Raw genomic sequence first — 72,089 nt, forward strand, 5'->3', positions numbered from 1 at the left:
TTGTGCCCTGCAAAAAAACAAGGGGCCCTTCCATTTTGGGGACCTCGGGTGTTAGCCACTTTATAAAAGGACCTGTAATCAAGTGAACGATGGGGGTTACAGAGTTCCCTTTCTTCACTCAAGAGTCCAGGGGAAAAATCCTGGGTTGGATGAGAATTTGGACAATGGATTCTTCTGGAGGCTCCCAAGAGGAAAGTGAATGTTCCTCAGAAGATGAAGCCTACCCTTATCTGGCTCTTCAGAAAGGAGGAGCTTTCAGCCCTTATTTTTGGTATTGTAGCCACTCTAAGGTTAGTGGATCTTACCCCAAAGGACATAGCAGAAGGGGATCCCATCCTTCAGGGAATAAAGAGGCCTCTGAAGGCATTCATTGCATAATGTCTTAAGATGTATGGAACTGACAGAATGGAAGGAAGTAAGGGTTATGAGTGAAATTTACCCCCTGCCCCTGGAGGAGAGAAAATCCCTTTAGAATACCCCCTTGTACATACGTTGGTCTCAGCAGTAATACACTCAAGAGCAAGTCCTATAGAGGGAGGAACAGCCCTTAAGTATCCTCAGGATAGGGAGCGAGAATCCTGTGAAACGGGCCTTTTCTACAGATTCCATGGCATTAGACATCTCTCTGTGGTGGTGGTGACGTTGCTTGAGCAGCCTTGCGCTGGATCCAGCAGCTTCCAGAGAGCATGGAAACAGCACAGTTAGCCTCTGCAAGAAATGCTGTGCCAGACTATGTATGACTTTGGTCTCTGGGGTGTAGTGGCCTGGAGGCTTCTATGGCTGCTACAAAACTGGGTAGCTTCCAAAGTACACCTGTACAAGTTGCCTTTTAAAGGGGTTCTGATCTTTGGAAAGGACTTGAAAAAGCTGTTCAAAGATTTGGGGGAATCAAAACCCCAAAGAGTGCTGGAAGATAGATCCCAGCATGGGATGTAAGGCCACAGACTCCAGCAACTCGGATTTATGCAGATAAAAGCCCCCCCCGAACATACTGCTACTAGCACCACCACGGCAGCGGCTGTCTCTCCTCTTGCTGCTGACTGACCAGTGACTCGTTCGTCCTCGCCCAACCAGTCTACTGACTGGAGTCAAGCATGCTTGTAAGAAATACCCTGTTTGTGTAGGGTGAGGCCCAAACTTCAGTTTTAGTTCATGGATTAATTCAACTTTTTTTTTTCTCATGGCGGGTAGGGGAAGGAATGCAGATATTGATGTACTTCTGCCTAAAGTTTGTTTCCTAACCTTCATGGCATTAGGATTTTGTGTTGGATTTATATTGTAACATGTAGTGTTATGGGAATTGCCTTTCCGTGGAGAACTTGTAATGCATTCCATAAATCTGGCCTATTCAGCTTAGAAACAGAACACAATCTACCAAAACTTGGTGTCCTGAGTTTTGCAAGCATCTCCATTAGGGAAAATTGTTCTTGAAATTGTGTCCAGGAGCAGTATTTGATATGTTGAGAAAAATGTGCCATCCAACTTGCTAGTGCAAAACCTCAATGCATCACTCAGCTAGAGTAGCTGAGAACTATGGAAGAAATGGATAGTCCATACTTTCTCCAGTTGGCCCAAATAAAGGAAAATAGGACTAAACTGACCACAACCGGTTTGAGGACTAGACTCCTGCATAAGTGTGTCTCATTTGTAGGATTCTTGTTACATAGTATCTATGCAAATATTAACTCTGATACAGAATATGTAAAGCGAACACTTTGTATTCCCTGCAGAAGTGTGGTGTGTGCTGGCTGATGGCCTAGGGTTTCTGGGCATGCAAAAGCAAAGGGTGTGGAGATTTTTTAAAACAGCTCATCTAGGTGCAAGGTCTGCTGGTACCTGACAACCTTGAACCTTGCACCTAATTTTCAAAGGCAAAGTTGTTCACAGGGTATAAAGGATCTGTGGATTTTGCAACCTACTTGTTCTTTGGTTTTGTGATTTTTTTTTTTTTTGTTTTTTCTTCTCCTCCCCCCCCCCCCCCCCCCCCAAAACAAAAATCTAAACTGTGCACATAGATCTGAAAATCAAATCTACATGCATTGTTTTCACTCTGTCCTAAGCATGCCTCCCCAGGAATGCCTTCCCTTCCAACAATGGAACCCTGAGGGACTGCATGCTTTTAATGGGATTGATTTATAGGCAATTTTCAGACAATCCCATTGTACCAAGATAAATGGCAATTTACCTGGCAAAATGGCCTTGTCAGTTGTGCTTCCTGTAAATAGGACAACTACTATTGCTTTCCCAAAAAGAAATGAGTTTTTTCATGACAGTAAATGTAGTGATGGGATGTAACCTGTGGAGCTTAGTGGACACAGTCTTGGTTTTTTGTTTTTTTTTCAATTTCAAATGTGCCTTTGCAGGATGTAAGAGATACTCCCCACTACAGAATTCTTATAAACCGAGCCAACAGGTTTGGACAATCATCATCCTACATTCCTGAAGATGAGATCACAATAATCATGGGATTACAGGTATTTATTTAAGGTTTTTATCTACCAATATTTGTAAGAACATCATGCCGGTTTACATCAAACAGTTAACCAATGAAGAGAAGTTACATAGAACTAGGGTAGGGAAACGGGGGAGTTAAAGATAAACAGGCATATCAACAGCGGTAATAGAAAACAAAACAATGACATTTCAATAAATATGGATAACAAAGGGAAGGAGTGTGTGTTAGAATCTAATAGAGATGTGAATCGTCCTCGATCGTCTTAAAGATCGATTTCGGCTGGGAGGGGGAGGGAATCGTATTGTTGCCGTTTGGGTGTTTAAAGTATCGTGAAAATCGTTAAAATCGTGAGCCGGCACACTAAAACACCGTAAAACCCACCCTCCCGAACCCCCCCCAAAATGCCTTAAATTACCTGGGGGTCCAGCGGGGGTCTGGAACGACCTCCTGCAGTCGAATCGTGTTGGTCTATGGCCGGCGCCATTTTGCGCTGCCATTTTGCAAAATGGCGCCGGCTGAAGACAACACTATTCGATTTCAGGAGGTCGTTCCGGACCCCTGCTGGACTTTTGGCAAGTCTTGTGGGGGTCAGGAGGCCCCCCCCAAGCTGGCCAAAAGTCCCTGGGGGTCCAGCGGGGGTCCGGGAGCGATCTCCTGCCGCGAATCATTTTTCCCCTCACAAAAAATGTAGCAGACTTGTGAGGCAAAACATCCCTTGGGTAAATCCATGCTGGCTGTGTCCCATGAAATCATGTCTATATGTTCTGTGATTTTATTCTTATAATAGTTTCCATGAATTTTCCCAGAACTGAATTCAGGCTCACTAATCTAATCTAGTTTCCTGGATCACCTCTGGAGCCCTTTGTAAATATTGGGGTTACATTGGCCACCTTCTGGTCTTCAGGTAGAATGGATAACTTTAATGATAGGTTACAAACTACTTGTAATAGGTCTAAAACTTTTTTTATTTTTGAGTTTGTTCAGAACCCTGGGATATATGCCGTCCGGTCCAGGTGATTTACTACTCTTCAGTTTCCGTCTGGCCTACCACATCTTCCATGTTCACCATGATTTGGGTCAGTTCATCTTTGTCAAGTTTGAAAACTGTGTTCAGAATGGGTATCTCCACAACATCCTCCTTTAGTAAACAGTGAAGCAAAGAAATAATTTAGTCTTTCCATGATGGCCTCCTCTTCCCTAAGTGCCCCTTTAACCTCTCAATCAGTAAATGGTCCAAACAACTGGCCTCTAAGGCCAGCTTCTTTTCAAATTCTTTTAGCCCATCTTATCAACGTTTTATATTTAACTTGCCAATGCTTATACTTTTCCCTATTTTCATCATATGGATCCTTCTTCCAATTATTGAAGTAAGATGTTTTGGCTAGAATTGCTTCTTTCACCTCACCTTTTAACCATACCAGCAATTGTTTGGCCTTCCTTAAACCTTTCTTAATGAGTGAAATATATTTGGACTGTACTAAAAAAAAATAAAAATAAAAATAAAAAAATTTAATAATGTCTTAGCCTGTTGTAGCTGCATTATTGTTTTTGTTCTTACTATTTTTTCTCATTTATCAGTTTCCCTTTTGAAAGGCTAGAGCTGTGGATTTACTTTTGTTCCCCATTTGAGTCATTAATTCACATTTGATCATGATCACTATTGCCAAGCAGCCTCCACCAGCATTACCTCTGTCATCAAGTTGTGTGCTCCCTTAGGAATTAGATCTAAAATAGCTCCCCTTCTCATCAGTTCCTGAACCAATTGCTCCATAAAGCTGTCATTTATTCCATCCAGAAACTTTAGCATGTCCTGACGTTACATTCACCCAGTCAATATTAGGGGAATTGAAATCTCCCATTATTATTGCATTACCAAGCTTCCCTAATTTCTGTTAGCATTTCATTATCCATCTCACTGTTTTGGCCAGGTGGACAGTAGTATACTCCTATTGCTATACTCTTTCTCTGACCCACATGGGATTTCTACCCATAAAGTTTCTATTGATCCTTCTCCTGTTGGACTCTATGCTATCCCAAACATAAAGCACCAACTCCCCACCATTTGAGAGATCATTTGTACCCGGGTATGGCACTATCTCATTGGTTATCTTCCTTCCACCAAATCTCTGAGATGCCAGTTGTCTATCTCTCATCTTACTCTTTAGACTTCTGGCATTGGTATGCAGACATTTCAAAGTGTGTATTTGTATTGACAGCCTGCTTTTCAGGTGACATAATCTGGAATTTTTTAGCTCAGATTCTTTACTTATAGGCACATGGACTACTTTTGCTTTTATTGCTGACTTGCACTCAAATTTTGTTAAACTCATGCTGCATGTGAATCAGTTTTGTTTGTTTTTTTAAACTCCCCCCCCCCCCCCCCCTAAAAGCACAACTTTGTCACGCATGCCATTTTGTGATTTACCTGAAGCCATTGCTTGGGAGCAGCACTGTATAGACAAACCCCTTTTGTTTCTTGTATACAGTAACAATAGAAACAATGCTGTGACTTCTTTCAATAAGTAGAAGCAATCAAAACTGTGTGTGAATATCCTGTAGAACAGTTCAATGGTACAAAGGCAGAACCTTCAGATTGTTTGGGCTGCTCCCACTGGCAGTGCTGACGCCATGTGTCATTGCTTCCTTTAGTGTTCTACGTTACTGATGGATGTAGGTCCAGTAGCATGACGAAATCAGGGCTGACATGCAACTGTGCATGGTTCACTATGCCAGAAGGAAGCAAGGGTAGCAGGCAACTCTGCCATGGGAGGGAGGAGAGGTCAAGGCAATCCTTTCCAGGTTATCCTTTGTCCCTTCAAGTTTGAACAGTTTTTGATGGCACAATGGCTTTGATTTTTCCCCTAATCAGTTGGAGGGCAATTTTTTAAAGTACCCATGTCTTTTTGATCTGCATTTGAAGAAGTGTTCCCAGGGCAGAGTTGGGGGTGAAAAATGAAACATGCGCACACATTTTTGAATTTTTCAAAAGTATGTGTGCTGGGTGTGCTTTTGTGTTTTTTTCTTTAGGAAATTTTCAAAAGTAAAAGCAAGCAGGCAGAAAAAGAAGTGACCTCAATAACCATCCCTGCTCAGGTTTTGGTTGTATACTTCTGAGTAGGTGCATTAGTCATTTAATTTGTCTTGAGTACTGTGCATGGACAGACTTATTATAGTATTTAAGACCCCCAACACTGTTCTACCAAGGAGGACCTCTTTTGGTGTCTGACTAAATTCACTGAACTCCAGGCCTATTGGATACAGGCCACGAAGAGGCAGCTGTGCATTCCTTCTTAGTCCCATTTGCCATACCTGTGACCTTTCTAAGGTGGTGTTGGGTGCTAATGGTGGTAGAGGATTTTGTTTGTTTTCTGCTGCACAGGATGGTATTGCAGTACTGGGAAGGCATCGGTGCTCCTTGCTTTCTAGTAGATTAAACTATTTGAGGCCATGCTCATGCTTTACGTTATTGACAGACTACCTGCTTACTTTGTTGTTGGCTTCTGCCTCTAATTCAGAAGTGGCTATATTGTGATTTTCTGTAATGTATTCTAGTTGTGCCACCTCCCCCTCCCCATTTTGCCCAGATGTCTCCTTGGTTTCTTCCAGGATGGAGCCAACACCATCTCAAGGGACAGAAGTCCCCCATCCCAATTTCATTGATGGCTGAGCTGCCTCCTCCCAAGGAACCTGGAACCCACAGATTTAAGAGAAGCTTAATTTGACTGCTTCCATTTCAGTTTTTGTTTTTTTTTTGTTTTTCCCAGGAATTTCAATGTTCATTGTAACAAAAACAAAAATTGAATAAATCAGTGTAAAAGAGATCATTTTTTTTTTTGTAAATAACATTTATTGTAATACACTGAAATTTCAAGGGAAAAAAATAAACCTTGAAAGCAAAGGCCCCTAAATATACTTAACTGTAAATGTAGAGCAGCAGATAATGTTCATTTCTTTTCACAGGTAATCCATCCTGATTTGAAAATCTACTTCTCCAAATATGATGGAGCTAAATACATTATGCAACCCTGGATGAAAAGAATCTATCCCCATGACTGAAAAATCAAACATTTTGTACTGAATTTTATACTTGCTATGCAGTCTGACAAGACATGATTCCCATCAAATGTATTCCTCTGCTTACAAATGAGGGCACAAACTGGTGTAAAACTTGCAATATTTTTTTTCATTAAAGAAATACAATTTTCTAAAACAAAGTAGTGTGTGTAGTTTAATTTTTTAAACTGCAATAAAACCATACTTTCAATGGAAAATGTGAAGGGCACATCTGTGTGCTGGATTGTACTAGTATGCTGGGAAATTAAACAGCACCTTTGGTAAAGTATCTCGCATTCATCTTACATCCCAATAATATCAGCATGTGTAATGAACAAACATGAAAATCCTACTCTTTGCTATACCTCTCTATGAAACCAAGGATGTAATATCTGTAGCACTGAGAAACTATCAGCTGCCTTCTGCAACCTGATGTGTGTCAAACGGAGGCACAGCCATCAGCAGCATGTTTCTCGGCTAGGCTTACCTCTGATTTCTGTTTGCACAGTATTTGCATTTCTCTCTTTTTTTTTTTTTTAAACACGATCACCATGTGGCAAGACTGTTTGATCTGTGGTTCCTAAACCTGTTCTGGGGGATACCCAGCCAGTTGGATATATAGAAAATCTGCAATGAATACTGGGACTGGTTTGGAAACCACTTTTTTTCCACATGACTATATCTTGGAATAAAGTGCCCCAGGTTGTCTGACCTTTTATGCTCATCTGAGCTTTTTAAGCAAGCTAACTAACACATTGACCAGCACTCATAGAAAGGGCCATAGAAAATGTCATGTTAGAATTGCCTCGAACCATAACTCAATTGTGCCACTTTCAGTGGCCTGAGCTTATTTTGACCTAATCTAGAAAACCTTCCCCCCTCCCCCCCCCCCCCCCCCCCAACTGACAAGCCACTAACCAGGCTGAACTGCACTAAAAACCTCCCTGTGTCCAGAATAATTTAATGGAGACACTTAAACATATGTATAAACGCCATGTCAAAGCATGGGATAAGTACAAAAGGTCCACTCATACAGAAAAGTGAAGGGGAAGACTGAGATCAGCTAGAGTCTAAGGTAATGTAAAAGGAGCTAAACTGGGCAGATGGGGCCTTTTGGCCCTCATCTCCTATCATGCTTGGTTTTTATATTTTCTAGGAATGTGTGCCTGAAGTGCTATTGGCTAACCTCATTTGATCTTTAACTTGAGCTGCAAGTTATGTGACCTAAGTAGCTAAAACTTACACCCGTGGTACATTATCCAGTTTCTTGCCAGCTGTTACCAATTCCCAATCTGTTTGGGAGATGCTGCAGTTTTATATTTAAGTTCTGTGTCCTTTTCTGAGATAATGTAGTGAGCTGCCCATAGTGCTGAAAGGATGGCAAAGGTAGACAGCTTGCTTTTTATGATGGTTTTTTTTATAAAGGCAACTAAACTTCAATTTTTGTAGGAAAATTAGTCCTAATTGGGAAGTACTGGCCATTGCAGTCATTTCTTCTTGCAGAAATTAGTAAAGGCATTTAAGTGAATAAAAATTAGAAGCCCTGCATTTTATCTGACACTACTCCTGTGTCTTTAGCTGTCCCACACAGCTATGTAGATGAGCTGAGACTAATCTGAGATGGGATAGTAAGTTTTTTGAATTTTTTGCAAAATAAGGCAATGGACAAGAATTCAAACTGAACAATCCATTTATAGATTTCCCAACATGTTACAAACTATAGTATAGTTTTTAAAATATATTGTGCCCTAAGGTCTTTTAATAGGTTATACTGCAACAACCCGGATGAACTTGAGTGAAAGGCAATTTTCTTAGGTACAGGAGTTATGGATAATCTTGAACTGTGGTTCATTTAGGTAGTACAGAACAATGAAAAACTATACAAATATAACACTGAAGTTTTTAGTAAAAAAAAACAAAAAACCCAAAGCATTCTTGGGGCTGATAGTATCGGCTTTACCTTATTTACTGGTTGAATATCTTCTATCTAGGATGGAAAGGCTGTTTATAGAATTTTTTTTTGTTCTACCTTTTCTTCAACCAGAAAACTCTGTAGGACAGTATTCTAAGTGTTCTGTATGCATCATATTAGGGATCTTTAGTCTGATAATAAAAAAAACAGTGGAATATCTAATTTTAGTTATTTCCAAATTAATGCTAAAGACCCTGCTGCAAAGAGCTTACAGTTGTCATACCCGAGGCAATAGGAAATAGTGATGTTCTTAAGCACACAAGGAGTATTAATGGAGAAACTGGCTTTTGAACTCTTATTTCCATGGGTTTTAGCACATTATTCTAACAGTTATACTGTGCCTTCTCCTTCCAGGAAATATCTTGCAGTTATTTAATTCCTTCCATTCAAGTATATTATCTTACTGACAAAAGTTGTGTATTTTGTGTGTACATATATTGCATTTCTTTAATGTTCCATTTTTAACTCTGTAAAACCTGAGATTGCACACTGAAAGCTCTGAGGAATATTATGTGATATGACAACAATTAAGCTCTGGAATTCATTGCCAGAGGATATGGTTAGGGTAGTTAGTGGAGCTGGGTTTAAAAAAAAAAAAAGGTTTGGATAAGTTTCTGGAGGAGAAGTCCATAAACTGCTATTAATCAAGTTGACCTAGCAAATAGCCACTGCTATTGCTGGCATTAGTAGCATGGGATCTACTTAGTGTTTTGGGTACTTGTAATCTGGATTGGCCACTGTTGGAAACAGGATGCTGGGCTTGGTGGACCCTCTGTCTGACCCAGTATGGCAATTTCTTGTTTTCTTATGTGCCTCTATCTAGAATGACTTCCTCCTTCATTCCCAATTTAGCGTGCCTTAAATAGAAAATGTTTCCAAACTCTGGCCTCCTCATTTTACCTAGTAAATGATGACGAAGACCAAAAGGGCCCTTCTAGTCTGCCCAGAAAAGGATTTAGGGTTGTGACTACCTTTTTATCTCTGGTTACCTTATGGCTTTTTTGAAAGAGCAATGCACTCATTTCACTGCTATTTTGGGCTGAGCTACCGCTCTGTGCAGGTTAGCTCAGTGCTTCATAAATATTTTGCAAGTTAAGATGTGTTCCTATGTAACCTTTGATAAGATTAGTGTTAGGGTCTACTTTCCTTCTTTGTCTGCCTTATATCATCTTTTGTTTGCTGTATAAACAGCAGTTAAATGAGGAGTCCTGTCACCATAAACCATCCTGAAACATGTATGTGTACTTTCTAGAAATAGTTTACTTTATCAGCATATAGATTCCTTTCCAATCCTTCTGGACTTTGCACCATTATTCCTGAAACTACTATAGCCCAGAACTGCAAAGAAGTTGGTTGTTTTTTTTTTTTCCCCAGGCAATCATGTACTGTACATTTACCTGCTTGTCATACTAAATGTATGCAAATATTCCATCAGAAAAAAATCAGCAGAACTAGAGGTCACGAGCTGAGGCTCCAGGGCAGAAGACTAAGAACCAATGTCAGGAAGAATTTCTTCACAGAAAGGGTGGTGGATGCCTGGAATGCCCTTCCGGAGGAAGTGGTGAAGTCTAAAACTGTGAATGACTTCAAAAGGGTGTGGGATAAACACTGTGGATCCATCAAGTCTAGAGGGCGTGAATAAAGAGGAGGCAGCAAAACACTGCACGGAGTGGCAGTAGCCACAGAGGCATTCACGCAGCGGGATGCCAGTGGCCAGTAGTTGGTGTTCCACCTTCACGGAGCAGAAGGATGGAGGGCTGCTAACTCAAAAAAAACAAACCAAAAAAATAAAAACAGGGGTGGGTAAGAGTATGGGGTAAGGGTGTGGCCTGCTTGTTACAGCGGTTGCTACCCCTAATAGAGCTGGACGTTCACTTGGATGCAGATACGGCGCTGCTCTCTAAATTGGTGGTGGGGTGGAGGGTACTGGAAGCCAATAGTAACAGGTGGGAGAGAAAAAAAGGGGAAAAAATGGATAAAGTGCGTAGCTTGCTGGGCAGACTGGATGGACCATTTGGTCTTCTTCTGCCGTCGTTTCTATTCCTGATGAATATCCTGACATCCTAGCCTGTTAATAGCCCTTGACTAGCATTATGAGACTTTTTTATAGAAAGAAACCATCCATCGCAGTGTGTCCTTGTCCTGTCCAGGAACTACACCTAATGGGTTTGGATTTCAGGCTATTACTAATAAATATACAATAGTTGCATAGAGTATTTGCCACATGATGTAGTGCATTTTTCTCTCTGCTTAGGGATTCTGTTCCCAAATCGCTGGCAATCATGGGATATCAGGCTCGACTGTGATTTTTAAATAGGCAGGAAGCTAAAATGCGGCTGAAGTGCGAATAACCGGTGGAGATGTTTTGTAAGGTAATATGCCTTCTAAAGCACTGCGGAAGGAGAGTAAGAAAGTTTGGCTAGTTAAAATGGTGAATGCAGAAAATTCACCTTTGAGCCTGAATGCTGCAGTGCCAGATTACAGCATTTAACAAATGGTGGTGATTGCAATAGCATTGTCAGATATGGTGTAAATGTTTTCAAACTTGATTGAGTCAGCTAGCAGAGACAAAAGATCAATCAAGCATGTACAGGAAGCAGAGGACAGGGTTTCAGGCCTAGATAATCACACAGGAGTTCGGAGAAGGAGGTGGTGGCCCTAAAGTCCTAGACTAATAGCCATGAAAAAAAACTAGAGGATATGGAAAATAGCTCCTGAAATATGAATCTTCACTTTGCTGGCATTTGAGAAATGATCCCTGATACCATCATCGCATGAGTTATAGAATCTTGGTTCCCACTGGTGCATACCTTAAGCAATTGCAATGGGCCACTCAGAATTAAATGTGTACACCATTTGGGAAAATGGAAAAGCTGCCAGAAATACACCATGTTGGGTGTATTTTGAAATACTCAACCCAGTCCATGAAAATGAGATTCTGCAAATCTACCCCAAAAACAGACATCTCTTGAGTGAAGTCATGCAAGTACTGATTCTCAGATTACTCAGCGGTGGTTCAGCAATGGGCGAGGCCTTCTTACCTGTGTGGGCAAAATTGGCTGATTTTTAAATATGCAGTTCTACTTAGGGTGCCCGGAAAAACTAAAAGCTTTCTAAGGGAATCAGCCCCCAATACATGAATGTGAGGGAGGCACATGCATTTTTAAATATGCCTATCTCTGAAGAGAGGGGCAAGGCTGACTGCTGCACTGTAAGAGCCCTATGAGCAGAATTTAACGGCCGCTGCCACAGTGAGCGTCTGTGGCTGGAGATGAGACATTTTTGCCACAATTATTTAAACCTCCATGAAGTGAACATGACATGTTATGACTCTTTTTAAAGTTCAAAATAGGCAGTTTTCAGGTTGTGGGTTAATCTTTGCTCCTTGCCTACCTACTGACTTTGCGATTTACAGTGAACTGGTTGGCCTGTTAACAACAGAGTGGGAGAAAAAGGTCTGGGATATACAATTGAGGAACATGATGGCATAAGAACATGCCATACTGGGTCAGACCAAGGGTCCATCAAGCCCAGCATCCTGTTTCCAACAGTGGCCAATCCAGGCCATAAGAACCTGGCAAGTACCCAAAAACTAAGGGGTAGATTTTATAAAGTTGCACACACGTGTACTTTTGTTTGCACACTAGGCGCCAACAAGAGTATGCGGGATTTCAATAGATAAGCGCGTAGCCATTAAAATGCGGGGTCGGCGCGTGCAAGGCTCCCAAAATCGGCAGCCTGCGGGAACCGAGCCGTGCAACCTGCCTCCGTTCCCTCCGAGGCCGCTTCGAAATCGAAGCAGCCTTGGAGGGAACTTTCCTTCGGCTTCCCCTATCTACACCCCCCCCCCCCCCCACCTTTGTCGTGAAAGTTACGCCTGCTCGAGGCAGGTGTAACTTGCGCGCCGGGCTGGCCACCGGCGTGCCATGGTCTGGAGGCCGTGGCCATGCCCCCGATGATGCACTGGCTGCGACACGCCCCCCCCAGGAAAGCCCCGGGACTTACACGTGCCGCCGAGCCTACTCAACATAGGTTTGGCACGCACAGGGGGAGTTTGGGCCAGGTTTTCGGGGAGTATGAGTGTATCCCTTTGAAAATCTGGCCCTAAGTTTATTCCATGTTACTGTTGCTAGTAATAGTGGTGGTTATTATCTAAGTCAACTTAATTAATAGCAGGTAATGGACTTCTCCTCCAAGAACTTATCCAATCCTTTTTTAAACACAGCTATACTAACTGCACTAACCACATCTTCTGGCAACAAATTCCAGAGTTTAATTGTGCGTTGAGTGAAAAAGAACTTGTGAATGTTAGAGTTGTTATCCACAAAAGAGCCTTGGTAAAACCTTTTCATTTACAGCCATCTTCATGGAGAAGCACTTGGGTTTGGGGTCTTATTGAGGCCATTCTTTCCCTCCTGAAGGGCTATTACCACTCATCCTTCCAAGTGGAGAAAGAAGCTTCCATGGTTGCTTTTTGTAAGACCAACGGGAGGAAAGGAAGGAGAAGGGAAGGCAAGAGGGAAGGAAAGTGTGGGGGAGGAAGAAAAGAAGGGGGTGGGGGGGAAAGACTTTTCTGTTTCAGTTTTGGAAACGACCTATGGAAGCTTACGTTTTTCAATGGTGCTGTTTGTTTAGATTTGAGAGCAGTTTATAAGCTATGCGGTGTGATGACTTGATTGGGGGCTGGCTGTACAGGGCTGGTGGCTTGGGAGTGGAACCCTCTATTCACTAGAAATGACCTCCACTACTTGGAGCAGGGATGATATTTTTGGCAAAAATGGTATTAAGGGGATAGATGGGGGGGGGGGGGGGGAGATTTATATAGGGATGCTGTTGAATTTTGGAATTGTAAGAACCATCCTTCAAAATATATATTAATATGGATAAATGACCTGCAAAATTTGATATCTAAGATCACCTGGTATTGCATTTGAGTACAAATCCAGGCCTGAGATGAGGGGTCTGGGTTGCAAGTATGTACACTTGTACATGGTATATATGACACCTTTTGAATGTGGTGAGATTTGTTTATTTAATGGTTTTATATACCGACATTCATCAAAGATATCACATCGGCTAACAGTAAACAATAAACTACCCTTAAGTTGCATTTGACAAGAAACAGGAGAACAAATATATGCAATGCCATGAACAATATAGGTGACAGAATGATTAACTATATAAGGATATATGAATGTTCAAGTTAACTATATATGGAAATATAAGAGAACAAAGGAAACCTTGTCAGGAAGATTAATTAAAGATGGAAATATGAATACATGAGGTGGGAACTATATACACTATGTACACAGCACAAAAATTACTAACACGATTGCTTCATGTATACAAAGATTCATCAAGTATATTAGGGGAAGGTTATCAGAGATGAGTAGCTTGGTGGTGCAATACATCACTTGGAATGTATCAGGTATTGGGTCTGTAATCAAGTGGTATAAAATCCTGCAGACACTGCAAAAAGCAAAGGCAGACACTGCAATGTTACAAGAGTCTCGTCTAACAAAAGAATGTCTTAAGCTTAAAAGGCGGGGGGTTATTCTGCTCAGTCAGGCGCACTCAAAGCAGGTGTGGCTATACTAGTAGACAAAAGAATGCATTTTCAGATCGTCTGAAATCTTATTTACCGGAGGGCTGATATCTGATAGGGGTGGGATTGCTGTGTAGATGACCAATAGTTTTGTGTAATTTATATGCTCCAAACATCTATGATCATGCTTTCTTCTCTAATAGATTTTGTATTTTGGCTGGATATGACCAAACAACTTTAATAGGAGGGTACTTTTTATTGCCCTGCTTTGGATAAGACTAGCCCTGGACCAGGTCCTATTTCAAAGGAAATTCCCCGAAATTTCTATCTATATCTGAACTTAGATGATGTGGATATTTGGAGGGTATTATATCCAACAGCCTGAGCATTCACGTTTATCAAGAGTGCAGAACACTTGTTTGTGCTTAGATTACTTACTAACAGGCTGATACAGTACAGTGCGCTGCGGTGGAGCACACTGTTAACCCGCGATTGGACGCACGTTTTCGACGCACTAGCTTTACCCCTTATTCAGAAAGGGGTAATAGCACATCAAAAATGCGCGTCCAACCCCCCCCCCCCCCCCCCGCCGAACCTAATAGCGCCCGCAACATGCAAATGCATGTTGATGGCCCTATTAGATATTCCTGCGCGATTCAGTAAGTAAAATGTGCAGCCAAGCCGCACATTTTACTTTAAGAAATTAGCGCCTACCCAAAGGTAGGTGTTAATTTCTCTTGGCACCGGGGAAGTGCACAGAAAAGCAGTAAAGTATCTATGCCCTTAAGTTTTATGCTCCAGGGCTGGGTTCCTCCCTACTCACATAATCCCTTGGGACGCCCCAGTTTAAGGAGGACTGGGCGGGTTACCTGAGCCAGGTCTGTTAAGGTAGATTGAGGGAGTTGTCTATGCACTCTCTTACAGGGGGATAAACTAAGAGGAAATAGGGCACATGATTTTTTGTTGGAAGAATGGGCGTAACGTATGGCATACCGAGATAAGATATAAGAAGAGTTCTGTGATAAAGAGGGAATCTAAAGGTCGAGGTCCAGGCTGGGGGGGGGGGGGGGGGAGGGGTGTCTTGCTTTTACAATATGTGACAGGAATATGTTCCATCCCAAGCTCAAGCAGTAACATTAAGAATGGCCGCTCACACAATTATATGTACCTACCATATGGAATGTCAGCGGCACTGGGGCTGTGGTGAAAAGGTATAAAATTTTACTGGCACTGCAGAGGGGCAAACCCAGATAGCATTATTACAGGAGATGTGACTAGACAAGTTAGAGCATCAAAAGTTAAGAAGACAATGGGTGGGGGAGTTTTCTCAGCACAATCTGGCACTAGAAAGGCAAGGGTGGCTATTTTGATCGGGAAGAGTGTACCACTCCAAGTTTCCAGAGTAACAGAAGATCCAGAGGGCAGACATCCAATAGTGGAAGGGAAGTTATATAGCAAACAAATAGCGATTTGGAATGTATATGCTTCCAATGTTTATGGCCATCGTTTTATTGTGAAATTGGTTCAAGTCCCGGCACCCTATGCACCGCTGATATTGGGGGGAGATTTAAATTGTGTCGCTGACCCTAATTTTGATAAATCCTCTTGCAGACCCACATTGATGGTCAGTGCCTCAAAGGGAATATTGTACTTGTGTGGACATTTAGGTTTGGTAGATAGTTGGAGAGTCCTCAACCCCCTTGACTGGGAGTACACACAGCTCTCTAGGGCACATGGGTCTTTTTCTCGTATAGACTATATGCCGATAAGCAGAATAGTGTTCTATAAAGTACAAAGTATAAAGATTGGGCCCCTAGAGATATCTGATCATACACCTATATGGAAGGATCTGGAAGGCTTTCACCCCTCCCCGGTACGAGCAAGATCTGGAGGTTCCCTAGGTTCCTATACAAGGATAAAGAGTTTAAGGGTTATTTAGCTCAAAAGTGGGATGAGTGTTGAGTTTAAACATGAACATAAGGACTCTTCCATACTTTTCAGGGAAGCAGCTAAAACAGTCTTGAGAAGAGGAATAATAGCATATGTAGCAAGGAAAAAGAGAGCATGGGCAAATGAGATAGTAAATTTGGAAAAACAATTGCAAGTGACCAAGCGGGACTATAAAATGAGACCTTCAGTGGTTAACAAGAATAGGTTTGTAGCTGTCCAGATGTCCCTGCACTTTCTCTTAGACCAGTGTAAAAGCAAACTCTATTATAAAAGGACATTTTTTCTATTGCTTGCGGTTCTTTTTTTTATCTTTGTGGTGCCTGGAGGCAGACTCGAGAGTTGCTTGCAGAGCTATACTGTTTTTGTCTCTGCATGGGCAATGGGCTGGGCCCAAGGTGATCACTGAGGCAGGACAGACTGAAGCATACTAGGCAGTGTTGTGAAGCCTGTCAGTGTCAGAGAACTAATGCACAGGCATAATCTCAGTGAAGCAGTGTCTCTGTTTCCCCCCCCCCCCCTCCACATACACACATATTGGTGTAGTACTGGCACAGTTAGTGGGTATTATGGTACCACTGTGAAATATAAAATTATTTAATCTTCACATCCCCAGTGACATAATCAATTATGTCAGGGATAGGGAAAGGCAGAGCAGGAAAAGTAAATGATCTGAAAATTGGTTAGGTTGGCAGTGCTAGCAAGATCCAAAAAAGTAGTCCTGCATTTAAATTGAAAAGGGATTTCTTCAGGACTAATAAGGCAGCAAATAGCTCTATCCAAAAGAAATTGACAAATAGAGGTGAGCATGTGCCACTGCAGAGTGCAGATGCCACTGGGCATTATTCATTCCATTCTGTTTTTGCAAAGAGGGAAAAAAAAGACACACATTTCATTACCAGAGCTTAGAGCCTTTTCTATAGTTCTTCATTTTCTCCAACATCTCAACCTGCTTCTCCCACCCTGTTGTATGGTTGATTACACTGGGGTGGTTTGTCCAAAAAATTCTTCATTTAGAGGAAGGGCTATTGGCATAAGACAAAATATGTTCAAGAGAAACCATTACATGTACTGAATGTCATAAGAGGTTAAGGTAGTAAGAGGGAACTCCTACAAAATTACAAAACCACTAAATCAAGAAGTGCAATAGCCAGAGTTCAGGTATAAGATATGGGAAGGTTTTTTGTTCAAAAAGCCCTCATTCTGAAGGACAAAATACTAGCATAAGACAAAAGACAGTGAAGAATAACCATTTTTATGTTGTGATTGTAATAACACTTAAAATAGTGCCAGATATTTCATGCAAAACCAGGACTGGAACAGGCTGAGAGCATCTAAATGGTTTCTAAATAAAGCAGCTCTTACAACTTTCCCAGAAAGCCACACCACAAACAATTGATTAGAAAACTCCTATTCTGCAGCTCAATATAGGCTGTAAATTACCTGTAATGCTTCCCCCATTTACTTTAATGGAAAACAAAAACAAATCAAACTAAAATATGAAATTTTTGTTTTCATTTTGAAACTAAAGACATGAATTTGGGTTCTGTAAAATTAATTTTTTTCCTGCTGCACATGCTTAGTTATTATCTGAGAGAGTTCTTGCTGTGTTTTGCCAACAATCAAATGTTGATTCTTACCTTGATGTCTTATGTCTAATTGGTACCTCCATCTTCAGGCAACACAAGCAGTTTACTAGGCACAACCTTTCTCCTCCCCTGTAGTAGGACAGCAGCACTAAGAGAACATCTCTCTCATCCAGTGCTATAGTGGCCCTTTTTATCCAGCCTGTATTCATCATTTTGCTCTGGCCTACATTTTATGATGTGATACATTGATTTTTAAATATGTTTTATCATGTTCCCTGACTTGAACTGTGTATGAGAAATGTTATAATTAAAAGCACAAGGACGATATAAATACCACAGTTTTAACAACAGCTTAAATGTTTTGGAAAACTAGTTATATATTTATTTAAATATAATGTATAAATTTCTGTTAAAACTTTTCAGGAAAAACTAATATGCAATATTTTGGTTTGCATCATTTATACATTCTTTTTGTTTTTTTCTTTTCCCTTTATTTCAAAATTGACAAACACTTTTGAACTTGCAAAGATAGTTGCATTTTTTATTTTCTGTTGAACTGTCGAGGAGTAGGGTTGATTTTCTGTTGAGCATTCCCACTCTTTTAGCTCCTCTTCTCTGATTAGTAAAGGCTTCCCCAAGGCTTGACCAACTAGTCGACAGATCTCTTGAGCTTTGCGTTGTGCATTACCAACAGCAGTTATGCACACTTGTCGCCTTATGATTGAAGAAAAAAAAAAAAAGCAAAAACAATAGGTACTGAATGAAGTATATGGAATCAGAGGAAAAAGTAATTTTGTAAAGGTTTAAGTAATTTACCGGAGCTTCTCTACAGCCTCTTGGGTATGATAGAATTGAAGTGGACTGATGAGAACAGAGCCATCCAGTTTTTCAACAAGCAGATTACAAAGATTCTGCATCTTTCCAAAGTCACTGAATGTGATGCAGACCTGTCATTGGATACAAGTAAGGAAGATATTTTTACATACTTCTTCCCTGTTACATCGGTGTAGCTAAATTTTTCATACATATAAGAAAAGACTTCTGTTGCAAAAATATTTACATCTTAAATATTCATTAGTCTAATAAATGCCTCTTCTATCTAGAAATATTGCCACTTCTCTTAACTAATTATATAATTAGTTGGCTAGCACAGTACTATCTTTCTACTTCCAAAAATAATTTTATTTATTTATTTATTTATTTATTTAATTTACTTATTTGTTGAGTTTTATATACCGTCATTCGGTAAAGCCATCATAATGGTTTACAAAATTTAAATTGTAACTCTTTTAACAATTGTGCCAAAGTATAACAATGTGCATATTAAACATAGGTTAAACATTTCAAGTCCAGAAAGTATCATTAAGTGGGAGGAGGTTTGTTTGTTCTGGTTGGAGAGAAGTTATTTTGAGGTTTTTGGATGAAAGCTCGATTGGGAGTTAGGATGTTCAGAAGTATGAAGGTCAGTGTAGAATTTGCGGAACAGCAATGTTTTTAGGTCTTTTTTGAATGTTTTGAGGTTGGGTTGGATTCTCAGATCTTTTGGTAGGGAGTTCCAAAATTTAGGGGAGGCAATGGAAAAGGCTCTTTCTCTTGTTATTGTCAGATGTGCATCTCTGATGGGGGGGATATTTAAGCATCCTGAGTTGTTTGAACGTAGGTTTCTTTGAAGATTTTGGGGGGTTATGTTTAAGCCATTTAGTCCTTGATGATCATTGTTTAGAATTTTATGAATGATGGTCATTGATTTGTGTTTGATACGTGCTTTAATTGAGAGCCAATGAAGTGAGATCAATATGGACGTTATGTGTTCATTTCTTTTTGTTCCAGTCAGAACTCTGGCTGCTGAGTTCTGCAGAATCTGGAGCAGTTTGAGGTTTGAATAAGGTATTCCAATTAGTAAGGAGTTGTAGTAGTCGAAGGTGGAGAAAATGAGTAGTTGTAAGACAGTTCTGAAATCATAAGGGTTAAGAAATGGTTTTAAATGTCTTAGGGTTAGAAGTCTGTGATATCCTTCTTTAGTTTTATTTGATATGTGGTTCTTGAATGAAAGTTCTTTATTGATGATAATTCCAAGGTTCCTGGTGTGGGTGGTGGGGAGTATAGAGTTCATTTGTCAAGTAAAGGCAGGGGTGGCGGACTTGGATTGGGTTTTTTGTCCATGAGTATTATTTCAGTTTTGTCAATGTTGATTATGAGCTTCAGAGAATTTAGGAGATGTTTAATTGAGATAAGTAGAGCCGAAGTTTTCTTGTAGGTGTCTTCGATTGAATTTTTGATGGGAATTAGAAGTTGAATGTCGTCAGCGTAGAGGAAGTGGGTGATTCCATTATCTTTTAGTAATTGGCAGATGGGGAGAGGGTATATGTTAAATAGGGTGGCAGATAACACTGATCCCTGGGGAACTCCAGTGTTGAGGTTGATCTTTTTGGATGGGTTGTTAATTAAAACTTGGTAGGTTCTGTCAGATAAATAGGAAGAGAACCATATAGGGTGGTGTCAGTTAAGCCGATTTGAGTCAGTCGTTCTAAAAGTATATTGTGGTTTACTGTGTCGAACGCAGCTGAGAGGTCAAGGAGGATGAGTAGGTATTTTTCATCTTTGTCGAAGCCTCTTAGTATTATGTCTTTTAGAGAGAGAAGGATAGATTCTGTGTGTAGGTTTTTTCTGAATCCATATTGAGTTGAAGGTAGGATGTTGTTTGTTTCAAGATAGTCGTCAAGTTGGGTGTGTTTGACTTTTTCAATGGTTTTGGCTATGAATGATAGGTTTGAAATGGGGCGATAGTTAGCGAGGATTTCAGGATCTAAGTTGTTCTTTTTTAGAATTGGTTTGATAACTGCAGATTTGAGGCATTTGGGGTAATTACCTTCAGTCAGGGATAAATTGACGATTTTGGTGATAGTTTTAGATATGATGGGTTCAATTGTTTTGAGGGTTGTTATGGGGATGTTGTCTATTGGATGGCTGGTGGGGTTCATTTTATTTATAATAGATTGAATTTCAAGAGTGGAGGTGGTATCAAAGTTTGACCATGATGAGGTTATTTTAGTGTTCAGTTTAATAAATTGTTTATACCGCTTGACCTGTATGTTAAGCATACAGTGCCTCCGGCTCTGCTACAGCTTCTGATGCTCCATGTTGGGCCTCTCCGTGTGGCCTGCGGAGAGATGCCATCCTGACCAGTGCCGCACCCCTCCCTAGGCAATCGTGCTTGTACAGCTAGTCTTTAAATAGGGCCCGCGGCGGGAACCTGGCCGCGGCCCCGGATGATGATGTCGGCAGAGCTCCGGTATATAAGCTCCCCTCTCTCAAATTGCCTTTGTATCAGGTCCCCTCGCTAGTCGAGTACTCGTTGCCTCTTCAGTTCCTGGTTCCCGATCCTGATTGTCTTTGTTCCTGTTTCCTTGTTCCTGTTCCTTCGTCTCTCCTTCGGATTGCTGATCTGGTTTAACCTCTGCATTGCCTCTGTTGGCTCTCTCCAGCCCCGGAACTCTGCATTGCCAGACTACTCTGTTGCCGCTCTCCAGCCCTGGACTTCTGCTTCATCTGACCATCCTTTTGACTCTCTTCTCATCTAGACCTCAGCCTTGCTTGCCACTGCTTCCAGATTGCTTCCAGCCCTGACCCAGCTTGCTTAAAGACACCTCTTCAGCCTTTGTCGTGGACGTGGTTCATTCAGGCTTTGGCCTGATCTTGCTCGGGCACCCTCTGTCAGACTGTGTTCCTATTGGCGCCCGGGTCTCCAGGACTCTGCCTCGTCCAGTACAGACTGATACCTACACTAGTTGCTGCCTCTGGGTGGATCAAAGTCAGCCCATCGACAACCATTGATGGAGGCCACCTAAGTCCAGCTGGCCCTGGCACCCAAAGGCTCAACCCGCGGGGAACGAGGGCTGGTATTGGTGAAGCACCAGCCGGCCTCTGGCCATCAGCCCTCTGTGCCTGCCGATGGTGGGGACACGTATGATCTCTGCTACTTGTAGCGCCAACCCCACCTCGGCCCAAGGATCTACCTCTGGTGCAACAATCATTAGCCCGGGAATCTTATGTCTCTTGGTCAAAGACATACTATTTAACAGTATCCAAGTATTATTAATAGTGGAACAGCCTTTAACAAATCCTGTTTGATCCTCCTCAATCTGATCTTCCATATTGTTTTCTAGTTGTAACTGGAGAATTTTTGCTAATATCTTGCTATCCGCATTTAACAAGGATATGGGGCGATAGACCTCAGGTTTAAGACCATGTCTTTCCTTCTTGTGAATTAGAGCTATGGAAGCGTCAGCTAAACTCCCAGTTTTGTCTAGATAGAGCTGCAAATATTCAAAATCTTGTTTTAGAGACCCAGCCAGCTCTGGAAGAACCATTTATAGAAATCCAAGGGATATCCATCTGGGCCAGGATTTTTCTTCCTCAGTAGTTCTGAAATAGCCTTCTGCACTTCTGCGCAAGTAATAGGAGCACCAAGCCTTCCCATTTGCCTTTCAGAGAGAGTCAGGAGAGATATCGCAACTCTCTCTGAAAGGCACTAGTGAAGGGTCTCTTCCAATGTAGTAGATTCCTCTGCCATATATATTTCAACAAAATATGATTTAAATCTCTCACTAATCTTGGAAAACAAGTGAGTAATTTTCTCATCAGGCTTACACATCCCCATTATCAAGATTTGTTGTGTTCTTTGTCTGAGTAACCGAGCTAGCATAGCACCAGCTTTACTACCATGCTCATATACCTCTTGGCAAGAATAATGGTAAGCTCTCTCAATATTATCCAGATGCAGTCCTTTAAGGTCTGCTCTGCATTTCTACAATTCATTATTATGTCCAAAGGATTCTGTCTCCTTATGTTTCCTCTCCAGTTGGCATAAGCACCTTTCCAAAGATTATTCTCTTTTCATGCACACTTTTTTATGATGAGAAGAGTAACTAGTTTCCCTCTGAGGACTGTTTTTAAAATTTCCCGCAAAAGGACAGGAGTATATTCCTTACTATTATGGATCTCATAGAATTTTTTTACAGTATCGATAGTCATGGCACAAAAGGTTTGGGCTGGAACAAAGTTACATTTAATCGCCAGCTTTTGCCAGAATACACAGTTTGTGCCAGTCTGATAGGGAAATAGACTGAGCTGTTATCAAAAATAAAACTAGGCAAAATATCTGCCTGAATAACTAGGGACAATTAAGGACTTAGTGCAGAGGAAAAAAGTCTATAAGCCTATATGTTTTGCATCAATGAGAGAAACAAGTATAGTCCCTCCCAGAGGGATATTGTTCCCTCCACACATCCGCGAGCCCCAGTCTGTTGAGCATGAGTTTAAGGGTCTCAGCCTGCCTCACAGGTTAAAATTGTGAGGATTTGTTTCTGAACGAGTTGAGGTAGGTTTGCCAGTTCCCTCCCATTGAAAAATGCAGGGAGGAAAAGGATTCTACTACCTCCAGCAACTGGGGAACTATCCCGTTTGTCTCTTGGGTCCAATACAAATCTCTTCATAGCGAACACTCTAATAAAACATGTCCCATTTGGATCCTTCAAAACCTTTTCCACATTCAATGGGAAGGATTTATGAATAAGGATACAAACCCTCCTTACTCTTAGATGTATGAGATACAAACTCCATCCTGCCAACCCACTCCCGACCCAACTTGGCATGTTTAGTGTCTGTGAGATGAGTCTCTTGTAACAGTTCAACCTGTGCACCCTGCCTCTTAAGATAGTCCAAAATTCTACTTCTTTTCACCAGGGTACCAATTCCCTTCACATTAATAGATATGAAATTAACAGGAAGGTTAGCCATCATTCACAAGTGCCCAGATAGTGTATATTGACCTTCTCATGGCAAAATATGTTCTTTCAGTACTCAAGAGCTTTACAACATCCAGAGGGCTTAAATGTGCTTTTGGGATTTTTTGCTAATTAACCAACAAAACTATACCTTCACTAACTTGACCCCTTCTCTGAATCACCCCCATCCTTAAACCTTAACAGGGAACAGCAGATAGATAAAAAAAAAAATTAAAAAGCACCCAGATATCTCCTAGCCCCAAAACCACCCCAACCCACAAATCCCATAAGAACAAGGTGAGGAAATCCCCGAGACCTGTATGCTTCTCTTAAGATCAACCCAACCCTAAAGCCCCCTACACCCAGTCCCAATGATCCATATGTCTCTCTGGATCAGCCACCATCCCCACCCCTTGCCCCCCATCTAGATCACTTACAGGTAGTGCAACTGTCTAGATAGTCTGTCTTGTCCAAAGTCCAGCATCATTAGGCTCAGCACCACAGCAGACAGTGACCCCGAACTCCTTGCCTCGCCGAAAGCCCTTCTTTTTTCCCCACGTTATAAGCCATTCAGTGCTTCAGCCAACAATAGCCAAATGCATCAGAAGTACCCATAGTTTTGGTGCGAAACTGAGTATTGCTGTCTGCATGGAGTCTTGAATGCCTGATGCAATGAGACCTTACTAAATGTAACTGTATTTGTATCAGTGTAGGCATGAAAAAGAAAGAAACAAGACCAAAGTCACATGCCCCTATCCCACAGATCCTCCCTCTCCTAGGCTGCACATTAATCAAAGGTTGCAAACCCCCACAGAACCCCTCCCCTACTATAATAAAAATATATATATTAGAGCTGCCCTGCTCTGTCATCGAAAAACAATAAAGAACTGTCAGAGCTATCTCAAATGTAATCCCCTGTAAAGGAGTGGCCCTACTACCCCTCCTTAACTTGTGCAGTACCAGGTGCCTGGTCCACCTTAAAACCCATAGAGAGAGAGAGCTCTGTGGGCAAGAGAGACCTGGCTGGGCAAGATAAGAGGTGGAGCTCATCTGGAACAGAAGGCCCCGGTTAGAGAATTGTCTGGATTCTGTCTCTAGTCTGAAAGTTACATGGCTATCCTATACTCCCCAGATCGTAAAATATAAAAGGATATGAGAAAGCTGTAACTACAATGGGGGGTCTTCCTGTTCTGCCATCAGGACCTTCTGCAGGAGTGCCTGCATCTCCTTCACAGACTTGAAGAACAGGGTCTTAGTCACATGTCAGACCCTCAGTCTAGAAGGATATAACATAGCCTAGGAGAAGCCTTTTCCCTGAAAATCCTGCTTCACCTTGGTGAACTCCTGCCTTTTCCTCTACAACTCTGCAGAGTAGTGGTGGTATATAAATATGTTCTGAATCAGGTAAACATCCGTGCTTTTTCCTATTCAGGCAGCTAAACTTTTTCTCCAATCAGTCCTCAAGACAAAGATTCTTTAAGCTTGAATGTATTTATTGTACAGGTACATTTTTCATTACCTACAATTGTTGCTTTTCAAACGTGAGCTCCTAGGCAAAGATCTTTGGTAACTGGAGACAGGGTAGCAGGAGGGAGAAGGAGGGAGAAGGAGGTCTCTTGTGTTGCAGGAGTTAGTTTATGGTAGAAGTAGGAAGCTTGAGGGATATGAGGCTGATTTAGTCTTCAGGCGAAGGCAGTAAGAGAAAAGGTAAAAACCCCGATCGTTTCATAGGGTTTTACAGGGTGCTGCTGGCTCAGAAGCAAGCATGGGCAAGACTGAACTCTCGTTGAGAGCTGCTAAAGGAAACGCCTCCACAAGCTGGGGGCAGGGGGCAAGGTCCAATGACAGCGAGCCTAAGAACCATGTGATACAGGGGGAGCATGAAGGGCAGTCCCTTGAGCCTATAAGGCACCTAGGAAGACCCAAGTTAGATTGAGGGGCATTCAAGCTCTTCCGATAGTGAGAGAGAGTACAGAGGGGAGGGAGCTTCTCTTAAGGGCAAAGGATCCTCTTAAAGGCAAAGGCTCACAGACTTTTATCATGGGTTACAAAAAGTGTTTCAGTATTAAGAATCCTCAGAAGGGAGGACTGCACTAAACACAGTTAAACTACAATATGTACAGATACAAACATGTACCCACTGCTGGGGACAGAACAAAATATATGCTTTCCCTGATAGCATAATTCCTTCACCGTCCTGCAAGCCTCCACTATTCTGTACTTGTCCCAAAGTTGTTAAAGCGGATGATCACGGCTTGGGGGCCTGCCATTGTCTTTCAGGGCAAGTGTGAGAGAATTGTGGGCGCAGTCGATCTTGACCCTCCCACTCTAAAAAGTGAGATTGAGCAGCATTGGAAGTCAAGAAGCAAAAAATGCCACTGCACCAGCACCTCACTCAGTTATGTTTTCCATCCTATCTGTGGTCTCTTTGCCAACCACCAATTAGAGTTTTACATCCAGGCAAAGAGCGACCAATCCCAGCTCTCCTAAATGGGAGGAGGGCGAGGGGACTGGAAAGCTCAAGAGTTGCTAAATAACTGGAATGGAATTAAGGGCATATAGTGGCAGACTGGAGGGTCCCGCCACATAAAGGATGGTGATGTTTCTGTTATTCCATTGTTGTACTACTTTATTTAGAATTTATTTATTTAGAATTTTTATATACCGACATTCTCAATACACATATCAAATCAGGTCGGTTTCCATTGAACAAAACAGTCACGGTTAAGGCGTTACATTAAACAGAGTTTCTGAACATAAGAACGTAAATATTAAATAGACATCAATAACACGTCAAACAGCGTTCAAAAGACGTAAAAAAAAAAAAGACGTAAAAAAACAAAAATATCTACAATAAATAGTAAAATAAATTGAGTGTAGCAGGTAACAGTGTACAATGTTGAAGGGCATGACCTGAGCATAACGAGAGCTAATGAGCTAGTGCATCTACAGTGGTGACTTTCATAACCTGTGGACTGTCCGGATAAGGCGTAAGCGGGCCCAGCGGGGTTTGGGGGTGTTCAAGAGATTTGTTGTGTTCTATTTTGCCCTTTGACCGGTATCTGAGTGTTCCTGCGATTCCGGGAAGGCTTGCCGGAAGAGCCATGTTTTTAGGTGTTTCTTAAAAGTTTGATGGCATGTTTCTAGGCGAAGTTCCGGAGGTAATGAGTTCGAGGGTGGGCCCGGCTGTAGAGAGTGCTCGTTTTCTTAATAAGGATTTGACCGGAGGAGCATATAATGATCCTTTGTAATTGTATCTGATGGGTCTTTGTGAGGTGTGAGGGCGGAGTTGCGTGTTTAGATGTAGGTGGGCGATGCCCATAATGTCCTTGTGGATCATCATTAATGTCTTGAAGGTGATCCTGGATTTTATAGGAAGCCATTGAAGGCCGTGTAAAATTGGTGTGATGTGGGCTCTCTTATTTGAGTTGGTGAGTAACCTCGCCGCAGCATTCTGCACCATTTGTAGCGGTTTTGTGGAAATGGCAGGGAGACCTAGTAGAAGGGAGTTGCAGTAGTCTAACTTTGACAGAATTATAGACTGAATTACTAATCAGAAGTCGCTGAAATGAAGGAGCGGTTTCAGATTTTTGAGCACTTGAAGTTTGAAAAAACATTCTTTAGTGGTGTTGTGGACGAAGGATTTAAGGTTAAATTGATTGTCGAGTCGCACCCCTAAATCCCTGACAGAGGGGGAGTGGTTAATGTATGATTTTGCGAATTGTGTTGCACTTTGGGAGTTGGTGAGAATATGGTTTTCATCCGGCGAGATGATGAGGATTTCAGTTTTGTTTTGATTGAGTATGAGGTTCAAGCTGGATAGCAGAGTATTGATAGATTGTAAGCAGTTGTTCCAATGTGCCCAAGTTTTTTGCAGGGATTCTGTGATAGGAAGAAGTATCTGAATGTCGTCAGCGAAAATATAATGCTTTAGATTAAGGCTGGAGAGTAGGTGGCAGAGTGGTAGCAGATAAATGTTAAAAAGTGTCGGGGAGAGAGATGATCCTTGCGGGACTCCTCGGATTGATTTGATGGGAAGTGATTCTTCGTTATTGATCTTGACCTTATAGAATCTATTCTCCAAGAATTATTGGAACCAGCTGTGAGCTTCTCCTTGAATTCCTATATCAGATAGCCGCTCGAGAAGGATGGAATGATTAACTGTGTCGAAGGCGGCAGATAGGGCGAGGAGGTACGGTTGTTTTTTTTCAAGATTGAGGAGGATAGTGTCAGATAATGATGCAGTAGCGCTTCTGTGTTTTTCGATTTCCTAAAACCGAACTGGAAAGGGGAGAGTATGTTGTTCTCCTCCAGGTACTCAGACAGTTGTTTGTTAACAAATCTTTCCATCACTCTTGAGATCAAGGGGAGGTTAGCGATTGGACGGACGTTTGCAGGGTCAGCCATTGAGAGGTTAGGTTTTTTTATTAAGGGTTTCAGTATGGCTATTTTAAGTTGTTCTGGGACCTTTCCTTGAGTTAATGAGCAGTTTATGATGTCTGCTAATGCTTTGGAAATGGTGTTAGGAATAGCTAGCAGAAAATTGGAGCGTATGGCATCCAATGGATGTGAGGAGGGTTTAAGCTTATTGAGAATGATTTCGATTTCCATTGATGATGGGGTCTCGAACGATGTAAAGCTGAATTTCTTGGTGGGTGTTGAGGTGCTGGGGGGCATTGTTGTCGGCTGTAGAGAAGAGATAGGCTTGAGTAGGTTGGTGATCTTCTTATCAAAGTATATTGCTAGTTCCGTGGCTTTGTTGGATGCTTGTTCATCAGGGATGATAGGTGGGGATGGTTTTGTTAGAGATGATACAAATGAAAATAAGGCTTTGGAGTCGAATGAGAAGTTGTGTATTTTTTTTGCAAAGAAGTCTTTTTTGGCCTTGAGGATGGCTGTTCTGTATGTGTTGAGGTGGGTTTTGTAGTTTAGAGTTGAGACGGTGGAAGGAGACTTGCGCCAACTGCTTTCTTTTTTCCGAAGTTCTTGTTTAAGGATTTTAAGTTCCGGAGTGTACCACGGATGTCTATTGGCTTGAGGTGGTTTCAAGGATTTAGTGATGAAGGGACAGGATAGATCTGCGACCTCGTTTGTTAACTTGAGCCAGGAGTTGATGGCTGAGGGAGCGTCTGTGAGATCCAGTCGGTTGAGCTCTTTAGTGAGCAGGTTGCTGAGACTATCTATGGGGCAGGGTTTCCTGTATTGTATAGTGGTTGCCGGGAAGATAGGACGAGGCTGGTCTTTAATTTGAAGTTCGGCGGAGATGATGTGATGGTCGGACCATGGGACGGGGACGCAAGTAGGGTTAGCGGCCGAGGTTATGCCATCGTTGAGAAAGATCAAGTCAAGTGTGTGTCCCGCTTTGTGCGTGGGACCTATGACGATCTGCTTGAAGCCTAGGTGATTGAGTGCTGTAAGTAGGATGTCACAGTTATGGGATAGACGGGTGCTGTTTACATGTAAGTTAAAGTCTACCATCAAGATAGCTGGTTTATCCTGTTTGAAATGTTTGGCTGTGAATTCAATTAATGGAGAGGGATCGGTGTCTAAGGTTCCTGGTGGTGAGTAGACTAAGGCTATTTGTAGATGGTCCGAATTGAAAAAGGCAAGTTCGGTGTTATTTATTGTAGTAGATAGTTGTAGTGAGAGTCCAAGACCCTTTTTGTGGCTAGTAGGATCCCTCCACCTCTTTTTTTGATTCTGGGGATTGAATGTAAGTCGTAGAGATGGTTAGGGAGCTGGTTTAATAAGACTGTGTCTGTGGGTTTCAGCCATGTTTCAGTAATGGCGCAAATGTCATGGTTGTTGTCCATCAGGTGGTCATTAAGTAGGTGGAGTTTTTTTGTGATCGACTGGGCGTTGAATAGTGTGAGCGTGAATAGTGTGAATCCTAGCATTTGAGAGATGGGGGAGATCATAATTGGAATCAATCTCTAGTGTCGGATGCCTAGAATCCTGGGTTTGTTAGCAGTGAGTTTGGGCGTATAAGGAATAGTAGGTATAGGGAATAGGTGCATCTTGTTGTGCTGGTGAGTTGAGTAGTGTCCTTGCGTGATGTCTGGTATTGTGGTTGGGATAGCAGGGAACTGGAAGCCTGAAGGGGGTTAAAGTGGAAACTGATGAGTTCTGTGATAATCTGATCCCGTGATTTCTAATCTTTGATCAAGAGGTAGCCGGGTCTGGATAATGGTGGACTCAGGTGGAAAGGTAGGGCATGTTGGAGCTGACTCTTTGGTTGGCGCTGGTAGGCTGCTTACAGCTGAGGTGAGATTTAGTTCTTTGATAAATAATGACAGCGTAAGAAGAGTTGAAGGTTAAAAGGAATAGGGCCTGACTTCAGGGGCTGCACGAAGGGGCGCACAAAGGGGCGGGCCCCTTTGTCACGCTCCTTCGGCGCGCGACGCCGGGAGGAGAGAGGGTTTTTAAATCCTCTCGGCGATGCCCAATGACGTCACCGCTGCGCCAGATTATGTCGAGGGCTGCAGGGAGGCGAAGGTAAGTGGGCCCGGAGGGCCGGAGGGAGAAGCCTCGTGGTCGGCCTGGAGCCTGTTGGGGGGAAGGGTGCGATCGAGAGGCCTTACCCCGACGGGCTTGCAGCGCCGATCGTGCAGGCCCGAGCCACCAGGTCCCTCGAAGTCTGCCTGCAAAGAGAGAGCTGCTGGGAGGAGAGAGGGTTTTTAAATCCTCTCGGCGACACCCGATGACGTTACCGCTGCGCCGGATTATGTCGAGGGCTGCAGGGAGGCGAAGGTAAGTGGGCCCGGAGAAGCGGAGGGCCGGAGGGAGAAGCCTCGTGGTCGGCCTGGAGCCTGTTGGGGGGAAGGGTGCGATTGAGAGGCCTTACCCCGACGGGCTTGCAGCGCCGATCGCGCAGGCCCGAGCCACCAGGTCCCCCGAAGTCTGCCGGCGAAGAGAGGCAGACTACTTATCTGGCTTGTTGTGGTTTCCAGGTCAGCTTTGTCTGCAAGTTTCCATTTATAATTTATGATCTCTCTATTCTGTATTTGGTAAGGTTCTGTCTGTGTCCTGCATGTGTAATTGAGCTGAACTATTCTGCTACAATGTAGTTTCTATATAACAGCCTGGCTTTATTTTGTTGAACATCCCGGCCGCGTTGGCACCGCATCCGGCCCTGCTCACCTTGCACTTCCGGCCCTGCTCACCTCGCACTTCCATCTACCAGCTCCAGTCACCCCACTCTCGCAGCCACAGCCAGTTCACGGCGTCCTTGGGCTCCCACTTCACCATCGCCCTCATAGGCCTCACAGCGGAGCTCCCATCGGGGTTCTGCGGCGTCGGCATCCTCGGCCAAGACCCTAGGCGTGCATGCGGCCGACGTGCAGCCCTTTAAAGAGCTCTTTAAAGAGCTCCCGATGACGTCACATAGCTGCACTACTTAAGGCGAGGCCCGTTCCCCAGGACCTCGCCTTGGCAATCGGGTCGACACCGAACAATAGCAGCACTTCCTCACACTCTCTCTTTTTAACCAGAAATGCTGGATCTGCAGGACCTTCATATAAAATTGGGCTTGTATGCTCTTCACTGTGCTCTGTGTATGCTATTCACATATCTGCCCTTAATGTAATCATTGTTCCTTATACCACTACTTTTTTATTGATTTTTTTATATATGCACTTAAAACCATCCTAAAACTTTAAGTGACACAAAATAACTTAAATTCCTAAGAATTCACAGAGAGCTCTCCTAATTTCCCTGACATGGTCTGTGTTTCGATTAGTGCAACTTCGTGCACCCATTTGGCGGCACGTGATTTTCAGTAAGTTGGTGAGCAGCATGAGGCGGGACTCCTTTGCACTGTGATACCAGCACAGGAGTTTATGCACCACATGGCTCCAACTCTCTGAAAGACAGCCCATGTTACTGTATCATCCATGTCCATGCTGGAGCTAAAACATTAGGAACAGAAAATCCTGGCTGCCTTTTCTTGCTAAGTGCTATTTTCTTGATAAGATTTCCGTGTAAATGATTGCTTAAGATTGATAGTTATGTTTTTTGTTTTAGCCGACTTAACTATGATACTCCTTGTATTCTAAGAAGGGTTGGATCTAGATGCAGGATGTTTTTCATGGCTATATTGGTTTGGGTGGGCATGTGACTACTATTTGAATTAGAATATGGCAGGGATAATTATCATAATGTTTTTTTTTCCTTTCAATTGGCTTCTGGGACCTTACTTTGAATTCTCTCCTAACTATAGTGTGGGCTATAATGTTGTATTTTTTTGCTCTTCTGAAATTTTGTTATCAATGTTTTCTTGGGATATTTCAAGTTTGTGCTTGATATATCACATGGAAATATGATAAATAGTTGATAATAAAAAAGAAAATCTTGGGTGTCAAAGCAAAATTTCTAGGTGCTGTGGTGATCTACTGCCTGAGGATTTATTGAACATGGTTGTAGCTCACTAGATTCAAGATACCTCCACCATCCTTCTCTAGAGTCTCCATAATGTCAGACTAACCAGCCTGCAGTTCTTATTGTGTATTTAGTTCACACCTTTTCATTGGTAGCTCAAGGTAAGTATACCAACTCACCCAATGAAGAAAAAACTCCAACCCCCTCTGGTTAACCCTAGGAAATCTGGGAACTCAATACAAGATTATATTATAACAAAGAATCGAAATATGTAAAAACTGATCAACAAAATAATTTTGTAAATTGATGTCTCTATGTTAACAATCATTTGAACCTGTTTTGGAAACCTTGTTAACCATCGTAATTTTGTAAACCGTTGTGATGGCGAAACCGAACGATGGTATATAAAACTCGATAAATAAATAACATTCAGGAATGCTTACAATCTTGTACCTCAGGCAATAGAGGGCGAAGTGACTTGCCCAAGGTCACAAAGAGTGGCAGTGGAATTTGAACCCTTACCTCTCAGTCTGCTGCTCTAACCACTCCTCCACTCCAACCTCCTCCTCTCTGTTACTAATTCTATTATTATTTTCTTGACCTAGTCATTTCCTGCTGCTGATTTGGTCTTTCAGATCACTCAGAAATAGGACTGGAATCTGGCACCATGAGCCTTCATTTGTACCTACCCAGGGATTTCCCCCTATTTTATATCTCTTCCCAACTTATGTTAGTCCAGTCATTGCAGTCCTTGCCAAGGGGGCCATGTACCAGGGCTCCTTTGAAACCGACACTATGGGCCCTAAATCCACCTTCTACGCCACCATTGTGAAATGACTATGGCGTCTTCCCTCCCCCATATGACAGCTGTAAATTCTGCTTTTGCAGCTTCCTTAGGGGAACTGTGGTGTGGAAGACCTGAGCAAAGTCCTTCCACGTGGAAGTACTCTGTACCGCTTTTATGAAGAGGGACATCATGTCCAAAGATTGATTAACAAGACCTTCAGTATACCTACCAGAATCTCTTTGAACTTCCTTAATATCCTATGCTGTACCCACATTTGGAGAATACATACATCCCGAGTAACTCAAGTATTAAACAGCCTGACTCCTGGGCTTATCATTGCCTACCTAACACACCTCCAGAAGTATGACTACATATACCAAATACAGTGAGTATAGTGTACTGTATAAATGTTTGAAAGTTATGCCATTTGTTAGTGATGAAGGCAAAGGAGAACTCCAGGCACTTGATGAATATGGTAACCCCTTTTAGCTCTTGTTGCCAAATATTAATTTGTGAGCAAAGATTTGAGTGAAGGTGAGGTAACTGTATGGAATTAACTGATTATCCATAATATCTTTCCTCGACCTCTTCAACTCATGCTACATTTGCTGGCCCTCTTTCTGTTATGTTGCCTAACTGGGAAACTAAAGATATCATTTAAGAGTCAAATTTTATGACTCCTAGCAAATATAAAAGTAGTGCATAGATAATAAATGGATTCGTTTGGAAAAATATACCACAAAATCAGATAGGAATCATACACACCTCAGCTTCCATCTGATAAGCGTTTTCTACTCTAGTAAAATTCTTCATCACAGTCATGTTTTCTTCCTAAAACAAAGTATATTAGCATACTTACATTTTTCTAGGAAATGGATGTGACAAAAATACAATGAAGTAAGCAGGCCATTCTGTCTGCGTAGTGAGGCACAGTGCTTCCCTCACTCGTGCATTGAAACAAAATTGCTCCCAGAAACAGATATTCTCTGAAACGAGCAATGCGACGAGTCATATGATTCATGTCAGTACAAATAACATGAGACAGTCACATCACATGTGTTGTGCTGCCTATTACAGAAAGCAACATTGCCCATAATTGGTGTTCTCTGATGAAACTTTGTACAATGAGCCACCCTTGCACGTCACATGAAATGTCTTGTGGCGATCATGTCGATAGAAGATGCAGTTGTATGACCCATTCACGTGGCTCTGTTGCATTGCTTGTTGTCGGAGAATATCTGTTACGTACTGCACACCTGGAACTGACTTATGATATTTAAACAATCACCAGTTTGAAGGAGTGGAGAGAGAGGATAATTTAAAAAACTAGCAGCTTTAGTGGACATCCAAAAGACATCCCAGAAGATAATCCATGATAATCTTTTCACGTGCATATAAAATGTTATTCCAAAAGCTTGCTACAACACTAAAGAGATTCATCCAATTCTGACTATACATGACATTTAGCATAATGGTGTAAGCTTTCTGCTGACGATTAAGAGCCATGTATATATATATATATATATACACACACACACACACACACACATATATACCCACAAATTTATCTAAATTGAACTGTCTACACAAATTTCCCATCTCCTATTTTATACCTGATACATATATTGCACAATTTTCATTCTAAATCTCACTTGTCTAATCTGATTTGCATATGCTAGTTTACAACATTAAATAGTTCTCTTCTTGTTATGCTTAATTGTGGTCAAAATGAAAGCAAATCAAAGCTATAATTAAAAACTGAGACATAGTGAAGATGCGTGACTATGCAAGACAACCATACAAATACCATACATGGAATATAAAAAGTTATTACAATGGGCTATTGGAAATGCAGCATTTTTAAGAGTTGCACTTTTTTAGATTGCAACACAAGACTATTCATAATGATATAGATCACATCTGCTTAGTTTTCTGGCTACAGATTTTTTATATATTCAGTTACTACACTGTTTGAACCTGGTTTGATTTTTTTCAGGAACCAATACATTTGACAAACTGCTTATCGTCCAAATGTTTGTTAAAAAATGATCCTGGATTTCATTCACCCATTTTAGTTTTGGCCACTGAATATCAAACATTTTGTCTAGCACATATCATAAAAGATAGTTGAGGCATACATACAGTTTACTAATATCTTTCATTCCTCCCATAAAAACTGCTTTAATCAAATATATATTCACACTTGCACTCTGCAATCTTTCAACATATGCAAATCTATTATCGCATAATCAGACAGCATAACCTCTGGGTTTTATGTATTCTCAGGTTTGTATGAAATTCAAACTATACTTAGTGTGAGTCTCTTTCTCTCTTCGTGTCCTCATCACAAATTAATGATGAGCTGTGCAGCTGAAGTCCAAGATTCATAGGTGTGAATACTTCTGAAATGGCCTCTACAACTGGACGGAGACTACTGGCTGATTTCACATAGGCCACCTGAGCTGGAATTTGAACCAGTGGTCTAGAGATGAAACCCTTCAATTCCGTGACCATTCCCCTGAGCCACCCAGTCTCTGCTTACAGTGCGTCATTGCATTATTTACGTCTACAACATGTAATCATGTATCTATCACACAGTTTACTATATACGTTTCATTGGTCCACCTCCCTTCACACCACCTCCCCACAAATTCAACTCACAAATCACTACTCAGGTCTTCTGGTACATATGCATTAAGGTGGATTTGCACAATAGAATAAGACTATACACTTAGCTACTTTCTGCCACACTTTTTGTTGCAGATCACAATAAAACGTGCAGAATGCGAATTCACACTTGTACTTATAGACAGACATACAGGCATGCGATTATTTGAAACAACACAAAAGAGCATATTTGCCACCCCATCAAACATTCCTCTTTACTACTGCCCACCTTATAATTGGTATGAGGTAGCCAATTTGGCCCCTTCAAGTCACCACTTCACTTTGCCTTTCTGATCTCAGGCTAAGGAGACAGGAGATAGCTGACCCTACATGCTCTCCCAAAGAAGGAAGAGGATGTTGGTCGCGGCCTTATCAAACTGAAAAACCAAAGGAAGGGAAAACCTGTCAGACATCATATACAATTTAAGTAGATGATACTGCACTATAATCTCTAATTACAGACTATCCATATAGTGCACAGACAGGCTGACACAACTTGTACATATGCCTTCTGCCTCATGCATTTAGCTCATATTAAAGATGAACATATACAAAAAGTACTTATGGAGGTAGGGAGTAAGACCTTCCAGGGTACATCTCGTCTGTGTCTCAATTCTGATCCTGGAGCATCAGCTGGAAAAAGAGGAGCCCCCAGTAAGTGGAAACAGTTCAGTAGCTCTTATCCCCGGGATCAATCAGGCAATGAGGAAAACCCCCACGTATGAAATGCTACTCGATAACCTCATACATGGCCACAAGGGTGCCACAGCAAAGGAATGTAAAGGGTCCTTGTCCTTTTCACACAGCTGCTACAGATGATGATTTCAAAGAGAGCCTGTCAGTACATAAACCTCAGGAGATATGATCTGATTTCTTTTCAACATCAGCTAAGAAGGATTTGTACTTGTGGTACCTGTAACTCCTCCTTCTGATAACCACTTAATACTGTTGGGGCCATAAAAGTAATTTGAGTAATTTGTGTTCTCATGGGGCCAATGGCTAGCTCTAACTCTTTCACTCAGTCTCTTTCCAAGGGCCTGGTTCTTTTACCTGGGGGAGAGAGAATGGCTCCTCCAGGGCCCTAGGTGGCAGGGCTGACACTGTTATTTTCCCTGGTAGAGGTATACTTCTTTTGTCCTTCAGGGGGATGTGAGTGCCCAACAAATGATACATGAGTCTCTGGGTGAATGTCCGAAAATAAACTTTGCTGAAGAAGTATTCTGAATGATAAGTGGCACAATTCACATCTGCTCTTATCCCACTGGTGGCTGTTACAGATTTTACTCTCTGTATCTGTGCAAGGGTCTCTCCATCTCTTCCAGGGCAAGGGACACCCTCACCATCCAGTGCTTGGATAAATGAAGATCCCAAATGGGCAGGGGTATCCTTATTTAAGTGGAAAAAACCCCCCCTCCAGCTGGCCAGAAAAATGAACGACACAGTCTCTGCACAGAATCCTAGATTTTCTCTCTCCAAGGGATGAAGACTCCAAGTGGGGGTCCTCAATTGTAATTCAATATTGGTCTTACAGTTATCCAATGTCTATCTCGATCTCTTTCACTTTCTCGAATCCCATGGTGGAAGGGATCTATTTGGATCAGGCAGGTCTTGATGTTCCTCTGAAAGGGTAGAAAGAGGGGCAGCAAAACTCTTCCTCCCAGTTCATCTGACAAAACATATTTTACCCCCCCAAAAAAGATTCAAAACACTAGAAGGTCAATGCAGCTGATCACCACTATACCTCTATCCTCCAGGAGGTCACAGAGGGGCAGATCTTCCCTATCCTGAGCTCCCCAGGGCGAGGTTTCCCCATGACTTCCGCCCAAGCAAACACCCAAGGGTCTTGGAGGCTTTTTACAAAGAAAATCTTCAAAAATCCCCCAAACAACCTGAAAGCCTATGAAACAGCTAAAGTGTGTACTGCAAGGTAGCTTCCTGCCCTTTCAGGGACCAAAGGGTAGGACCCAAATAAATCCATCGAAGAATAAACTACAACTTCCTCCTAACTCCCAAACCAAACTGCACTGCCTCCAGAGCTCTCGGAAGAGAGCTGCTTTTATTGCATACCAGGGGGACGGCCATCCCAACATCCTCAAAGGGAGGGACTCTATATGAATGGTGCCTCCTCCTAATTACCAACCTATGCTGCACTAACTAAAGCGTTGACACAGGCCTTGGACCATTACATACATTTGTGGCTCTGTGGATGACGTTCCTCTTTTATTAACAATGTAGGAGATGTGGACACACAAGTAGTAGAATCTTTTGGTCCAGGCTAGATGTAGAAAAGATGACTGGATTTTGCCTGACCATACTGCTCATCTCTGAGTTTTGTGGAAAGCATAGAGTCTCGTGTAGGCGTCTTCTCTTACACCGGCTAAGGATTCTTTCCAGAAGGTGCAGAAGACATGGTTAGTATCAGTCTTCTTTCTGAAAATGTATCATTTGATGTATTTTAAAGTCTAAGGTTTTTAAATTGATACTAGGTGATTTATGTTATTTTGTGAATAGCCAGCAACAAAACTAAAATTTGTCAACCATTAAAATCAGGGTTAATTGTATGATATTCAAACTCACTAATTGACTCCTATTTAGAAGATTTTCCTTTTAACTGGGGAGAAAGGTATCTATTTAACAGAAAAAGAGCCTGGGGTGGGTAGGAGAGCCCAAAACTAGTGACTAATTGCCCAGGAACCAGAATTATCACCTTTTCAGATCAAGTAAGTGAGCTGTGTAAACTCACAGGGCCTGGTTTTAAAAAGCATTTACTCTAGTAAAAAAATACCCACAAATTCCACTTAAACTAGCCCATATTAATGGGGAGAGGAGTATTCAAACAAAAACCAAAATGTTGCAATATCAATACAAAAATTATAGAAACAAGCAAGAGGAAATCAGCTCAAAAATGTTTTATGTTACAACTGATACACTTATCCTCCTACTTAATCGTTGCTAAGGACTGCGTAAATTCCCAGTGTCTTATCACTTAAGAAGCGATCTAGTGGAAGTGGATCAAGAAATATTAATTTGTTATTTTGATAAGTTACCAAATATTTACATGGAAATTTGAGAAAAAAAATGTGCTCCAATACCTAGAACCCGTTGCTTAAAGAAAGAAAATGTTTCCTAAGGGCTTGCGTAGTCCGTGAAACATCAGGAGAGATCTGGATTTTTTTGCTACAGAATGAAAAACCTTTGCACTGAAAATATTTATAAAAAACCAGCTCTCTATCTTAAATAAAAAAGACAGAAACTAACAAAGAAACTCTAGTTTGAATATTCTCGATAGAATCCTCAAGAAAGGTGGCGATCCCTGAACTAGCCAGGGCATCCTTTTCCCCTTCCTTAACAATTGACACTTTCCTTTTAGGAAGATAATATAACTTGGAAACAACGGGGACTTTATCCTCATCGAAGGATAATACCTCACATATATATTTCCTGAATTATTTCCCGGTGATAATAGCCTAGAAATAGGACAATTTAAAAAGCATAGGTTACAAGATCTCATTTCATTTTCTCATAGTTCAAGCTGATTATGGACAATAAGATTATCTTTAATAAAAGATGTAGATGAAGCTTGCACCGAAGTTAACTGTGAATTGATTGCCAGCACAGATTGTTCTGTGCCAGAAATCTTCTTTTCTTGATCTTCCATTGTGGATCTTACTTCAGTTGAAAAGACATGTATCTGAGATACAGAATAAGATACGTTTTTCAACCTTAGCAACCAATCTTCAGATATCCAGTAGAGTAACATTAGAAGGTTCCTCAGTCCCTTCAACTACCCCATTCATAGGAGGAATTATTGAAGGAAGAGGGACTTCTAAGGAGCTAGCCTTCAAAGCCTCCAAACTTGGAGGAATTGACTTTAGGTGATTCTCCATACCTGAAGTCTCTACAGCCTGCTGAGGATATGTGGAGGCCAGTGCTGTGTCAGATATATTGCCAGAAAAGTTATATCATCCACAAAAGACGCAGCAGCAGGCTGCAGGGGTGGTTTATTATTCCTTGAACTCAAAGATAATCCTGAAAGTGAACTTTCACCATCACAATCTCTGTTAGATGACTCACCTGTTCGAAGAACATGATTGTTCATCAGTCCACGAATTGCTGCTGAAGGAGGAGCAGGAGAGAAAGTTTTTAGGTTTTAATTTTTCTCTTCCTCCCCATTTTCAGTGCTTAGGGGAGTGCCCCTTTGGCTTGTGGTTTTGTCCCTGTAATTTATGAATGGAACTAGACACAAATTCTTGTCATCAGCAAGGCCTGACTGAGGGGAAGGGAGTTGCTCCACCTCTCTCCGTCTGTTACCAACACTGGGTAAGGTCTCTTTGGCCAGCAATCTCACATCCTTCTTTCCTCGAGAGTCTCTCTACCACTCCCCCCATGTATATTTTAATTTAGCCCAACATAAAGATAATCCAAAGAAAGTAATACCATAGATCAGTTCTTAGATCACACTGAAGGAGACACTTGTGGTTTTGAAAACTTCATTATCAATTTCAACTGATTTTCATTGATAAATTATTGTTTTTATACAAAGGTGAAAAGCAATTTAAATCAACTTTTACACTAATTTTAAAGTACTTTTGCCACAGGCCCCTACCACTGACAGCACAGTCTGTCTTAAATGACCGCTGTTACTGAGGTCAACGACAGGAGCCCTCACATTCATTTGCATGTGACCTCAGCCTTGTGTCCAATATCACCAGAATGGCAGCTTTGAACTCATCGCTCCACCACAGTCCAAGTATTATGTCTCAGCCCACAGCACCCTCACATATCTGCCATCACTGCTGAACATAGCCTTCTGTCATGAAAGCTGGAGAAGCTTGCAGCTCATACACTTTGGCATTTGGCCCACCTGCCAATGCTGCTGATGCTATTTCTCAAGGGCACCCATCATTTCCCCTAACTGCTTTCCAGTGTTCCCACTGGTGTTTTCCACTAGACTAGACCCTTTAGTAGTCCAATGCAACACAACTCTCCTGCCTCTGAAACAGCTGGACATGCTACTGCTCCAGATGCCACTTCTCTGAGTTGTTTATGCCAAGCTAAACAACTCAGACCACAATTCTGTTAGGCTTAAGTGCTTAATATAATTGTTGCTACTGACCTGGCTTTTGCACACCTTTTACTTGCTGGTTTATTGTGTAACTAAATTGGCAGTATTATTGGGTAGCATAATAATATGTTTTATTTTGGTTATCACTTTTATTATGTTTTTATTGTTTTTAATGTTATGTTGCACTGTTTTCAATGTTTGAGATATTATGCATGTAGAATGTACTTTGCCTAGAATTGTAGATAGTATTTTATTCAAGAGAACCTCAAAGTGTAAGAATAATGTTAATCTAATAAAGATCTCACTTTAATAGTTGACTGATGTGTGATAAAATAAAACTGTCAAATGAGAATATGAATGACCATCTTAATATAGCACTAGTATAAGCAGTGAGGAACTGAATTATGAATCCTCTTAATACTAAAGAACTGATCAATAGTCCTCTTTGTGCTAGAAATTTTAATCATCAGTCATTTCATATTACTTCAAGCAATTGTTTCTATGTTTCTTGCTTATTTGCAATGCTTCTTAATTTTTTGTAAAGAAAAGTCAATGCATGTACTTATCTGTATATAATTAAATCAAACACCAGGAGAAAATCTTCAACAATTAACTCGGTTAACTTCCAAAGTCACCTGACATTGCAATGTTTCATAAGGTTATAGCCTTCCTTCTTCAGGGGAATGTTGAATAGACTATCTCAGAGTCTAATTTAATCCAGTATCCCTATGAGAGAAGAAAAAACATGAAGAGCGCACTGCCAAAAAATATATAAACACACATCAAATTCACAAACACATAGATTGCTGAAAATCAATACCAAAACAGGATTATAGTCTGACTCACTATATAGGAGAACTCTTTGAAGAGTATAACGATCTCAGCATCCAAGCTATGGGAATGCTTAATACACTGTCACAATGGAGAAATGAAGGGTGAGAGAGATGGAGAACGACCCGACACTTTGAACACTTCAATAAACTGTCAGATATCAGTAGGAACATGCCTATATCTATAAAACTATAAATAAAATTGAATAAAAGCAAGGTAAAGAAACTTACTGCATGTGAATTCTTGCTTTGAGTTGCGATCGAGTTAAACGTGTCGCTGGCAGAGACAAGAGCTGTAAGCCGATTACACGAACTCCTCAGCAGTGTTGCCAGGTTTTCATGAAAGTACAAGTACTTTTGTCCAAAAAAAAAAGCCCAAAAAAAGCCCAAAACACATGAAATTGAAACACCAATGTCTGTGAATCGCATAGATGACAAAGGAGCTTAACTTTTTACATGTTGCAGGTCTGCATGATGTGCACGAATGTCACACTTACAAAATTTGCACATAGCCTTACTCTCATTGCTGACAACAGACTGAATCCATGCTTTTAGTTCACATTCCTCTTCCCACGCTTAGCAGTATCTTTTAGTTCCTTACTTTAGCTATAGTAGATCAAAGAGAAATTAGGGAAGCTAACCAAATTGGTAGTGCAGTAATAATGGGAGACTTCAATTACCCCAATATTGACTGGGTAAATGTATCATCAGGACACGCTAGAGAGATAAAGTTCCTGGATGGAATAAATGATAGCTTTATGGAGCAATTGGTTCAGGAACCGACGAGAGAGGGAACAATTTTAGATCTAATTCTCAGTGGAGCACAGGATTTGGTGAGAGAGGTAACGGTGGTGGGGCTGCTTGGAAATAGTGATCATAATATGATCACATTTGAATTAATGACTGGAAGGGGGACAGTAAGCAAATCCACGGATCTCGTGCTAAAGTTTCAAAAGGGAAATTTTGATAAAATGAGAAAAATTATTAGAAAAAAACTGAAAGGAACAGCTACAAAAGTAAAAAGTGTGCAAGAGGCATGGTCATTGTTAAAAAAATACCATCCTAGAAGCACAGTCCAGATGTATTCCACACATTAAGAAAGGTGGAAAGAAGGCAAAACGATTACCGGCATGGTTAAAAGGGGAGGTGAAAGAAGCTATTTTAGCCAAAAGACCTTCATTCAAAAATTGGAAGAAGGATCCAACAGAAGAAAATAGGATAATGCATAAACGTTGGCAAGTTAAATGTAAGACATTGATAAGACAGGCTAAGAGAGAATTTGACAAGAAGTTGGCCGTAGAGGCAAAAACTCACAGTAAAAACTTTTTAAAATATATCCAAAGCAGAAAGCCTGTGAGGGAGTCATTTGGACCGTTAGATAATCGAGGAGTTAAAAGGGGCACTTAGAGAAGATAAGGCCATCGTGGAAAGAGAAAATGATTTCTTTGCTTCGGTGTTTACTGAAGAGTATGTTGGGGAGGTACCAGTACTGGAGAAGGTTTTCATGGGTAATGATTCAGATGGACTGAACCAAATCACGGTGAACCTAGAAGATGTGGTAGACCTAATTGACAAACTGAAGAGTAGTAAATCACCTGGACCGGATGGTATACACCCCAGAGTTCTGAAGGAACTAAAAAATGAAATTTCAGACCTATTAGTAAAAATTTGTAACCTATCATTAAAATCATCCATTGTACCTGAAGACTGGAGGATAGCAAATGTAACCCCAATATTTAAAAATGGCTCCAGGGGCGATCCGGGAAACTACAGACTGGTTAGCCTGACTTCAGTGCCAGGAAAAATAGTGGAAAGTGTTCTAAACATCAAAATCACAGAACATATAGAAAGACATGGTTTAATGGAACAAAGTCAGCATAGCTTTACCCAAGGCAAGTCTTGCCTCACAAATCTGCTTCACTTTTTTGAAGGAGTTAATAAACATGTGGATAAAGGTGAACTGGTAGATGTAGTGTAGTTGGATTTTCAGAAGGCATTTGACAAAGTTCCTCATGAGAGGCTTCTAGGAAAAGTAAAAAGTCATGGGGTAGGTGGTGATGTCCTTTCGTGGATTACAAACTGGCTAAAAGACAGGAAACAGAGAGTAGGATTAAATGGACACTTTCCTCAGAGCACAAGTCCCGCCCACCAAGCCCCAAAAAACACGATTGGCAGGGAAAAATTCCCAATTACAAGCAAACCACGAATCAAAGCCCCCCCCCCCCTGCGAATGACTAGAAAAAATAGCCCAATCTCGCGGGAAATAAGTGAGGTTGGCAACCCTGCTCCTCAGTGTTTTGAAGGAGAAAAGATGCGAAAAGGAGCTGTCAATCAAATCTATGTCTGCATGCCTTCTGTGGTACGAGACACTCTCCACGCAAAACAACAGTCAATGAAAAGGGACACATTATAAGATGGGTGATAAGCACAAGATAGGCACAGAACCCCCCAGAAAAATGTAACTATCTATCTTCAAAACAAAAAGTTGAAATAAAAATTCCTGTATACAAAACATGCAACATGCATAAGAGTCTGAAAAACAAACCCAACAAAAATATAGAAGATACCAATCTATTTTATCGTTCATTCCAGTTGGGAAGGCCGATCCTAATTTAATAATCCAAACGTTCTCTTTACGATTTAGTTGTACTTTAAGATCCCCTCCTCTGATGGACAGCGGAACATGTTCTATAACCGTTCATTGTAAAACCTGAAAGGAATGATTGAACTGGATACAGTGTGAAACCATCTGTGCCTGCTCATCCTTAGTGGAAATCCAGGTCCTGTGTTCAATCATACGGACCCTAACCGATCGTGAGTTCCTACCCACTTATAACTGGGTATATGGACATTGTACAGCATATATCACATTACAAGAAATGCAATTAGTGTTGTGATGTCTAGTGACTATTACATCCGTATTAGTTACACACCAATTAAGATTGGTCTTCCCAATTCGAATGAATGATAAAATAAGAACATAAGAACATTCCATTCTGGGTCAGACCAAGGGTCCATCAAGCCCACCATCCTGTCTCCAACAGTGGCCAATCCAGGCCATAAGAACCTGGCAAGTACCCAAAAAACTAAGTCTATCAATGCCCCAAAACTAAGTGGTATCTTTTACAGGGTGGCCCATGGAAAAGTAGCCCGCCTCCAATATCAGTGCATTGGAGGGGGGCTACTTTTCCATGGGCCATCCTGTCTAATCTTTTTTTTTCTCTCAGACTTTTATGCATATCGCATGTTTTGAATACAGGAATTTTTATTTCAACTTTATGTTTTGAGGATAGATAGTTACATCTTTCTGGGGGGGGTCTGTGGCTATCGTGTGCTTATCATCCATCTTATGATGTGTCCCTTTTCATTGACTGTCATTTTGCGTGGAAAGCGTCTGTACCACAGAAGGCATGCAGATGTAGGTTTGATTGACAGCTCCTTTTCGCGCCTTTTGTCCTACAAAACGCTGCAGAGCAGTGTTGCCAACCTCGCTTATTTCCCGCGAGACTGGGCTTTTTTTCCTAGTCATTTGCGTTTTTTTTTCCGATTCGCGGATTGCTTGTAATTGGGTGTTTTTTCCTGCCAATCGCGTTTTTTTGGGCTTGGTGGGTGGGACTTGTGCTCTGATGTTGCAGTGATTGGCTTCTGCTGCCGGTGAGGCCTGCCATAGCAGGCGCACCCTAACCTATTGTAGCAGTAAGCCAACCGGAGCTGCAGACATTCACAGGAGCACGTGGGCAGACCCGGCATGGCATTGCAGCAAGCAACAAGCATCATGGGTGACCAAGAAGCTTCTGTGCAGCTGCAGACCTGAATGGTGAAAGGTGTGTAGCACTCAGCTGGTTTCAACCAGGTATCAGGAGGGGAGGAATGAGTATGTTGGGAGGGGAGAATGAGTGTGGGGGGATTGAAAATGTGTTTGTAGGGAGTGGGGAGGGGGAAATGAGTTTTTAGGGGCCAGAGATGTGGTCGGAGGGGGTAGGGAGGGGGGAATCAATGTGTGGGGGGCCAGAGATATGCTCGGAGGGGGGAATCAGTGTGTGGGGGGGCCAGGGATGTGCTCGGAGGGGGTGGGGAGGGGAGAATCAGTGTGTAGGGGGCCAGGGATGTGCTCGGACGGGGTGGGGAGGGGGGAATCAGTGTGTGGGGCTGGTGTTTTTTAAATTTGTTCTACACCACTTTTAATTTCATCTAATTTTTTTTCTCATTTCTTCTCCCTGCAGCAGATCACCTTAGTAAGAAATCCTTATTTTGACATAAAGAAAGCTTGTCCAAACCTGCTGACTACAGGTAAAAAATAATGTGACATGGAAAATTGTAATGCTATTTTTTTTTATTTGTTCTACAACCACTTTTGATTTTATCTAATTTTGGGTTTTTTTTTCTCATTTCTTCTCCCTGCAGCAGATCACCTTTGTAAGAAAGCCTGTCCATACCTGTTTCTGTCATTGGCTGCTACGCTACTAAATGGATTTGATCTACTATGGCTAAAGTAAGGAAATAAAAGATACTGCTAAACGTGGGAAGAGGAATGTGAACTAAAAGCATGGATTCAGTCTGTTGTCAGCAATGAGAGTAAGGCTATGTGCAAATTTTGTAAGTGTGACATTTGTGCACATCATGCAGACCTTCTGCAACATGCAAAAAGTTAAGCTCCTTTGTCATCTATGCGACTCACAGACATTGGTGTTTCAATTTCACGTGTTTTGGGCTTTTTTTGGAAAAAAAATGCTTGTTCTTTCATGAAAACCTGGCAACCCTGCTGCAGAGTTCGTGTAATTGGCTTGCAGCTCCTGTCTCTGCCAGCAATACATTTAACTCGATCACAATTCAAAGCAAAAGTTTCTTTACCTTGCATTTATTCAATTTTATTTATAATTTTTATAGATATAGGCATGTTCCTACTGATATCCTACAGTTTCTTGAAGCATTGCCTTCGTTATGTCAGGTCGTTCTCCATCTCTCTCACCCTTTATTTCTCCATTTTGACAATGCATTTAGCGTTTCCATAGCTTGGATGCTGAGATCGCTATACTCTTCAAAGAGTTCTCCTATACAGTGAGTCAGACTATAATCCTGTTGTGGTATTGATTTTCACCAATCTGTGTGTTTGTGAATTTGAAGTGTGTTTATATATTTTTTGGCAGTGCGCTCTTCATGATTTTTCTTGTCTCACAGGGATACCTGGTTAAATTAGACTGAGATACTTTCAATGTTCCCCTGAAGAAGGAAGGCTCTAACCTTCCGAAACATTGCAATGCCGGGTGGCTTTGGAAGACACCCGAGTTAATTGTTGAAGATTTTTTTCTCCTGGTGTTTAATATATTTATATACAGATAAGTACATGCATTGACTTTTCTTTACAAAAAATTAAGAAACATTGCAAATAATCAAGAAACATAGAAACAATTGGTTGAAGTTATATGAAATGACTGATTCAAATTTCTAGCACAAAGAGGACTATTGATCAGTCCTTTAGCATTAAGAGGATTCATAATTCAGTTCCTCATTGCTTATACTAGTGCTATATTATGATGGTCATTCATATTCTCATTTGACAGTTTTATTGTATTACACATCAGTCAGTTGTAAGTGAGACCTTTATTGTTCCAGAATTGTAAATAGGCAGATCATTTTATTTATTTATTTATTTATTGGAAAACTAATTAACTTTGATATTCATCTTTAAAAATGTCATTGTTTCCCATTGATTTTCTCCTGTTTTTGTTCTTATTATAAAAAACGCTGATAAATTCCTGGGAAAAATATATTAAAACCTGAAAATGAAAGTCGTTTACTATCTTTAGAGTCTTCTTACAGTAGATTAATAACATGTATCACCGTCTCAAAAGAATTAGATCATAAATGGCTTAATGGTGGATAGTAGATGCAAGCCAGCAGTTTGGTTACACCCTAAACATCTGTCTTTCTAATTTATTTTGTTCAGGCACAGAGATGAAATGTCCTAGTTGTAAATGACAGTAACAGGCTTGGTAGTCATTTGGCCACCTAAAGATAACAGTTAAGTGTTTGCGGTCATCTCCTGGATTTCTACTATGATACCACTAGAGCTTAATGGTCTTACAGCTAGGTTACCTATTGATGAAAAGAGTAGCCAAATTATCTGTTATGGTCACTAGAGATTAGCTGGGCATTTGTTTTAATGGCTGATACCACAGCAGAATGGGGAAACAAGTTGGCCATTCTAGGGATAGGGGTGGGGCTTCACATCCAGCGATGTTTATAGGAGCCAACACAGGTAGAATTTAAGCAGGCATAGGACAGACACAAAAGGAAGCATTATTTGGATTTTAGATTTGATTACTTGTCTTTTCAAATTCATGCACAAGGCACTGGGGCTGACTACGTCCCTTCAGAGAAGAGAATGGAATAAGGTGGTTAGCATCAGGGACTGCCACAGAAATCTAACTCATGCATGGCAGCGGTTGGGCTTCCACTGCCACACTCACCAGGACTCCCTGTTGCCGAATGCTCTGCATGATGTACTCCAGTCGTCGGACCACACTGCTTTTGGCCTCGCCTGCTGTCTCTTTTTGGTTACTGATGTGTACTGAAACTCTTGCCCGGTCCGGGACAGCTGACAGCTCGGCACGGCCACTAACATGCACTTCCCGCACTGCTGCCGCCGTCTTCATTTCCTGGGCCACTCCCAGCTGGTCTTGGTTTGGGTTTCCTCCCTGGGATGGAACCAGGTTTGCAAACACCTGGGCTGGAGACCCCGACATCGCTGCTGCTTGTGCTGCTGCTGCTGCTGCTGCTGGACTCTGTATCTATGGCAACAAGCCCAAGGAATCATGGGAGCTGGAGGGTAGTGGAGCTGCCCAAGGAGAACTAAAGCTCAGCAGAAGGGCAGGAGTGGCCACCATTCAGGCTTAACGTCTGTCCTAGTACAGTCTATTTATCCTGATTCCTACCATCTTTCTTCAGTCTTCATACTATGAAGCTAGCATGGCAGCAACTCTCTGCCAGTTATTCTGCAGCAGAAACGTGCCTTCATCTCTTAAGGCTGTTGCATGATGATGGAATTGGTGAAAAAATAGGGAGAGGGCTTCAAGGACCATAAAAAGCTAGAGGAGCATCCCAAGAGAAGATGAAGGTAATGTAGTAAAATTTGGAGGTGCCTGGATGATATAGTAGAAATGCAGTTCTCCCTTCCTTAGAGAGAGTGAAAAACAAAGGATCATCCTATAAAGTCGAAAGTAGATAGCTCAAAAGGAATGTGAGACTATGCTTTTTAACCTAAAGAATGGTGAATAACTGGCACAAACGTCCAGAAAAGGTTACAGGAGCCAAAAACAGTGGTACAATAAATATAAATGGGACAGATACAAAGAGACTTTACATTTGCATTTGATTACTCATCTTTGCAAATTTAAGATCAAGCTACAACTTTATTTTCTTGTCCCAGACAATTTACAATCTATGAACCTCATTTAATAAGCATTTTCCCCATAGAGACAGAATGGGAGAAAAACCTTAGTAAATGAGGCTCTAAGTTTGCACCTGAAGCCATTTAGGGTGAAATGATTTATCCGAGGTCTCAGGGAGCATCTGTGGAAGGAGCAGGATTCATACCCTGGCTTCTCCAGTTCTCAGCCTGCTGCTCCAACCACCAGCTTGCTCTTCCAAGCCTTAGAGGCATAGGGAGAAGATGATTAACTAAGACCTGTGACAATGCTGTAATTTATTTGTATATTCTTGATATTTTTTTCCTATTGTAATTGTTGAATCTTTTTTTTTCTGTAAACAAGATTATCTTGTAATATATTTTGAAAGCATGCTGTGCTAATCAGTGGTTATTATAGATTAATAGTTTCATCAAAATTGGCAATTTAGCTACAGTACCTTACACCCTGGGAAGCTGTGTAAACTGTGTTGATCCCTAAACCCCTCCTCCATCTTGGGTGTCATTTACATGCTGCAACCTAACTAACCTTTTTCTGAACTCTACATTTCCCCTCAGTTTAATGCTAGGTATCCTCCCTTATCTATGAAAGCCATATTCTACGTTTATGTGCTGTGTTTAACTTATTGCTAGGAATTCTCTCTGTACTATGAATTCAGGGTACACCATGTGTTGCTACCTATACAGATTTGCATTGCTCATTTCCCAGTTTTATGACACCTTCCCCTGCTCCAGACTTATATAATGCAATTTGCGTCTTTCTTTGTAATCCCACCTTGTGCCATTCCCATGAAAAGGCAGAATACCAAATGGAAATAAATAAGAGGAAAGGTGGGGATCACACCAACAGAGAAGTTTCTGTTCCCTGCACTTCTTTATATTTAGGTACTGTGGAATTTGCTTTGTCTTCTTAGTGTTGAGTCAGAGTGAATTCTGCTTTAAGATATTGAACCCTGAACTGTAAACTATTCTGTTTTGTAATTTTATGTGAGCATAGGCGATTACTGAATAAACCGCTCCTCCATCTTGCGCACCGTCTACGTGCTGCTGGAGAATTGCTGCTCAGATCAGCACAGATGTTGTTACTCCCTGTAGATTGTTCATGTTCAGATGGCAATGAATAAGCATCTACTGCAACTACAGAGCCTGTGATCCAGTTTGAAAATGAAAGGAGTTTACTGGCTGAGTGCATAAAGAGAGTAAACGTCTTCCAGGGTAAGTAGGCAGCAGAGTAAAAGCTGTTTACAATTGCACAGGCACAAATGGGCAGATTGAGTAGCCCAAGAGGTTCTTTTCTGCCAGCGTGTTCTATATTTTTACATTGCATCAGATATTATGGTTTTCCCAAATTGTACCAAATAAACCCTTTTACCAACGGTTGCTAACACTTGTTTGCAGCAACTTGAAAAGGATATTTTGGGTATACTGTCCCACACCCCCAAGCTGGTTCATGAAGACTTATTCACTTCCACACTTACATGACTTGTATTAGCCTTCTGGGGCTCTCAGTCTCAAATATATTTAATCTTGTTCAGGACATGAGTATGACTGAGCTATCTCCTATTTTCCCATATGTCTTCCATTGTCCTCTATGCGAAAAAGTCTGATAAATATACTGTATTTTCTTTTCCTGGTATAAGATATGGGAGCTATACTATATTCCATTCTTCAAATAATGTCTGAATACAGAGACTTGAAAGATACTATTTAAAAAAACAAAAAAAAAGTTCCGTTTTCTTCACTAGTGATACCTGTATTAATATTTTTAAAGGTAATATGCCGGATCCTACCTGTTACACAAATATCCTAACATACTAACCAGATATTCACCTCCCTCTCATTCAGACCTCATCTTCACGTCCTCTCTCATGAGCATACACTACCTGCACCTGTACTATATACATGCTCCCATATTCCTGCACTCATACCCCTCAATCACACTGACCCACCACTAACCCTATCAACAATGTCACAGGAGAGCAAAATTAAATAAAATATTGAACTTTTGCTGAAAGATTTACCCAAAATATAAATTTAGATTTTATTTTTTTACTGCTTTTTTAGGAGTGGGTTGTCCATGATCCACCATTTCTTCAGGGGATGGAGTGGAGAACGGTGGCACCTGCTCCCTTCTCTTTCTGATTCTGGCAGTGAAGGAGCAGCATGTGAATGTGGGACTGAAAGAGGCAAGTCAGGTTGCTCCAGAGACAACACAGAACACAGCAACTGTAAAGTAAGACAGGAGGCTACCACCCAAGAAAGAGATCTAGGCGTCATAGTGGATAACACATTGAAATCATCGGTTCAGTGTGCTGCAGCAGTCAAAAAAGCAAACAGAATGTTGGGAATTATTAGAAAGGGAATGGTGAAAAAAACAAAAAATATCATAATGCCTCTGTATCGCTCCATGGTGAGACCGCACCTTGAATACTGTGTACAATGTTGGTCACCGCATCTCAAAAAAGATATAGTTGCGATGGAGAAGGTACAGAGAAGGGCGACCAAATGATAAGGGGAATGGAGCAGCTCCCCTAAGAGGAAAGACTAAAGAGGTTAGGACTTTTCAGCTTGGAGAAGAGATGGCTGAGGGGGGATATGATAGAGGTGTTTAAAATCATGAGAGGTCTAGAACGGGTAGATGTGAATTGGTTATTTACTCTTTCAGATAATAGAAAGACTAGTGGGCACTCCATGAAGTTAGTATGTGGCACATTTAAAACTAATCGGAGTAAGTTCTTTTTCACTCAATGCATAATTAAACTCTAGAATTTGTTGCCAGAGGATGTGGTTAGTGCAGTTAGTATAGCTGTGTTTAAAAAAGGATTGGATAAGTTCTTGGAGGAGAATTCCATTACCTGCTATTAATTAAGTTGACTTAGAAAATAGCCACTGCTATTACTAGCAACAGTAACATGGAATAGACTTAGTTTTTGGGTACTTGCCAGGTTCTTATGGCCTGGATTGGTCACTATTGGAAACAGGATGATGGGATTGATGGACCCTTGGTCTGACCCAGTATGGCATGTTCTTATGTTCTTAGGCAACAGAAACAATACCATCTCCAAAATGGAATCTCCCAATGACAAATAACCAGCAAAAGAAATCTCCCAAAATTGTAATAATAGAGTTTTAGAACAAAAGCAACCTTGCTAAAAAAAAAGAAAATACCTTAGATATTGCAGCGGTCAGAAAAACCTCAAAAGAATGGTATATAAATAAAGCTTATTCTAGAATAAATAAGTGCCTCAAGATACAGATCTTAAATATAGAGAACCTAAAGGATTCTCTACTATAAGGACTAGTCCAATTCTTTTGGAGGGGAACAGAGTGAGTAGTTAGCAGGAGAGCTAGATTTTGGCTCTCTGATGTGGGAGATTCAGATGATGTACTCTAATAGTTTATAAACTCCTGCCACCATCTTAAGGTGTGGATTTCCTTAGGTGACCCATTCATGGGCAGCCTGCTTTTTGTTGTTACTAGTTTTGGTTAATTTTGTTTTCCCTAGGAAAAGACTCTGGGGTCTTTTGGATTAAGATCTGGGTGAGAGAATGCAGTCAAGCACCTTTCCCTTTAATTTTGTCCATGGTTTTGGAAACCTTTTTATTGTGGAGGAAGAAGTTTTTGTCTATTCTCCCTGTCTCAGTTTGTGTTAAGATTGTCCTATTTATTACTTTTGCTGAGTGCCCTAGGGCCCAGTGAATTAGATTTTTTGCCATTTGAAGGAAGTGATGCCTTTCACTTAGAAAGAACATCTATGTCATCAAAGAGGAATGGATTTACATCCATTACCTGGAAGATGGAACACTGGGAAGAGAGAGGAGAAGGCTAGAGGCACCATCTAGGTGCACCCATTATCATCTCAAAAGAAATCTTCACATAGGAGAAGAATTGGACAGTACTGTCTAGGTGCTACACAGAGAAGGAAGAAGAATAGGGAGTGGTTACAGGAGAGGTATAAGAAAATAGAACTTGATTTTCATTAAATACGGAGGGGGGGGGTGTTAACTTCTAAAAGGCATTTGCTGGAAGTTTGTGTGAACAGATAAATTATTAAATAAAAGTTACCTGGACTTTGCAGAAGCAGGGCTGGGAAGAGACAGCACACTGCTCTCTTTTGTTTTGGAGCTGTCTCCCCCCTCTCCCCAGGTATCAGCTGTTAAAGTAGAGAGAAGGGCTGCTGCTGCTGCTGCTGCTGCCTGGGTTCACTAGCAGCCCAGCAATAATGAAGGAATCAGGTTATATCAGCACCACAGGGGGAGATACAAAAGTGAAATAAAAGAAATCAAATTAAAACAAAGCTAAGATAGGATAAAACAAAGGGAAGGGGCAAAAAGGACAAGCAGCAAAGGGCATTTACTAAGCTTCTGCAGCAGTGACAAGCTACTACCACCCCCTCCCTGGGATTGATAGAGGCACATTGGAGCACAGAGCACAGCAGGGACAGCAGCAAGGGATGCTGGGATAGCCTCTGCTGCTTGGCTGTATGAGAGAAGGTCCTGGAGAGAAAGATGAATCCCGGTAAGCAAGTCCATGTAGCCCCTGGGAACAATAGTTTAGAAATAAATGTCTGAACTAGTCTGAGTGTTGGGCTGATCAGTGCTAGGCTGGTTTGATGTGTTTATGTGGTCAGGGAAAGCCCCTGTGCTGGGACTCCAGTCTAAGCAAGAATCCAGTCCAGGATTTCACTATGACTTCCTTGTTGAGTTTCAGGCTTGGCAGCTAGCCAAGTAATTAGAAATTCCATGAGGTGTTCTCCATGTGAGAAAATTTAGTTGAGAGGCCAATGGAAGGATACCCTATTTCCTGCAGTTCTTCAGTCTAAGTAATGTTACTGAAAGTTATTTCAATGATTTAAACTGTGCCAACAATTATCATTCCTGCTGGCTATTTTAAGCAAGGGAACAAGGAAAGAATTTTTGAAATTGCAAATGCTACCCCCTCGGACCCTTTTTTACTATTTTCTCTGGTAATTTCAGAAGAGGACGGGTACCCCACATCAGAAAAGAATCTAGCTACATATGCTTTTGCTAGAAAGAACATAGTATCTGAGAAGCAAGGCAGCAGCTGAAGCAGGCTGGAGAATATAAGAACATAAGAAAATGCCATACTGGGTCAGACCAAGGATCCATCAAGCCCAGCATCCTGTCTCCAACAGAGGCCAATCCAGGCCATAAGAATCTGGCAAGTACCCAAAAACTAAGTCTATTCCATGTTACTGTTGCTAGTAATAGTGGTGGTTATTATCTAAGTCAACTTAATTAATAGCAGGTAATGGACTTCTCCTCCAAGAACTTATCCAATCCTGTTTTAAACACAGCTATACTAACTGCACTAACCACATTTCTGGCAACAAATTCCAGAGTTTAATTGTGCGTTGAGTGAAGAAGTCCTTTGTTCGATAAGTTTTAAATGTGCCACATGCTAACTTCAAGGAGTGCCCCTAGTCTTTCTATTATCTGAAAGACTAATATTATCTGAAAGACCCTTGGTCTGACCGATTCACATTTACCTGTTCTAGACCTCTCATGATTCAAAACACCTCTATCATATCCCCCCCTCAGCCATCTCTTCTTTAAGCTGAAAAGTCCTAACCTCTTCAGCCTTTCCTCATAGGGGAGCTGTTCCATTCCGTTTAGCATTTTGGTAGCCCTTCTCTGTACCTTCTCCATCGCAATTATATCTTTTTTGAGATGAAAGAGAAAGAAAGTAATAGAATGAAACAGCATCAAAGAGAAAGAAAACAAAGTAGGGAAAACCAGCTGGAACTAGACAGAGGCAAAAGCATTGCTTCTGCCATTCCACAGGACCTGCTCTGTGACAAAAAGAAGAAAATACTACAAAACAATAAGGGGTGGATTTTAAAAGCCCTGCTCGCGTAAATCCGCCCGGATTTACGCGAGCAGGGCCTTGCGTGCCGGCGCGCCTATTTTCCATAGGCCTGCCGGCGCGCGCAGAGCCCCAGGCCTCGCGTAAGTCCCGGGGTTTTTCGAGGGGGGCGTGTCGGGGGCGGGGCCGATCGGCGCGGCGCTTCGGGGGCGGGCCCGGGGGCGTGGTTTCGGCCCGGGGCGGTCCGGGGGCATGGCCGCGCCCTCCGGAACCGCCCCCGGGTTGCGTCTCGGCGCGCTAGCGGCCCGCTGGTGCGCGGGATTTACTTCTCCCTCCGGGAGGCGTAAATCCCCCGACAAAGGTAGGGGGGGGGGTTTAGACAGGGCCGGGGGGGTGGGTTAGGTAGAGGAAGGGAGGGGAAGGTGAGGGGAGGGCGAAAGAGAATTCCCTCCGAGGCCGCTCCGATTTCGGAGCGGCCTCAGAGGGAACGGAGGTAGGCTGCGCGGCTTGGCGCGCGCCGGCTACACGAAATCGGCAGCCTTGTGCGTGCCGATCCAGGATTTTAGCGGCTACGCGCGTATCTACTAAAATCCAGCGTACTTTTGTTTGTGCCTGATGCGCCAACAAAAGTACGCGAAGGCACACTTTTTTAAAATCTACCCCTAAGTATATTTGGTTTATTGCTTATGCCAAGTAAGAGAATACAAATCAATAGTTAGTTAATGGTAATTGCCCAGCTGAAATCATGTTTATTCAAATTAAGCTTATTAAGAAAGGATTATATAATCTTTATTCTTGAAGAATTTGAAAGTGAACTTTTGATACCACCAGTTCTGTTGAGAGATCCAAGTTTATCTGTGGGAATCCTTTACAGAAAGAACGTACTATTGTTGTTACTCCAGAATAATTTAAGAATTTATCTCTGAGACTGTGTGAGTTTGTTTTTACTACTGCTAGTCAGCAACCTTCAACCTCAGAGACTGTTAAACTTTATCCAGGATCACAGTAGAATTTGATAATCCTTAGCAAAGAAAATCCAAGTTAACTGGAGAACCAGCAAAACTACCTCTGTTGCAGTTATTGTGCAAGGGAAGGAAACTGCTGCAGACTCAAACAGTGTGAATGCTACAGTCACTGCAACTACTGTAAAAGACATTAACCATCTTTTTATTCTTTCCATACACAAAGAATAGGAAAAAGCTTGTTTATACTTTTATTTTTCCCTTTAGCTAGAAATATTTATACAGTACCAACAAGTCTTCAGGACCACACTGAGCTAACACTGCTTTTAAATACACCTTCAGAAGATTGTCGTGGAAAGTGTAATGAGTCCCTCCCCATTTTATTTAATTAAAACATAGGTAACACATTTGACTTAGGGAATAGCCACTGCTATTACTAGCAACAGTAGCATGGAATAGACTTAGTTTTTGGGTACTTGCCAGGTTCTTATGGCCTGGATTGGCCACTGTTGGAAACAGGATGCTGGGCTTGATGGACCCTTGGTCTGACCCAGTATGGCATGTTCTTATGTTCTTATGAAACAAGATCTAAAAATCACCAATCCAGCAGTCTCATCGATTGCAGGACCTTGAGAGAACCAAAACACAATGAGATCAATGTAACTTTATCAATAATGGGGGGGGGGGGGGGGGGAGTAATGTGATGTAGTGTGAGAGAGAGGATGCATGTTCACTCTGATCTGGGATCCCATTCCCAAATTTTCTTGAGTTTGCAGTAGCATTCTAAGTGATCACATTTTTTGGTAACATTTTGTTAATTCATATTGGGCCAGAAGGGAAAAGATGGGAAAAATAATTCATGAAAGAGATAGGACTACAAAAGCTCCACACAATGAAAAAGACAAAGGAAAGATTGGGCTCAGTAAAATAATTCTTCTTTAGATGTGGGGGACCGCAGCGTGCAGGAAATGGGAGTGGCAGCAGCAATCGCACTGGTGGATCTGGCAGTGATGTTGACTGACTTTGTAAAATGCATACAGGTAGTGGAAGACAGGATATCGGGCCTGGATGATCGCACCAATGGTATAGAAAAGGAGGTGACGGCTCTGCGGGCGCTGGCTACCAGGTACGACGAAAAACTGGAGGACCTGGAAAATAGGTCCAGATGAGGAAATTTGTGTTTTGTAGGCCTGCTGGAGACTATCTTTGACAATGACATGGCACGGATATTAGAATCATGGCTTCTGCAGGCTCTTATGTTGAGTAATTGTCATGACCCCCGTTTTAAAAAATTTATTATTTATTACATTTACAATTTTCAAACAAAGCATCTGTGTTGTGCAGGAATATGGTATTCAAACATAAAAGATATACATACATACCAGAAGAATGAAAGAAAGGAAGTAGTCATTTCAATACCCATTAGATCACAATGTATATGGAGGGGGGGGGGGGGGGGAGAAGGCGGGGAGATTCAGCAAAATGAGGAGAGAAAACTCAGGAAATTAAGAAAAAAAAAAGAAATGACATAGCTCAATATGGCATGCATTACATTCCAAAAGGATGAATCAACCTAGATATTGCTTGCTTGAAGCTTGATCTTTTTGGAGTCTATGAAACTCTTAAGCTGTTCTGGTGAAAAAAATAAATAGCTATCTCTATTGTACTTAACAATTCACTTGCATGGGAACCTTAGAAACAAGGTTGCTCCAACGGCTAAGGTCTCCTGGCACAATGCCAGGAAGCCCTTCCTTCTCTCCTAAGTCTGGAAAAATCATGACTTTTGGCCCATGAAAAGTGCACTTGATTTCTTGAAATAACTCTTCACGACCATGCTCAGATCTTTTTCATGAAATAATGATATTAACAATGTAGCTCTTTCAGAAACTTCGTAATTAGATAACTCTAAAAAGTCAATTAGATTGTCCAAATCTACTAAAGGAGGCTGATGTTGAGCATTAAAGCGAGAAGGCAAGAAGTACACTTTATCCAGGGTTGGAGCTGATTCGGTGGTAAACTTCAAAACATCTAGGAAATAGCTTCTTATGGTAATCCGAGGGATCACTCCCACTACCCTGGGAAAATATAATACTTGCAGATTTAAATGCCTTAAAGTGTTTTCTATAAATTCAACTTTCCTATTTAAGACACCACAGTCTTGAATAATAGTAGTCTGGACTCCTATAACAAACTGTATTTTGTCTTCCATGTTTTAAGCTTATCCAGAATCTCCTGTCATTGTGAGTCAGGGTTCTTAAAAATAAATTCCACTTGTTGAGAAAGAGAGTTAATTTTTAAAGAGCAGTTTGAAAAAGCTTTGCCCATCAAGGACATCAAGTCCCATAGATACTCTAGGGTTAGAACTGCAGGCTACTCAAGAGGTATTGGTAAGCCAGCAAATAGGAGAGTTCCGTGGCAGATATCCCACTTCCATTAACCACCTGATTAACCATACCAGCTCCCTCGCCTTTGATCCGAGAAGAGCTGAGCAAGGGAGATTCCAAAGCCGTTGCTCCCTTGACCTCCGCTACTTGGAGTCCTTCTTCAGGGTTCCATGTGGAGCGCGGCGACATGGCTACCCGTGCAGCCGACAGAAGGCGTTCATCAGGGGGGGCTCAGCGATACTTCCTCCGAAGCCGGGGCGGGCTCTCCTGCACTCGCCGTAGCAGCCGGAAAATGAGCCCCTAATTGCAATGCCGATCCCGTGCATTGCAAGATCGTTTTCTGCCTGGGTAAGGATGAGGAAACCGAAGGGTAAGTTTTTACCTTCTTCTTCGCAGGCATTTTAGATCACCAAAAAAAAAGGAAAAATATCCAGTAGGAAATAGCGAATGGGCAGAGCAGAGCTCGGGTTCAGCCACCATCTTGGCTTCTCCCCCTGTCATGTCCCACTTAAAATTGAATATGCACATCGCTTGGGGAGTGGAAACAATGCTAGAAACAAGCCATGTCCTATAATTGATAAAATGCTTAATTCACCTCATAAAAACCGAGACTCTGCAGCTTTATTGTATAAAATCTCTGTATTGCATATGAAGGCATGCAAGTATTAATCTTCTGAGATTACTCTGCTGCAGTTTTCATGGGACAAAAGGCCTTCTCAGCAGTGTGTGCAAAACTGGCTGAGTTAAACATGCGGTTCTATTTGCAGTATCTAGCAAAGCTGAAAGTCTTCAAAAGCAATCAATCCACCGTTTATAAATCAGTAACCAAGGCCCAGGCCTTTCTAAAAAATGATGTCCTCTGGGGAGTCTGATTAAGAAAGATAAGCTGTAGTAAACAGCTGTTGACTGTGCTAATTATTGGTTGAAATTGTTTTTGGGATTGGCAAGTATATGCAGTCGTTTGTTGTTCCGCAAGGAAGAAATGTTTTTCACAGTTATAGCTGTGCATGCTCTGATAAACCTTCCTTCACTCCCCTTTATTTGAAAATGTTTTTGGAAAAGACTATAGGCGAAAGAGAGGGGAGAAAGGGAGGAAAAAAAGGAAGCAAGCAATAGCATTATTATATTCCTATGGAAGATCCGCAATTGATTTGTTGAGTACAGTCTATAACTTGTTGTTATAGTGTTACAAATGAAAGAGCATGCAAAGATTGATTGGGAGTTAGGTCCCCTACTCACAAAAAGAAAAAATGACCCCATCACTCTTTGGAAGGGGGTATACTCCGCGATATGGAGGGGTTTTTGAATAAAGGGAAAAGTGGGAGGAGGGGAAGGGAAGGGCAGATACCATCCTTTAAAGTAATTATTATTAACCTTACAACATTCATGTACTTTGGAATGTTCCAAATTGTTGGGCAGGTGGCTGAACACAGGCCAGACCTGAGCCAGGGTTCTGGGATTTGTACTAGCATTGCTTTTTTTATTTGCTAAATGTATGCCACTTGAAAATGTGAATGAGTGGTTTGAAGGTATGTTATATTATCTGGAATTTGTTATTAAACAATATAAAATTCTTCAAGCCTTGCAAAGAGCAAAGGCAGACATTACAATGTTGCAGGAAACACACTTAACAAAAGAGGAACATAAGAAGCTTAGAAGATAATGGGTGGAGGAAATTTATTCTGCCCAGTCGGGATTGTGGAAGGCAGGAGTAGCTATTTTGGTGGGCAAAAAAGTTCCTTTTCAGGTATCTAAGATCATAGATGACCCAGAAGGTCAATATGTGATAGTGGAGAGTCTTCTTTATAGATACCCTGTAGTTTTGTGTAACTTATATGTTCCAAGCTTCTATGACCATAGTTTCTTTGTTAAGATATTTTGTTATTTTTCTTGTGTTGTATTTGAAATGTCTGTATTTGTTTTTAAAATTATGCATGTGTCTTGAATATTGTAAACCACCTAGACGGATATATTATACCCATTTGTGTGGTATATAAAACTTTTAAAATAAATAAATAAAAATAAATTAATTGGCTGGTTACAATCAAAAAACCCTGTTAATTGGAGGGGATTTCAAATGTATACATGATCCTGATTGGACAAGATGACAGTGGGAATGGGGCAGCGTCAGAAGAAACTATTAAGAATCCCATATTTGTGTCGGAACTTAGAACTTGTGGATGTTTGGAGGATATTACATCCTATGTCCCAAGAATATACCCACATTTGAAGAGTGCATAACACATGCTCATGCTTAGACTATATATTATGCAGCAGTGCAGCTTTTTCACAGTTAAGTAGAATGGAGATAAAAACAGTGGCTCTTTCAGACCATTTAATGGTGTGGGTAGAAGTTGAGGGCTTTCGACCACATGATTTTCAAAATATTTGTCAATTCCCCACATATCTTTACAAAGATTTGGGCTTTCAAGAATATCTTTTGAAATGCTGGGAGGCATTTGTAGAAATGAATAAGATGCATAAAGAGACCCAATACTATTTTTGGAAACAGCCAAAGTAGTATTAAGAGGCGATATTATCTCCTTTGTAGAGGCTAGGCAGAAAAATATTGGTCGAGAGATCTTGAATTTGGAACACCAAATACAACAGGCGAGGAAGGCTCAGGAGTAGAATCCCTGTGCTTCTAATAAGGCATGATTTTTTTAAATGCAAACTGCCCTCAATACTTTACGCCATCGAAGAGCCATAAAAGGTCTGACCTATTTCTGATACAAATATTATCATTACAGTAATAAAATGGGGAGATTATTAGTGAGATTAACAAAGAGTTGGAGAGGTAATCATTTTATAACAAGCATGAGAGAGGCCTCGGGTAATGTCATACACAATAACTGTAGCGTTGGCCGGCCGCGGAGCTTGCGACCAGACTTCCTCACCTGCTGCGCCACCGCAGAGGGGGCAGGACCCGGCTCCCTGGGGATGGGAGCTTTCTTCTTCGTGGCCCTGCTGGCCGCCGGTGTGCTTGGGAACACGGTGGAGACGCTGCCACCGACTGCTCCTCGCATCTGCACCCCTTTATTTAAAGGGCCTGCAGCAGGCAAAGGCTGCTGGCGTGCACAAGTTAAGCCTGCCAGAGGCAGGTGTAACTCAACAAAATAAGGTAGGGGGGATTTAGGAAGGGCTGTGGGGTGGGTTAGATAGGGGAAGGGAGGGAAAGGTGGGGGACGACGACAAAAAAAAAGTTCCCTCCAAGGCCACTCTGATTTCAGAGCGGCCTTGGAGGGAACAGGGAAAGCCATCGGGCCTCCCCTAGGGCTCGGCGCGTGCAAGGTGCACAAGTGTGCACCCCCTTGTGCATGCTGACCCCGGATTTTATAACATGGGATTTTATAACATAGGAATTAGTGCTGTAATAATATTGGGGCCCCTTTTTATGTCTCCTAATATCCATCCTGGATCAGAGGTATCAGAGCCTGTCACTTGGAACAACTGTCATTCATCAGAGCTGACCACTTGATGAACCTGGAAATGAGACAAAGGACTGGTAAAAGTGTGGGAATGCCTGTTAATTAAAAGCCTTAATTTTGCATTCACCTGACTATGCATGAGCTGATGAATTATGCATAGGTGAGCCCTTGAAAAATAGCAGGGTGCTAGTACTCAGGGCAGCTGATTGAGACCCATCTGAAGAGAAGTGCAATTGATTTCCCCCTGCTTTGCCCCTGTGCATCTTGGGCTGAGGTGATATATGGAGACAAGGTCTAAGAAACTTGAGAGTTGAACAGTCTGTCGCTTCAGTGGCTGTGACTGTCCTCTCTGCCTGAGACCCCTGAAGAAAGAAAGAGCTCCCAGACAATACATAAGAGCATGAGTTGGTGCCTGCCCTATGGTAAGGACCCACGCTCCATTTTCTACCTCAGGGGTTAGTAAGTTGAGCTTATTAGCGTTCAAATGTAAGTCTCTGCTAAAGAGATGTGAGGTTAACATTAATTAATTAATTGTAATTTGATAAGCACTGGATGTCAAATATGCTTTTGTAACTATTGCTTTTATTATAGTCTGTATCCTTAATTGCATGAGTAGTTATTGCCTGATGAAGTGTTAAGCTTAGCCCTGTTTAACCTATAAATAAAGAAGATTTGGTTTTCTTCAGTCAGGTAATTTTTCTAAGAAATAGACAGGAGTGTCGCTGGTAAATAGTAGGTACATACATAAAGGGAGGTAGGGTTGGAACTCATAGCTCTTGTCCCTACAATACTGCCTTTGCCTCCCCTTCCCTTTTCACTCTCTGCCCAGACTATGGCAGACTACTTCCATAACAACATTCATAAATTAGTCAAGTTCTCAACCAGGTCACCACTACCTCTCTCTCTCCCTCCCCCTTCCCCATTTCATTCTTCTCCCCTTCCTTTGGCCCCTGTTACCACCTCTTCCTTTTCTGAAATTGTAGTAGAGAAAAATGCTTCTCTTATCCCTTCCTCCAAATTCATTGCTTGTTCCTCTGACCCCACTTTCACCCAGCTTCTCAGTTCTATTTTCCCTGCAGCCATTCCTTCCATCACATCCTCAATGTGTTACTTTCCACTGCAACTGTTCCTACTGCCTTCAAACATGCTCTGATCAATCCTCAAAAAACCCTCACTGGACCCTATCTGTCCTGCTATCATCTCATTTGCCTCCTCCTTTTTGCATACAAAAAATTGAACATGCTGCTCGCCTTCATTGTCTTGATTTTCTTTCATCTCAAGTCATTATTGATCCACTACATTCTGGTTTTCACTCTCTGCATTTCACAGAAACAGCTCTTGTCAACATCTCCAATGAACTGTTTATGGCTAAAACCCAATGCATTTACTCAGTCCTTATCCTCGTTGACCTATCTGCTGCTTTTGATACTTGATCATGACCTATTCCTTGATATTCTGTTTTTACTTAGATTTCTGGATTCCATCATGTCTTGGTTCTTTTCTTACCTCTCCCATCATAATTTCAGTGTGTTCTCTGGTGGGTCCTCCTCTATTGCTATTCAATTATCAGTTGACATGCTTCAGGACTCTGTCCTGGGCCCTCTTCTCTTTTCTCTCTCTATACAAATTTCCTTGGTGCCCTGATTTCCTCCAATATTATCTTTATGATGATGATTCTCAGATTTACCTCTCTAGGCCAGGTATTTCATCAGCAGTACAGGACAAAATGTCAGCTTGCTTGTTTGATATTATGGTTGGATTTCCCACAGCCACCTTAAACTCAACATGGCCAAAACGGAAGCTCTTTCCCCCAAAATTCACTTTCTCTCTTCCATTTTTCTCTTCTTCTGTGAATAACATTGTCCTCCTTCCAGTTCCTTAGCCTGGAGCCTTGGGGGTCATCATTGACTCTTCTCTCTCCTGTTCTATACCTATTCAAAACACTGCTAAAATGTATTGTTTCTTTCTCTATATCATCATCAAAATCTATCCCTTTCTTTCTGAACATGCTGCCAGAATCTTTATCCCCGCTCTCATCACCACCTAATTAGACTACAGTAGCCTGTTCCTCACAGGTCTCCCACTGAGCCATCGCTCCTCACTATAATCTATCCAAAATTCAGCTGTGCTATTTATCTTTCACCAGAGCTGCTACACCCATGTAACCTCTCACGTCAAGTCATTACGTTGGCTCCCTATCTGTTTTCACAATATTGTTCCAGCTCCTCTTACTCATTTATAAGTACCCTCACTCGTTAGGAAATACAAAAAAGATAGATGCCTGTGGTCTTTTTCAATTTCTGTATTAAAGTGGAGACGCGCGAAAATCTTCTTTAAAGGCGTCCGAGTGACAGTAGCCTCAATGTTTGGCATTACAAGCGGAGACCCGTATTTAAAGGTGGTTTGCAAGATCTAATATTGTTGTGGATCAGACAAAAACACAGATACAATTAATAAACAAGTTCATGACTTGTACCAAATCAAGAGTCCATGATTGTACATTTAAGCCCCTGAGGCGGCCTTCATAAGCGGCGAAACTTGGCCAGAGTCAGGCTATATCATTTTTCACGTCTCCACTTTAATAAAGAAATTGAAAAAGACTACAGGCATCTATCTTTTTTGTATTTCCTAGCAGCTTTCATAGATCGCCTACCTTTGTGCTTTTTATGTACTCTCACTCTGCAGTTCTCACTCTCCTCTCCTCGCTTATATCTCCCTACACCCCCTTCTTGTGAACACCACTTGTTGGGCAAGGAAGGCATTGCTTTCTAAGCTTCCTCTCCTCTACCACCAAATCCCATTATGTGTTTTCCACCTGGCTGCAGAGTAGACTTGGAATAGTCTTCCTGGTTGTGCATTATGCTCCCTCTCTTGCCTTAAATCAAATCCAGTCTAAACTTCCATCTTTTTGAGGCCTCTTTTATATCTTAACTCCTGATAATTCTGCTGTCTTATTGATTTTAACCATTTTTTAAATAAATGAAATTCCCAAAGTCTCTTTTGTCCTGTATGTTTGTCTTGATTATATTGTAAGATCCACTGAGAAGGCACTGTCATTTATGTGTTTTTGTACAGCGTTGCGTATGTGGAGTAGCACTACAGAAGTGATTTAGTAGTAGTGGGTGAACAACTTTCATCATCCAGTCCCATCCAGAAAATATTTTGCACAAAAATCGTGATGGATGTATAGGATGTCCTTAGAAAGGATGTGGTAAAGACAAAATCAGTAACAGAATTTTTAAAAAGTATGGGATAAACAGAGAGGGTCCCTAGTGGCAACAGCATGTTAATAACTAGCATATGATATGCCAAAACAGTAGCAGTATGACTGCATTACGTTTCCAAGAAAGCATTGGGATAACCTGAATGAAGCGGCAGTTACAGCCCTAGATAGCAGTAAAATCCCTGATCCTGGTGGGGGGTTAATAAGACTCCTCCATTGAAGCATGCACTGTGACAACAGTCTGAAAATCTGATATCCCACCCCTGTTGCCTCAGTCTGAGGGCTGAAAGGCTGCTGGTGACATGACATCTGGAACTTTACCTCCATGCAGGCCAACTCAAAACCTGTAAAAATTACCTTTAAAAGGAAATAGTTCAGCTCACAAAATAGCACCTAGCTACTGTTACTAGTTGCTTGCTCTATAAATCTATGATTACAGTTCCAGGTAGCATTTTAGTTACTGGGGCTAACTAGAAAACAAATATGATTTGATTCTGATTAGAAAAAGTAAAACATAAAATCTGGACATTCTGTTAAAGAAGAAAGTTTAGAAGCTAATAAATCCTGGTCATTTACCGGCTAATTTCAGTTATTTATTGTTTAGGCACAAATTAAAAACGTGGGTTTTTATATGATTAGTGTTGCTTGCCGGTATGTTTTTCTTCCTTTTTTTTTTTTTTTACTATTGGCCACTCTAGGAAGTGGAGTTTTATGAGATGTGATATTTGCACTGTTTTGATGTTGGATCCTCTGTATGGAGGTTATGTGTTTGTTTTATGTCTGTTATAGCATTTTTAAAGGTATTTTGCCATTGAGTGGTGCCTGTGGTCACTTGCTGACTCCATTGTTTTCTAGTCTTCTGTAGGGAAAAGCCATCTCTAAATTTAATGATGTACATTTTACAGAAAAATTCTAAATATGTATGTTGCCATAATCATTAAACTCTGAGTTAGTAGGATACGGTGGCACCTTCTTGGGAAATGCATGCTCATAGTGATTTTTGGCAAGGCCTACATCTCTAGAGATAGAAAATAGGAGATAGCATTCTGGCACTCTTTGTATAATTACAGTTGTTAAAACCTTACTCTCATTTCAACAGTATGATATTGCTAAAGCAGAGACTATACAAAACTTTGTATAAAATCTTTATTAAGAACATAAGAACATAAGAAAATGCCATACTGGGTCAGACCAAGGGTCCATCAAGCCCAGCATCCTGTTTCCAACAGTGGCCAATCCAGGCCATAAGAACCTGGCAAGTACCCAAAAACTAAGTCTATTCCATGTAACCATTGCTAATGGCAGTGGCTATTCTCTAAGTGAACTTAATAGCAGGTAATGGACTTCTCCTCCAAGAACTTATCCAATCCTTTTTTAAACACAGCTATACTAACTGCACGAACCACATTCTCTGGCAACAAATTCCAGAGTTTAATTGTGCGTTGAGTAAAAAAGAACTTTCTCCGATTAGTTTTAAATGTGCCCCATGCTAACTTCATGGAGTGTCCCCTAGTCCTTCTACTATCCGAAAGAGTAAATAACCGATTCACATCTACCCGTTCTAGACCTCTCATGATTTTAAACACCTCTATCATATCCCCCCTCAGTCGTCTCTTCTCCAAGCTGAAAAGTCCTAACCTCTTTAGTCTTTCCTCATAGGGGAGTTGTTCCATTCCCCTTATCATTTTGGTAGCCCTTCTCTGTACCTTCTCCATCGCAATTATATCTTTTTTGAGATGCGGCGACCAGAATTGTACACAGTATTCAAGGTGTGGTCTCACCATGGAGCGATACAGAGGCATTATGACATTTTCCGTTTTATTCATCATTCCTTTTCTAATAATTCCCAACATTCTGTTTGCTTTTTGGACTGCCACAGCACACTGAACCGACGATTTCAATGTGTTATCCACTATGACACCTAGATCTCTTTCTTGGGTTGTAGCACCTAATATGGAACCCAACATCGTGTAATTATAGCATGGGTTATTTTTCCCTATATGCATCACCTTGCACTTATCCACATTAAATTTCATCTGCCATTTGGATGCCCAATTTTCCAGTCTCACAAGGTCTTCCTGCAATTTATCACAATCTGCTTGTGATTTAACTACTCTGCACAATTTTGTGTCATCTGCAAATTTGATTATCTCACTCGTCGTATTTCTTTCCAGATCATTTATAAATATATTGAACAGTAAGGGTCCCAACACAGAACCCTGAGGTACTCCACTGTCCACTCCCTTCCACTGAGAAAATTGCCCATTTAATCCTACTCTCTGTTTCCTGTCTTTTAGCCAGTTTGCAATCCACGAAAGGACATCGCCACCTATCCCATGACTTTTTACTTTTCCTAGAAGCCTCTCATGAGGAACTTTGTCAAACGCCTTCTGAAAATCCAAGTATACTATATCTACCGGTTCACCTTTATCCACATGTTTATTAACTCCTTCAAAAAAGTGAAGCAGATTTGTGAGGCAAGACTTGCCCTGGGTAAAGCCAGGGGAATAAAAATTGCAGGCCAGAAATTTGAAGGATTATCCTTTAGAGAAATATGAATACAATTTTAAATTCCTTGACAGTTAAGGGAGTGTTAATATTTTTCTCACATGTAACAAATGCAATTTACACCTTTTCATTTCTAAGAAGAAAAATCACTAACGCATTATTTCTTTTTGTTTCTAGTAATATGGCCATGATGGAACTGTATAGTGGTTATCAAGTAAACCGGAAATATAGAAGTACAATGGAAACTTCAAAGAACCTAAATCTTTTTGAGGCCGTTTGGATCTCCCACTTAACTGTTGGGAGCAGTCAGGTCCCCAGTTAGGTAGGAGCAATCCCCAGTTGTTCCTGCCCTACTGGCATGGAAATACAAATGGAACCAGTTGGCCTGGGGCTCCTGTTTGCTTTGCTATTTTTTAATGATTATGTTATCTTATGGTGCTGCAGGTTTATTCTTGTCTATCACTTGTGGCCTGTTTCACTAATGTATTAGGAACGAGGAAGCAGATAAAATCGTTGTATTCAACTATACTTTATCTCTTTCTCATCTGTGCTATGTCCAGCCAGCACAGCACATTGGGGCAGATTTTCAAAGGGGTACTCGCGGAAAGCTCAGCGGTGAGCGCAAGCCCCAAGACGCGTGTAAGTCCTGGGGCTTTGCTAGGGGGGGCGTGGTGCTGGCCTGAGGGCGTTCCGGGGGTGTGGCCGAGGCCTCCGGACCAGCCCCTGGGTCGGGTGATGGCGCGCCAGCAGCCCACCGGCGCAGGCGTAACTTTTCAAAGAAAGGTATGGGGGGGTTAGATAGGGCTGAGGGGGTGGGTTAGGTAGGAGAAGAGAGGGGAAGGTGCAGGGGGGTGGAAGGAAAGTTCCCTCCGTGGCCGCTTCGATTTCGGAGCGGCCTCGGAGGGAACGGAGGCAGGCTGTGCGGCTCGGCTCGCGCAGGATGCCGATTTTGCGCAGCCTTGCGTGTGCCGACCCTGGATTTTAAAAGATATGCGCGGCTACATGCATATCTATTAAAATACGGTGTACTATTGTTTGTGACGGTTGCACGAACAAAAGTACGCGCGGGCGTACTTTTTAAAAATCTGCCCCATTGTGAATAAAGCTGTAATTTTCAAAAGAAGCAAATGACAGAGTGGCTTTTGTTACTGTATTGGATTAATGTTCCTAATGAGATTCTGGCTATATAAGTAAACCAATTGGTAACATTACAATATTCACATCAAAATGGACAAAAGCCTCTCTGGAAAACCCTCTAAGATAATCACAAGAACGCAAATACACAGCTGACACCAGACACCAGAGTTTTATTAGTAATAGATTAAATCCCCGGCATTTGTGTTCCTAACATTACAATATTCACAATGAAGAGGTGAACCAGAGTTTTGCCACATTTGGAGTTGTGCGGAGGTCTGTTGTACGAAGAAACACCACATTTCCCTTATCTGTGTGGCAAACTTTCCATTCTTGTTTTACAAAAGATGAAAACATGTGGTGCTATTTTGTTGTTCCTGGTGTTGAGCACTAGATGGCAGCATTGCATATTTAACAAATGATGTGAATAGGTTTAATATATTGGATGCCTTTGACTTGGCATCTTGCTCAGATTCACAGTTCACTGGAAAGGTCTGGAGAATGAAAATGTCTGACACAGACTAGATAGAACACTACAGGGTCCATGTGTTGACAGGTATTAATGCTTACATTAAAATGAGTTTGAGGTGGGAATTAGTGAATATTGATTTACAGATCTCTTAATGTAGACATTAACATTTAATGTGGCGACATCAGTATTAATGCTAACATGTATGCAAATATAGGAGGTCATTTTCTATCGCTTATCGCCTGCGATAGCTTGCCAGGGGCGGAGTCGGGGCAGTGAGGGGAGGAGTCGGGGCGGCGAGGAGGCGGATGCTGTGATGTCTTCGCTGGCGGCGATAAGGTAAGCACCGTTATCGTTGCCAGTAGCGACCCCAATAGTGCCACCTTTCACGGTGGCGCTATAGGGTGTGAAAGCCGGCAGCGATAACACCGCGGTGGTGAGATGGCTGCTGGCTTTCGCAGGCTCGCCCCCCATTTTCGCTGGATTCACCATTCTGCGTTAGAATGGTGAATCCAGGCCATGGCTTGGGATTTGCTATCCTGAAGTACAGCTAGCAAGTGTTAATGCTGTCACTTTAACACTCTTATTCATTTATCTACACCTCTGGAAGCATAGTTAACTCTGGATGGTGCACTAGCAGATAACCACAGGGTGGAAAGCAGTGTTCTGGGCCCCCCATCCCTCTGAAGGTGTTAATTCCACCCACCATACCAGACCTGTGGTTTAAAATGTGAAATGGCAAAGCTGCCATTCACCATAGGAATGGTGAAGCTGCACGAAAGAGGTAGGCTAGACTCTTTGTGATGCTTTGGTGGCCTACCCTTTCTTGCACATGTTGAGGAGCCTGCAATTTATATTAACTATCCATATTTCTCTGATCTGGTTAATGTAAACTTCAGGAAGCACCACAGAGTATGGCTCATTCTGCAAATTATTAAAGTAAATCTTAAATTAAGACCAGCTGTTGTGCTTTGGACATAGAGGCATGGGCCCTTGGTCTCTGTAAGAGATGGCACCTCCCACAGGGCTCTGCCCTGTGGGGACTTGCAGTGATAGGCTAGCTCCAAGCAGAGATGGACACAGAGAAATAGCTTTATTATACTGCAATGTAGATGGCAACCCGAGGAATGGGTAATAATCCCAGCCAAGAGAGGAGATGACAGATGGCAAAATTCCGTCTGCAGGCTGCTGAGTGGAGAAAGCAGATCCACAGTCTCACCAGGTCCCAAGAGGGAGATGGGTCCGATAGTGGTCCGCGAAGCAGGGTGGGCCGAGAACCCATGCCAAGATGGAAAGGCCAATAGATCCGGTAGTGGTCTGCGGTGCGGGGTAGGCCGAGGATCTATGGAGAGAGAGATGAGACAATGCAGAGACAGAAAGGAAGCAGCAGTACTCAATCTGATGCTGGAAGTAGTAGCAAGAGAGAACTCCGAGGAGCGGAGGTTCCAGACAAAATAAGGCCCCCGAGGAGTGGGTACCTTAGGCATCCTTGGAATAGACAGGCAACCCCAGAGGGTGAAGAGGAGCAAGGCAAGGCCCCCGTGGAGCGGGTACCTAAGTCGTCCTGGAGCGAGAGTACACAGAGCGGAAGCGTTTGGTAGCATAGAGAGATCAGCATGGAGGATTCCTTGCTAACTCGTAGTTGGAATCGTGAATGGAGTTTAAATACCAGCGCTAGTGACATCATGGGGTAGGGACGCCCCCGCTGTTCCTGCCGTGACGCACGTAAAGGACGGGGCTGCGCGTGCCCTGGGTAACTCCTGGAGAAAGATAGCGAACCCAATCACCCATGCTGGACCGGGGACGCCGGAGGGGGGTCAGCGTAGAGAGGCAGAGGCAGCCATCTTCCCAAAAGGAACTGAATCAGGCAAAAAAAAGGTGAGCAACAGAGGGCACAGCCGTCTGCAAACGACGGGCACAACACCAGCAGGTTACATGTATTATCCTGTTGTTTTTTAAAACCCTTTATTGTATCTGAATCAAAATGTTGGAAGCAGTATATTATTACAGCTACCACATTAAAAAAAATTTAACATTTTAATATTAGATATCCTAAAGATCACAAATTCACAAGCAAATAACCAAAAAAATGTCAACAAATGAAACCTTGTTTAATACAGAGGTTCTCAACCCAATCCTGGAGTCTCCCCTAGCCAATCTCATTTTCAGGATATTTACAATGAATATGCATGAGCTATTTGTACACAATGGATATGCTGAAAATCAAACTGGCTAAGAGGTACTTAAGGTCTGAGTTGAGAACTACTGGCTTAATCTAAAAAGCATTTCAGCTCTTGAATATGAAGCAGCTGTTTTAACAAATTCTATTATTCCAGATACATAAACATTGTAATAAAATGGTGTGGAGGCAGCATTCTCAGTCCCTGGGGAAAGAGGTTCCAGTCATTGTGCAACAGTGACAGCTAGTGGCTGGATTTAGGGGCCACAATTGCAGGGCTGTAGAACAGGGATGGCCAATTGTGGTCCTTGAGAGCCACAAACAGGCCTGGTTTCCAGGGTATTCACAATGAATAGATTTGCATGCAATGGAGGCTGTGCATACAAATCTATCTCATGCATGTTCATTGTGGATATTCGGATAACCTGGTCTATTTGTAGATTCTCCAGAATATGGGCAACCAGTGTAAAGATTGTAACAGTGGAGCAATGTGATCATACAACCTTGTTTCACATGATCATTCTCATTGCTGAATTCTGTACTGAGACGATTGAGGCTAATAAACACATCTTTTTTCTGCTTAAAAACTATGAGGTATATATTAAAAAATAAGGGGTACATATTCAGTAGGACTTTTAGTGGACAAGTTATCTTGTCCCGTATATTCATCAGGATAAACATCCCACTGAAATTATTTGTTTAAAGTTATCTGACTAACCATAGCCTGAAATTTGTCATTTGCTGGTTCAAGTATCCTACTCTCCTCTGAAACTTAAGTAAAGACTCCTTTCCTATGAATAACTAAACAACATATGTCACCCACCGCTAGCAATTTGACCCAAAACATTAAAAATGCCCAAAAAGTAAAGAAGTGACTTATCTTGCAAGATCAAAGATAAACTCGAACATGATCCTTTTTGTTGGCTCTTCAGATGCCCGACATGAGCCCATGCTTCGAAGGACTACACTGCCTGCCTCAGGGGCAATGTAAATGGAAACGGATATTTAACAGCCCAAAAAAAGGGGTCAATCATCTGTAAAAAAAAACCAAAACCAAAAACCCAAACAAAAACAATTAAAGTATGTTTATAGTTTGCAAAATCAAACACATAAAAAAACTAGACTCATCTTAAAACGTTCTTGGACTATGAATGTAATAATGGCAAAAAAACCTGCTCACTGTATGGAAATGGGACCTTATTTTTACTGATTTTAAGAACATAAGAACATGCCATACTGGGTCAGACCAAGGGTCCATCAAGCTCAGCATTGATATAATTCATAATTTTGGTGCAGAACTGTGGCTTATTCAGCCATTTCCAGAATCCTCAGAGGGCTGTGAACTATAGTGAATTTCTGACCATCTTAAGACTCAAAGAATGTGAAAGATCTGGAAACTAGCAGGCTCTGCAAAGCCTATAATTAAAGGCCAGGAAGGCATCAATGACAATGTTTGCACCACAATACAGGGAAGCTGG

At 41.7% G+C, this 72,089-nt stretch overlaps 2 protein-coding genes across 3 annotated transcripts in view; one reads left to right on the forward strand and one right to left on the reverse strand.

Moving 5' to 3' along the window:
• The window catches only part of LOC115088797 (F-box only protein 21-like), a 24,692-nt gene extending 18,025 nt beyond the window's left edge, over positions 1-6,667 (forward strand). For both annotated transcript variants that reach the window (XM_029597014.1, XM_029597013.1), the window contains exons 6-7: positions 2,364-2,474; positions 6,416-6,667. In XM_029597014.1, coding sequence (XP_029452874.1) covers positions 2,364-2,474; positions 6,416-6,511 — 207 coding nt within the window. In that variant the 3' untranslated portion in view covers positions 6,512-6,667. The remainder of the gene's footprint in view (positions 1-2,363; positions 2,475-6,415) is intronic.
• An 11,318-nt stretch (positions 6,668-17,985) lies between these two features.
• Positions 17,986-47,827, reverse strand: IRAK1BP1 (interleukin 1 receptor associated kinase 1 binding protein 1). The gene is made up of 4 exons (XM_029597015.1): positions 47,543-47,827; positions 33,276-33,341; positions 18,378-18,508; positions 17,986-18,275 (listed from the first exon to the last, which is right to left on the reverse strand). The coding sequence occupies exons 1-4, from the start codon at positions 47,816-47,818 to the stop codon at positions 18,020-18,022; spliced, it is 729 nt and encodes a 242-aa protein (XP_029452875.1). The 5' UTR covers positions 47,819-47,827; the 3' UTR covers positions 17,986-18,019.
• Between the last annotated feature and the right edge of the window lie 24,262 nt (positions 47,828-72,089).

Source organism: Rhinatrema bivittatum, chromosome 3 (assembly GCF_901001135.1).
Source record: "Rhinatrema bivittatum chromosome 3, aRhiBiv1.1, whole genome shotgun sequence".
Taxonomy (NCBI): Eukaryota; Metazoa; Chordata; class Amphibia; order Gymnophiona; family Rhinatrematidae; genus Rhinatrema; species Rhinatrema bivittatum.

Bases quoted from the DNA above. Each gene is read 5' to 3' on its own strand.
- IRAK1BP1 (XM_029597015.1), bottom strand. From the start codon at position 47,818: ATGTCGGGGTCTCCAGCCCAGGTGTTTGCAAACCTGGTTCCATCCCAG. The intron at 33,342-47,542 runs GTGAGTGTGGCA...ACTTTGTTTTAG, and splicing joins TTCGGCAACAGGGAGTCCTG to GAAGAAAACATGACTGTGAT. The intron at 18,276-18,377 runs GTAAATTACTTA...TTCAATCATAAG, and splicing joins GAGGCTGTAGAGAAGCTCCG to GCGACAAGTGTGCATAACTG.